Below are 72,089 nucleotides of genomic sequence, written 5' to 3'. Positions count from 1 at the left end.
CGCGCGTGTGTAATAATAAAGGTGGTATATAAACAATACACTTAAATCAAGTTCAGACAATCTCCAGTTACGAAATACAATAAGAGTGAAGCGCGATGTTGTCTCGGTTACAGAAATCCATTTCACCTTTCACTCACACAAACATTACCGTTTTCTTCGCTGCCAAATAGAAAACGTGGGTGAACTTGGCAAATAGACCTATGTAGGTGACGAATCACAAAAAACAAAACAAAATAAAATAAAATTAAGAAATACATACATACATACATATACCAAGGCTTTTTCCCCCTTCCAAGGGAGGTAGCCACAAAAGGAAAGGCATAAAAACACTCCCACCCATTTCATCCCTAAATACACTCCACACCCCTCCCACCCTTCCTCTCATCTGAGCACCTCCTGGATGACGGGTCATCCCTGAACCCTGCCCACCGCCCTGGGTCAGAAGCAGTGTCGCAAGACACAGTACATCCACAGCAAGGCCGCTTCATTTAATCGGCGACCCCCCCTCTCCGTCCCCCTTTGCATATAAGGAGAGGACGGGGAGAAATCCCTTCGGGCTGCGTCAAAATTTACTCACACATACTACCCCACCCCCCACCCCCCCGCCTATTCCTCCTCATGTCGTCACAACATCATCCATATACAACCATTCTCCACTCACCTCTGTCTTCCGTCCTCTCCCTTCCTTCCTCAACAGACATTCCCCTCTTCCCCAAAGCCCCCTTCACCCCATCCATCCACCTCATCCTAGGACGTCCCCTCATGTTCACTCCCTCCACATCTGCCTTCCATACCTCTTTTACTAGTCTTTCGTCACTCATTCTTTCCATGTGTCCAAACCATCCTAATATTCTTTCATCAACCCTCTCTCCCAAATCCTTTTTCACCCCTGTTCTCCTCCTCACCTCCTCATTTCTCACTCTATCTAGCCTAGTAACCCCCACCATACTTCTCAGACACCTCATCTCAAACACATTCAAACTCCTTCTCTCTTCTTCTCTTATGTTCCACGTTTCTGCCCCATACAGTGCTGTTGGCACAATCACTCCTTCATACAGTCTCCTCTTCGCATCCATTCCCAAATGTCTATTTCTCATTACACTCTTTAAACCACCAAGGCATTTACTCGCTTCTCTCAATCTACATTCTACCTCCACCTTCACTCCACCTTTTCCTGCTACACTTGCACCCAAGTATCTAAAACTATCCACTTCCTCCAGTCGCTCTCCCTTAATGTTCACTTCCAGTCTACTGCCACTTTCACCCCTTGTACATCTCATCACCTTACTTTTACCCACATTTATCTTTAGCTTTCTTCTATCACATACTCTCCCAAACTCTGCCACCAGCTTCCTCAATCCCTCCTCTGACCCTGCCACAAGCGCAGTGTCGTCCGCAAACAACAGCTGGCTCACCTCCCACTTTTCTCCATTTTCTTTAACCATCTCCAATCCCTGACTCACTACCCTAGCATTCACCTCTCGCACCACCCCTTCCATGTATAAGTTGAACAGCCAGGGCGACATAACGCATCCTTGACGAAGTCCCACCTTTACTTCAAACCACTCACTCTCTCCATTTCCATAAAGAAAATAAACGAATGATCGAAGAACAAGAACTTAGGGGGGCCCATGGCATCCTGTTACAAATTAAACATTACTATATTAAGTGAGGAATCTGAATATAAAACCGTCCTGGTAGAAGGGATAAAAGAGGATTACGACTTTTGATAAAGCAAAGGAGATAGAATATAGACTGAGAGAAGCAAGTAAATACCTTTGGGGAATAAAAAGTGTAATGAGAATTAGACATTTGGGAATGGATGCTAAGAGGAGATTGTATGAAGTAGTGATTGCGCCGACAGCGCTGCATGGGGCAGAAATATAGAGCATTAGCGACGAAGAATTTAAATGTGTTTGAGATGCAATGCCAGAGAAGTACGGTAGGGGATTACTAGACTGGATAGAGTGAGAGACGAGGAGGGGAGAAGAGCGGGGTTGGAAATGGAGTTGGGAGACAGAGTTGAAGATGATTTGGACACATGGAAAGAATGAATGAAGACAGATTAGCAAAAGAGGTGTGGAAGTAGTGAACACGAGGGGGCAGCCAAGGATGAGATGGATGGATGGGGTGTAAAGGGGCACTGGAAAAGGGGGGAAGGTCTGTTGAGGAAGGAAGGGAGAGGACGGAAGATAGGGATGAATGGGGAATGGTTGTGTATGGATGCTGCTGCGATGCATGGAATGCATGGAAAGGAGTGGATGGGAAATGGGGGCGGGTGGGTGAGGGAGAATGTATGAATGATATTCTGACGCAACTCCGTCTTCTCTTTTTCTGCATGAGGGGACGGAAGGGGGGGGGAGGCGCTGATTAAATGAAATGTCCTTGCTGCGGATGTACTGTGTCTTACAACATTGCTTCTGACCCAAGGTAGTGGGCGGGATGCAGGGAGGACCCGTCATCCAGGAGGAGCCAAGAAAAGAGGGAGGGAGGGACGTGAATGGGAATGGAGTATGTGGGGATGAAACGGATGGGAGTGGATTTATGCTTTTGACGTTGGTTACCTCCCTTGTAAGGGGGGGGGGAACCGTTGGAATATATATATATATATATATATATATATATATATATATATATATATATAGTCCCTTTATACAGAGATTTCCGACAACTCCGCAGAATGGCCACAAAATGGCGGCGAGTCCAAAATCGCATCCGAATGCACAACAACCCGGCATATTCAGTGAACAAACGGAAGTTCGAAATAGCATTAGTTAAAACAAACAGTAAATGCGAGCAAAAACTATTTGGCCCCAAAAGACTCCCTGGGTCACGTGACTGATATTTATCGCATCGTCATGTCGCAGTGTATGACGGGACTCTTATTCCCAAACAACAAACCAACGTGACGTCATCACTTGGATCTAAAACGGACCCAACCCAGTCCCGTTTTCTGTCGGACTTTCGCTACATCGACGCGCTTTAAAGATTTAACTCTGGCTAACGGCAGATAGTATGAACAAGTGCGGGGACTCCCGTGAGGGCGTACTTCATAGATTTCATTCAGGACACCGCCAGATGATTTTATTCAATGAGGCATTCCAAGGAACTCATCACACACACACACATATATAATGTCTCTATACGTGACCAGAACTAGATAACATTGACTCATAACGAATAAAACACACACACACACACACACACACACACACACACACACTCTACTTGAAACCAAATCCACTGCGCAGTCAAGGACTATTGATACGGCCAGCAAAATGATACCGACCTTCCGTCACCCTCCTCAGAATTTTCTAAAACATCACAATTGAGACTCAAACATATAATCAAAAATGATTCAGTGCATTGATAAGGCCACAGTCGACCTTACACATACATCATAACACAGACGATGTTGCCTGTGTTTGAATGCAAGCGAGTTTCTTCTTATTATTTTCTTCCACTTCTCCTTCTGGTCTTCTTTCCTCCTCTCCGGGTGCCAGCAATCCTTCAGCGTCGCTTGGCGCCAGTGTCTGGTAACAAGGGCAACGCGAAGGCGCGCGCGCACACACACACACATATGAATGCATTAACACGATCTCATAGCTTTAAGTGAAGGATTCTTAGTCTTTGCGAACAACCTTGATGACGAATGGGCGCGCGCGTGTGTACGTGTGTGTGAGTGTGTGTGTGTGTGCGCGCATGTGCAGGCATCTGCGCGAGGGGGAGAGGATACTAGGGCCACGGCAGTTGGACAGACATAGTGATAAGAAGGAGGGAGGGGAGGGGGAGGGGGAGGGGGAGGGGGAGGGGAAGGGAAGAAGGAGAGAGAGGAGGAAGGGATGGAGGAGCGAAGGGAAAAAAGGCAAAAGTAGGGAAGGAGAGGAAAGGAAAGTTGCGCAGAGGGGAGGAAAGGAAGGCTAGAGGGAGACCGGGAGACAGTGACGAGAAATAAAGGAAATGATGCGAAGAAGAAGGAAGCAGGAGGAGGAGGCTACTGAGGAAAACTGGAGGAGAATAAAGAGGGAGGGGGGGGGGCAAAGAAATGGGAAGAGGGAGAAAGAGGAGGGGAAAGGGAGAGTGAAAGGAAGACTGGGAGGAAGGTAATAGGAAGGAGAAAGAGGAAGACTGTGAGGAGGGGAGGGGAGGGGAGGGAGGAGAAGAGGTGGTAGGACTGGGAGGAGGGTGAGGAAGGGTGTGAGAGGAGGCCTGGCGCCACAACATTAGCCACATCGGAGAAGTGGGCGTGGACACACACACACACACACACACACACACACACACACACACACACACACACACACACACACACACACACACACACACACACACTCTGACGCCGAACTGAAGCCACCTCCTCGGGTGGGGGAGGGCTCCCTGGGAGGAGCCGTGGACCCCGTCCTCTTCCCTACTACGTCTGACGGCAGAGAGGGAAAGTGTCACCCTGTACGGAAGGGGTGAACACTATTCTACACAAACTGTGAGGACTGTGAGGTAAGTCCAAGAAATAAGTTTCGTGAAAATAACAAGACTAATAACAACAATGTAATAACAATAATAAAAATAACACGAATAACACCAGCAATAATAAAGAATAAAATTAATAACACTAGTAACACAAAAATAAAATACTACAAAAATGAAAATAACACGAAATAACACAAATAATGATCATAAAATTATAACAAAGCTAATATAAATGACAAAAATAATAATAAAAGAGCGACATCGACCAGTCCTCGCTAACGAGGGCCCAAGCGACCCCCTCGACCTTTTGACATTATATATAATAACATAATGGAGTCCAGCATGAAGAGTAGTCAACACTTCAACGCTCGTGGGGCCCTGTCCCTACTTACCCTCTCAGACTATCATACTTTGTGTGTGTGTGTGTGTGTGTGTGTGTGTGTGTGTGTGTGTGTGTGTGTGTGAAAGAGAGAGAGAGAGAGAGAGAGAGAGAGAGAGAGTATTCAGAAGTTGGTGCGATGACCAGACTTCCAGGAAGAGGAAGAGGAAGAGGAGGAGGTTCCTTGCTATGCATACAAATCAGGGCCAGGAATCCCTTTCATAGGCAAACGATAGTCGTTACGGCCGCTTCGATCAAGAAAAAAAAAATCCCATTATGCTTTGCAAAGACATGGCTTGCCAAAAAGTAACCTATTTTTTATTGTCACGAAATAAAAGCGACAGCAAAAACGTGAACACACACACACACACACATAAATGTGCATATAAATAATGTGCACACACGCGCGCACGAACACACTCAACGCGTCTCTGTTTGTGTCAACTAACAACCGGACAAGGTCAAGGAGAGAGACAAGATCACCAGGGTCACCACGAGCATAAGCTCCTCGACGACCGCCTGGCCTCCTTCCCAGCCGCCGAGTCCCCAACCCCCTTGAATGTGGTCAACCACACTGTACGGAAGTAGACGGAGACGCGCTGGACCGCCGAAGCTTCCGTGTTTACATACGGGAACGTCGAACTCACTCAAACACCCCCCGATCTCCCCCCAAGAACCACCACCATTACCAACACCTCTTCCGCGGCAAGGAGGTGGTAGAGAGGAAGAGGAACTGGTATGTGAGGAGGGTGAGGCGGGAGATGGGGAGAGAAAGGAAGAAAGCGGGAGAGGGAGAGAAGAGCTAATAGGTAAGGAAGAGGAGGGGGAGCTGAGGAATGGAGGAAAGGGAAGGGGAGGTGAGGAGGAGGGAGATGGGGAGGAAGTGAAGGGGCAACTAGTCTCCTGTATCTGTTGGTGGAAGACACTGAATGGCACAGACGTCGGAGAGGCGCGGGCAACCCAAAGATACCAGAAAAACAAACCTTACCTACCCTGGATGCTCCCCAGAGGTTGTACCCTTTGCTTCACCTCAAGAGGTAGGCACCTGAGGTGTCCCTGGGTGACAGGTGCCCCTAGGGACAGAGGTTCGGCCTCACCCATTACCGGACAAGAATGCACAAAATATGCTCTCCACGTTGTCGTTCCATGCCGCCCGACACTCACACGTGATGGACAGCATTGCAAACAGGCAGAGCTCGGATGCTAATTAATAGTTCTTCACTCGAGCGAGACCCCCATGGAATTATTTAGCCGAATGCAACCAAACGGCTCCAGATAAATGAACAAAGAAACACATAAACAAATGAAATAACGCTACATGAAAGAGCACTTTTAATTTCTCAAACCTGAGCAAGCCGAAAGCCTTACATTGTAGTGGTCCTCGATGCCTGTTTATTATTTATTCATTTATCTATTATCATCATTATTATAATTATTTCAGAAAACTGGTGTGGAGCCATGTCCTGGAGCTTAGGAAATATCAATTCATAAGCGAACGACCTAAGCAGAAATTACGATGGTAAACCATGAGGAACTACAGAAGACCGTTCGGGCCATAGCGAGGACGGACGGGAAAAAATCGAAGTGAATTATAAAACTTCGAAATAGGTTTCAATTATTCGCCTCTGGAAGAAGCATATTCCATTCACGGACGACTCAAGAGGAAGGGAGGAGGAAGACAAGCATGAAGAGGACGAAACAGAGGGAAGCAGGATGAGGAGCAGGGAATAGAGGGGAGGAGGAAGGCGAGTAGGTAAAAGAAGGGGAAAAAGAGGGGAGGATGAAGAGGAGGAAGTAAAAGAAAGGAGGAAAAAAAGGGGAAAAAGAGGGGGAAGGAGGAAAAGAGAAGGAAGGGGAGGAGGAAGAATGGGGAAAAAGATGGGACGAGGATTAGGAAAAAAGAGGGAAAAAACGAGGGGTGAAGGACGAAGAGGGGAAAGGACAAAGAGCAAGTCACGCGGGTATACAACAGCTGACGATTAAATGCTCGAGATCCATCGTAGGTTTCCGAACATTAGCGTGATTGTACACACAGCAAGACCACACGCACGCACACACACACACACACACACACACAATTTCTCTCTCTCTCCTGACATCCTCTCTTATGAATCGATTTTTTTCTATCGTGGTATCAGCGTCATAAATGCCGCACGCACGCACGCACGCACACACACACAAAAGGGAAACTAAAATAAAAAAGCCTGGAACTTTGCGGCCCGCCATCCGAACCACCACCCTTTCTAGACAACGGGTCACGGTACACTACCCTTGATCACACCTCACCCTCCCTACTTACGGCGTTGTCACACTACCATACTCGCCGTCTAGAAAGGGCGTTGCAACAACCAGCGCGTTACACACGCAGTCTTAAGAACTTCATGGAGTTAGTTTACCATAGGAAATAAGCAGGGACTAGTTTACTAACTTAGTAACCATGTAGTAAGCGCTAAAACAATCGGTTGTTATAAGGCTAGCTAACTTAATGGAAAGGGTTGACAGGCTGTATGGGACATGGAACTGCCTAGTGTAGACCTTATGGCCTCTTGCATTCTCCTCTATTCTTATGAATAAAATTGCCTGGCGGCAGGACTCGAACGACCAACGCGACGCGCTCTCACGTCAGCTGGGACTTACTGCACTGGGGTGGGAGAGAGCAACGGCCAAACACGTGATTTACAATTTTTCGTCTGTTCTGTGAATTCTTGAAAAGAGAAAAGAGAGCGAAAGAGAGAAAGAGGAGAGGAAAGAGGTAGTGTCTCATCTGCTTTATGCTACCTTGGAAAGAGGGGAAAAGGAGAGAGAGAGAGAGAGAGAGAGAGAGAGAGAGAGAGAGAGAGAGAGAGAGAGAGAGAGAGAGAGAGAGAGAGAGAGAGAGAGAGAGAGAGAGAGAGACATTAACAAGTCTTTCCGTCTACTTTCATTTGCGGCGCACCACAGTTTGCACTTCCAGAGGGCGAGCCAAGCGCTCTACCCCGTGGGCCATCCCCCTTCCCCTCATTATCGATTCCGAGGCTGAGACGTCATCGATTATCCTCTCCGTGGTACCCTGGAGCACGGGCTCACTGCTCCAATCGAGACCAGAGTGAAAGCTCACGTAGGGGGGGAGAGTGATAGGATAGGAATTTTATATATTCAAATCTCAATACAGATACCAACTATGGAGCAAATACATGGAGCCAAAATGTATTACGTCCTGTGGCGGGAACAAGAAGGACGCGGGTGGGCACCCATTACCTCTCCTACTACAAGCTGATGACATACAAATACAACAGACAACAACACAACGTTTCTTGGGGAGTGTTTCAAGATCGTCGTCAGACGCTGTGGGGGGTTACGGGTTTGATACTAAAGAAAATCGAGGTAATTATCTACGAGCACCGACGGAAATCTGGCACCACGTCCTGCACCAACCGGACTCCTAGAACAGACGAACAAACTGACAGACACATACAGTCACGAACAAATGTCTCCCACGCTACTTGTCTCACGTCAATATGACTATTTCTGTCGACTATGTAACATACTTCCCTATGTCGTATGTAACTTAGGTAATTTTCTTGAACTTTATTGAATTTTGTATAATAAAAACGTTGGGTGGTTTTAAATTTTTCCTTGTGACTGTACGCACGCGCCTCGCCCCCTCAACCCCAACTCCCATTTGAACATTTATATCTCGAAGCGGAACGCGAAAGCAAGCTTTCAATTTGTTCCCGCAATGTCAAAGCTGAAATATGGACAGCAAATGCAACACTGACAGAGATTTAATGACCTGTGATCGGTACAAGCGAGTAAGCGACTACATAAACACACACATACATACACACTGTACGACTTCCAGCATCGCTGCACTGCAAGCAGAGTCGTGTGTGTGTGTGTGTGTGTGTGTGTGTGTGTGTGTGTGTGTGTGTGTGTGTGTGTGTGTGTGTGTGTGTGTGTGTGTGTGTGTGTGTGTGTGTGTGTGTGTGTGTGTGTGTGTGTGTGTGTGTGTGTGTGTGTGTGTGTGTGTAAGGCCACAGCATTACCCATATACCGGGTAATGTATGAGCTCTGAGCTCTCATCTGGAAGGGTAATAGCTGTCGACCACGAGCCCAACACGTAATCCACGACCGTGATGAGTGTCTCACTCACACACACATATACAGTAAGTAAACCCTTTGTCTAACCCCTGTCACTTCATAACAACGGCAAACATTCCGGCCCAAATACTGGCGAAGTGAGGACTATGGAGCACTGGGGGTATCGATCACCTAAAAACCTCTTCATCCGGGGTCCGCACCCCTCAGGTTGAATATAATAACATATTATTAGCCTTAAGAAAGAATATAAGCAGCGTCACCCAATTACTTCTACTACTACTTAAAAAAAAAAAAAAAATCCTTAGGACAAAGGTAAGGATGACCTCGCACGTGAGCGGCTGGTGTCGGTTATGGCGGTTACCACCATTCTCCACAATTCCCTCAAGCCAGTGACGAAGATGGTGCTGGTGACATAATCATGGGCACCATCAAGATGGGATGGGACGAAAGCAACATACATACATACATACATATACCAAGGCTTTTTCCCCCCTTACCAGGGGGGTAGCCAAAAAGGACAAGGCACAAAAACATTCCCACCCATTTCATCCCCGACACAGCACATCCACAGCAAGGCCGCTTCATTAAATCGGCGACCCCCCCTCTCCGTCCCCCCATATAAAGGAGAGGACGGGGAGAAATCCCTTCGGGCTGCGTCAAAATTTCTGCAACATACATGTATATAAATGCACATGACAGAAGGTGGTGGGAAGTCCACACCACGAGGCGCTGAGTAGCTGAAGCTGAAGCTGAAACAGTCATCTTTGTCCTAATACGCGTTTGGACTGTTAGGAAGGGTAACAGCCACTGTTCGCAAACGCAGAGGAGACTCGAACCCACAACTAAGCGAGTGCGAGGCCCGTATGTTCCTGATATATACAAAAAGGCCCTCTCCCGGGACCCGTCTTGGCTCGTTGGTAACGCGCGCGTCTGGTAACTACGTGGGGATTCTGGCGTCTGCTCGAACCCTGGCCGCGGGGCAGAGGTTAGGAGAGGCTCCCAACTGAGTGACATCATACCATGGATGCAAGGTCTCCTGCGTTCAATGTATGAACAATTCCAGACCACCTTCAAGGTTGAGGTCCTAACGGATACCATCCCCGCAAACTACGGGAAAAAATTCCCCTATTCACAGGGGCGGCATACTTCATCTCGTCGCTATTTAATCCTATTACCTGAGCGGACTAATGGTTCTCTAGATTTTTTCCTTGTAAATCTACTGCTGTTATATTTATTCTGTCTCCAGTCTTCTTATCTCTCTTTAGGTTTCCCTGGTGCTGTACTGTTTTCCATTCGCTCATTCAACGATCAAGGCAACTTTGTAAATATAAAACTACTGATAACATTTGACATTGGGCTTGTTTGCCAAACATAATTTGATATCGGGCATGTTTTCCAAATAACATTTGACATTGGGTATGTTTGCCAAACAAAATTTGGCATAATATATATTCGCCAAATAACATTCGACAACGGAAAAACAAACCCGTTTGGCGTTCGCCCTCATAAATATAGTATCACAAATGCCCCAAACGTTCCAGCCATATCCGGCAGAGCACGGTCACAAAATACGCCCGTTTGCATGCATCAAACACCGTTTGGCAAACAAAACAAACACGGGAAAAGACGCGTGCCCAAGGTGTCTTGGCCACAACAAGCACATGTTTGATGTCTCAGCACGCAGATAACGTAAACACCGTGACTGCTGACCACAATATTGACGGGACGCAATTGAAACGGCCTCACCATAAGGGATGAAGGGAGTCACACCAAACCTACGACCCGTCTCCGACCAGTTGCAGGTAGTCTTCGTAAATCGCTGGTACTCGGTAATAAGATAGATAAAAAGATAGATCGATAGATAGATATATCACAATACACATTGAATGTTCCTCAGTACATATATTTTCATCTTATCAACCACATTAACTGTTTCCATTTTGAATTCCTTGCATAGGTTTTGTGTCGCCGACCGATCGCTTGATTTTCGGTCGAAGGTGGTCGGAAACGAGTCGTGAGCTTGTTACTTGAATAAGTAGAGCGATAATTTTGGTTCCACATCCAATAACAAGGCAAAAATTATTGATACTTGAAATAATATTGGGAGATAGGAGTTCTCTCCGATTTACTGCTCTTGTTATACAGAAACTTCCTCCATCAACTATCTACTTACCTGCTGAAAAGGACCACGGATTGAGTCGTGATATAAAGAACAATACCTGGTTACATTTCTCCTTTAGTAGGCTTCTAATTTACTCTTCCAAATGTGTTACAACATATACTATGTTCATTTGTATGCATACATCGTTGATATATAACCACAACGTACAAAACAAACGGTAAGTGAAAAAAAAAACCACTGCCGGTTAAAAAGGCAAATGAATCCAATTCATACAATTTTCAAGACCTAAGAGTTATCCCACGTAAGAATAACAATCGCAGAATCAATTGACATACTACAGAGACGAAGAAAAAAAATCCCAGGAGTGCCTGTTTGTTACCTGACAACAGTTCCTTCAGCGCATGACCGGGCAACGGTGACATCTTCAGCCGCAGTCACTCAGCGCCTCCTGGCGTAGGCTCTTCACCTCTTCGGAGATTTGTCATATTCTGACACAAAATATATCTTCCCACACACAACCAACACATTTATAAGAGAATTTGGGGACTGTTGCCGGGTACCCCCGAGCCCGCGGACACACACCCATACACTATGCGGTACAGCTTTGGTCTCCGTCCTATAGAAAGGATATCAATTAATTAGAACCACTACAGAGGAGAATGACCAAAATGATACATGGGCTCAGAGGACAGGCTTAAGCATCTTAACCCATTCAACTCCGATGACAAGATGTCTTGTCATTTGGTCAAATTTAACAAAAAATCAAAAACCCCCAAAATGTTTGAACAAACACACTAAAAAAATCACATCAATCCTCGCTTCGCTCGCACCGAAGCGAGGATTGACGTCATATTTTTCTGGTGTTTGATCAAACATTTTGGTGTTTTATGATTTTTTGTTTTATTTGACCAAATGACAAGACATCTTGTCATCGGAGTTGAATGGGTTAACTTACACTCTCTAGAAAGACGCAGAGTGCGGGGTGACCTAATAGAGGCGTTCAAGTAGATGAAAGGCTTTAATAAGGGCGACGCAAACAAGATCATCATATTAAGACAACAGGGCAGGACTCGCAGTAGTGAGCGCTAAAATTACCGGTCTCTTTAAGAAAAGGTTAGGTAATTTAAGGATGGGGATGGCAGGTTGTAATGGACATGGAACTACCTAGGGTAGGCCTTACGGTCTCTTGCAGTCTTCTTCATTCTTACGTTCTTACATTCGTGTGTGACGCTAAAAATACCTTGACCCCTGACCCCCTCCCATGACCTCTCCCTCACCCTCCTGTGCAAGAACGTGATATATACTCCCTCGATGTAAGAGGCCAGAACAGGAACAAACGAAGACGTTTCCAAGCTGGATGACCAAACATCGCATTGAACATATCAATGTTTTAACGCCAAAGAATCGAGACGTCACTGCACAAAAGCAATAACAAACAAATAAATAAAATAATAATAGAAAATCTAAATACAAAAAATAAATTAGAAAATAAGTAAAGTAAATAAAATCCAATGCTTCTCTCTCTCCAAAAACAAGTAAACGAAATATGCGAAGCTAACACACTAAAAAAAAAGAAGAAATGTCACGCTTCAGAAACCACATTACTGTCAGACACAAAAACAGCAACTCAATTACATTTTGAAAAAAAGACCAAAAACGACACCATCACTTGCAACGTAATCACGACCAACAGAAGCAAGTTAGCAACACTGCTAAACCTGACCTAGATTGCTAAAACGGGTGAATATCAAATAGAGGTCTTCGTGGACCTGTGCATGCAATGCCCTTGCATCATGCAACGTTGCATTGAAGCTGAAAGTCCCAAACGCTATAGTGTAATATATATATATATATATATATATATATATATACATATATATATACATATATATATATATACATATATATATATATTATATATATATATATATATATATATATATATATTATATATATATATATATATCCGATAATTTTTATGACAGTCGCATGCAGGATTCAAACCTACGGCTATCGGCCTCCCGTAAGATTACCTTCGCAGAGCCTTAGACCACTAAACCATCAGACACTATAAAAACCTTGAAACCTGGAATCGAACTGATTCCCGAGGGTAGGAAAGATCACTAATCTGCGATCTCAATTCCTGTTTTACACAAGGCCCAAGTGCACCAGATGATAAGGGTTCAGGGTCGGAACAAATCCCTTTCACGCTTTTCGCCAATGTAACTATGAGAGAAATTCGCTAGTAACAGCGACATATATATATATATATATATATATATATATATATATATATATATATATATATATATATATATATATACCGTCCACCCTATATGCATGTAGTGTATCAAGTGCAAACATAACAACCCACACACACAATGGATATAGAATATGTATCACGCATGCAAGGAACTTTCAAGCGTACACAAAAATAACATAGAATAGGTCACTAGGAGGATTAGGGAGGAGGAAATGGGAAAGAGGAGGCTGAGGAGAGGAGAAGGAAGCGAAGGGGGAAGAAGAAAACTGAACAAAAATATATTTAAATCCCCATACACTACCCTTGCTTCCCTCAGGACTACCTTAGCTCCTAATGGTGGAAGGGTCATCCTTTCTCCTGCCACACTGCCCGGATCAGAAGCAATGCAGCAAGACACAACATAAAATACAAAAGGAAGGAAAGAGAGAGAGAGAGAAAGAGAGAGAGAGAGAGAGAGAGAGAGAGAGAGAGAGAGAGTGTATGTGTGAGAGAGAGAGTGTATGTGTGTGTGAGAGAGAGTGTATGTGTGTGAGAGAGAGAGAGTGTATGTGTGTGTGAGAGAGAGTGTATGTGTGTGTGTGTGTGTGTGTGTGTGTGAGAGAGAGAGAGAGAGAGAGAGAGAGAGAGAGAGAGAGAGAGAGAGAGAGAGAGAGAGAGAGAGAGAGAGAGAGAGAGAGAGAGAGAGAGAGAGAGAGAGAGAACCTAAGGGCTAAAGGTGAACAGAAAATCAAATTGAGAGGGACTGGGGGGGTGCAGCTGGAAACGCCCCCCACCCTCACCCATCCCCGATGCAAGCAAACTTCATCAGTATGGAGAACACCACGCACAGGATTTTCGCAAAACTTAGTCCTGACATGTTATGAGTATAGTTTCAAAATTCTAAACCAAGCTTAAACGACACTTAGCCACACAGCATGATTCAGCATAGAATATATATATATATACATATATATATATATATATATATATATATATATATATATATTATATATATATATATATATATATATATCAAAAGGTTCCTCTCACAAGGAAGGTAACCAGCCATGGCATGTGCTAAGAAAAAAAAGAAAGAAAAAAAAGAAAAAGAAAAATGTATATATGTATATATGTATATATATATATATATATATATATATATACATAAAGGTTCCTCTCACAAGGAAGGTAGCCAGCCAAGGCAAGTGCTACCAAATATATATATACATATATATATATATATATATATATATATATATATACATATACATATATACATATATATATATATACATATATATATATATATATATATATAAACAAATCCTGTATCGCGTACCTCAGTGACACACTAAAATTTATTTACGTAAACGTCCAAAACATTTCCATCACACCCCCACAATCTTTGTAGCTAAACAGGTCATGTACTTCTAGCCCCCCTCCCCCCCCCTCCACCTCCCTAGTTCCGCCCAACTTTCGTTTGCAAACCTAACAACTCTGGCTAATCAACCCATCAATCTTGGGCAATAAAAACTAGTCCACCTGCCCTGGTAATCAATCTCAACTCCGCAAAGTTGCGCCCCGTGGGCAACTAAAGCAACCCAACCCGATATAGGCAATCCAAATAGAGCGCTTATCTGAACTTGTGGATTCCCTGTGAGATCTCCCACGGTAAAGCACGCACACACGCACACACACACACACAGAGATTGGGTCATAGATACGAGCTCTGCCCTCTCATCCGGGAGGGTAATACCCATCGATCACCAGTCCAACACGTGATCCAAGACCGTGGTGAACCATATTCATTTTAAACTGGAAGGTAAAAGAAAGGACCCCTTGAGCGGATCCAGGATAAAAATTTGGGGGTGTAACCTGAATTTTGTAAATGCAAACGACACTGGGGGGGGGGCTAACCTGAATTTTGTAAATATAGATGAAGTTTTTAAAGAATACGAGGATTGTGAATATAAACTGACGGACATCTTTTTTTACTTTAGTTTCTTTAAAAATGTTGAGCGGAAGTAATACTTAATCTTACATTTTTAAAGACTTACCATCAATATGTTGAATATACTTCAAATTATTATTCTCACTGAAGTGCTTTATTAAGTGCTGGGAAATTCATCTGGCAGGTTCCTCGACATGAAACGAGGTAATGAAAAAACAAATTTGGGCGGGGGAGAGGGGGGGGGCTTCAGCCACTCACCCCCCTCTCGGACCTGCCACTGCCTGAAATCCACCACCGTGGCATCAATACGGAAATGCAGCCCTGAATCACATGGGTACCGTGGAGAGGGAAGAAGAGGAAGAAGAGGAGGAGGGAGAAGAAGAAGAAGAAGAAGAAGAAGAAGAAGAAGAAGAAGAAGAAGAAGATGATGATGAAAGGAAAAAAAAAGAAAAAAGAAAAGAAAAAGGGAAGAGAAAAAAAGGAAATGAAAGAGGAAGAGGAAGAAGAAGAGCTCAATGTCATGGAGTACGGGGGTATCGACCACTCAAAAAACATTTTCAGCCGGTGGTTCCATCCTCCAGCCCAGATAGAATAAACAACACATTATTAGCCTGAAAAAAGGCCACACGCTGCATCACCCAATTACTACTCAAAGAATTGGGGTTTCGTACGGTCAAAGTGAAGGACGACATCGCCTGTGACTTTACTTGACCTTGAACTTCTTGAAAGAGAGAGAGAGAGAGAGAGAGAGAGAGAGAGAGAGAGAGAGAGAGAGAGAGAGAGAGAGAGAGAGAGAGAGAGAGAGAGAGAGAGAGAGAGAGAGAGAGAGAGAGAGAGAGAGAGAGAGAGAGAGAGAAGAAAAGGGAAAAGAAGAAAAAGAGGAGGAAGGAAAGCTCTGGGTACCGGCACGAAGCGGTCCCGCGGGACGGACGTCAAGGAGAATCAACTCCCGACCACTCGTCTCCAAACTCAATCAACACTCAGGATTGGTACGTAGATTGCAAACCGGGCCCAAGACACTCTCCCTTTCTCTCTCTGTCTCCATTAAACCTCTCCTATTCCTTCAAATCATAGGATGACAACTAACTATACCAACCCTCTTGTCCCCTCCCCTTCTTTCAGAAAGAGTTTCACATGGGGACCGTTGCCAGTGGCCACAGGGCAGCGGGTTTACAATGAAACCATAAAAAAGTAACACATTCCCAACTGGGCCAAAACAGTGCCAGAAAAATTTTATAGGAAAAATTGTCTGGCGGAAACCTGAATATAATAATAATCACAACCAGTACAGATGTGACCATCGCAGGTCCACCGAACTGACCCCTGAAGGACGGTGCAGCCCGAGTACCTGACCACCGTGGCTTAACAAGACTCAAGAACATAAGAACGGAGGAGATTGCAAGAGACCATAAGGCCTACACTAGGCAGTCCATGTCCCTTACCACATGGCATCCCTATCCAGAAAGTAATCTCATCTTCTCTAAAAAACAACCAATCGTTTCAACGCTCACTACACGGCGAAGTTCACTGAAGGGTTGGAAGTGAACGTGAAGTCACGGAGGTTAACTACCAGGGAATTGTCAGGGCATTCCCACCTCCCCTCCTCTCTCACGCCCGATAAAACACCGGAAGACGCCACTAGACACGAACACTAAGAACGAGCGACCTCACGAGCACAAAGCAAACAGCTCCATGTGAAGACACAGACACACAAGATCAGAAGGAGGGAGGAGGGGAGTGGAAAATATAGGAAATGGAATGGGTGGGAGTGGTTTCTATGCCTTTTTCTTTTTGGCTACCCTCCATGTAGGGGAAAAAGCCTTTGGTGTGTGTGTGTGTGTATATATATATATTTATATATTTATTTTTATATATATATTTATATATATATATATATATATATATGTATATATATATATATATGCAACGGTGGCCATCAAAGGCGCCATGTACAGTACCAGTGTCGCACGTCGGTGCTTGAAGCACTCGACCAGCGCAATCGAAGTGGTAAAGCCGGTTTCAGACTCTGATCATAACCACAATCATTCGAACCCGCAACACTTGGCACCATTCACAACCACCTTTGTTACCAAGTTGTATAAGCCACCATGGTGAGGTGCAGAGGCTGCACCGCCCCACAGGGTATAGCCCAGTGGTCCTGCACTGGACCTGAAAGGCGAAACATATACGTACATACACTTACACATTGGTTAAGAGAGTGCGTTCTATTTTTCCTAATTGTACATGCATTACAGCATTACACATTATATATATATATATATATATATATATATATATACATACACATACATACATACATACATACATACACACACACACACACACACAGGCACAGATACACATATGCATACATCATGATACTTATCCTGACACTTCGCAGGCTCTTGTGCAGGCAAAGGTATGCACATTCCCCATTGCATCATCGCCAGGGCAGTCACCGATAAGGGTATACTTGTGTCAATCACAATAAAGAAACGACTTTCTAAATTAATCTACCTGAAACAAGTATATCCTTGTCGGTGACTGCCTTATATAGAGCGCATACCTTTGCTGATTGAGTGAACTCGGGAATCACACACACACACACACACATATATATATATATATATATATATGTGTGTGTGTGTGTGTGTGTGTGTGTGTGTGTGTGTGTGTGTACAACACTGAATGGGCCCCAGCGATTAGAGATACTGTCATGAGGATACCGGGTTCGAGTCCTGGTCAGTACCACATTTCAATTTCAGCATGCTGGCCTTTGATGGCTTAGAATTAAAGTGCACTGTTGTTGTTAATATATATATATATATATATATATATATATATATATATATATATATATATATATATCTAAATTTTAACAACAACAATGATCTTTAATTCTAAGCCATCAAAGGCCAGCATGCTGAAATTGAAATGTGGTACTGACCAGGACTCGAACCCGGTATCCTCATGACAGTATCTTTAATCACTGGGGCCCATTCAGTGTTGTACACACAGACACACACACACACATATATATATATATATATATATATATATATATATATATATACATATACACACACACACAAACGCACCAATCACAAACCTACCATTAATTGTATCATCAGTCATAAACTGGATTTCATTTACATTATTAAGACAGATCAGGAAGAACGGGAAGGAAATACTACAGACTGCTTTTCAGCAACTCCTCTACCCCAAAAGCGACAAAACACTCCTAAAAATATAAATGAATCGAAATGAATAAATAAACGAACAAATAAAAACAAAAATTCAGCGAATTAGTCTGGCCTGCACCAAGGGATTTTGTTGAGATAAATGTCAACAATCCTCCCTTAAGACACAATACTGACATTGCCAATAATCTATGATATTGACAAAATATTCTGTTTCCAAAACATCGACCAAAGATTATGAAATCCCTCTTGGGTCTTGATCATTAATCAATTCAATATCACTATTGAAACCACTTGAAATGTTGTCGGTAATACTCAACTGAAACACTTGAAATACCGTTAGTACCGACGGGTACTACTTGAAATATTTAATAAATGATCACCATACACACATACATATACGAACGGCTTATTCTCCCTTACAAGGGAGGTAGCCAAAGTCAAAGGCATAAGTCCACTTCCACCCATTTCATCCACACGTACTCCACTTCCATTCACCACCACTCACTCTTTTCTTGGCTCCTCCTGGATGACGGGTCAGAAGCAACGATGACACAGTACATCCACATCAAGGCCGCTTCATTTAAACATTACACCTTTAACCCCCAATACATTTACTTGCTTCTCTCAATCTACATTCCACCTCCAACCCTCCCATTCCCACCACATGAGCACCAAAGTATCTAAAGCTGTCCACTTCCTCCAGTCTTTCATTTGCTGCCATCCTCTCCCCTTGTACATCTTGTCACCTTACTTTTATCGACATTTATAACTTCTTTCGCACACATTTTCAAACTCTGTCACTAACTTCCTTGATCCCTGCCACAAGCGCAGTGTCGTCAGCAAACAACAACTGGCTTACCTCCCACTTTTCTCCGTTTTCTTTAACCATCTCATCCCCGTCCCATTACCCCTGCGCTCACTCTTGCACCAACCCATCCATGTAAAAATTGAACAGCCAAGGAGACATAACACATCTCTGGCCAAGCCCCACCTTTACCTCCAACCACCCATTCGCTACCACTCTCGTAAAAACTCCCACAGTGCCTTCCTGTCTACCCTGTCATGAGCCTTTTTCAGATCCATAAAGGGGAAAAAAATACAGTTTCCTAAAGTTTACTCACATATTTGCCTCACCACAAAAATCTCATCACGCACCCCCTACCTGACCTGAACCAACACGGTTCCTCACCAATTACTCCCTATATACATCTCCTAATCCTTTCAATCAACCGCCTCCCCCCAAGCCTTCCCAACTACACTCAACAAACTGATACCTCTGAAACTACTACACCCACATTTGTTACTCTCTCCCTTGTAAAGTGGAACTCCTCCGGCACTCTACCCTCTTTTAGACAAACACTAAACCTCATCAACCAGTCCACCATCACTGTACCCCCATTTTCTCTAGACACTCCGCATGACACCCACCGACACAGTTGCCCTACCTGCTCTCTTAACTTTAATAACTGTTTTCAACTCGTCTTTCCTTATGACTTTCCTCATTCAGCACTGCCATTTTCTTAGCGCTTCTCACTGCAAATACCTTTCCCTCACTATCCTTCTTTACATTTAGGAACTCTCTAAAATACTCTGCCTATCTTCTTCTTACTGCTGCCTCTTCCATTATCATCTCTCCATCTGCACCTTTTATTCTCTACTTGATTCGCCTCCTCTCCCTCTCTTAATTTCCTCCCAAAATATATTTAATTAACCCCAAAGTTTTATGCCATACTATTACCCCACTTCACATCTCTCCTCTCGGCCTCCTTGATCTACTTTACTTCTCTTTTCTTTGTACATCTCGTATAATTCTCTCGTTTCTTCTCTTCTACAATCTTATTTGCTTCATCACCTCACCACTCAATACCCTTCCTTCTATCTATTTCCGTCCTCCCTATTCCACACACCACCTTTCCACACCTTGTGACTCTATCCTCGAAACATCCCAATTCCCCTTCCACTCCTAGTTCTATTCTTCACTCCCTCCCACTCCTCTCAGCTTCTTGTACTCCTCCTTTTCTTTCTCACTTAAGCAGTTTACTCTAAGCACCTCCCTACCTTCTGTCCTTTCCCTCTTTCTCCACCTATCTTCCACTCTCAACTTACCTTCCACCAAAAAAATTATGTGATATTCCCCAACCCTCTCCCGTTAGAACATGTACATCCAAAACTATTCCTACTCCTCTCCTGGTTACCACTATCTAGTCCATCACAGCCCTATTCACCACCCTTCCATCCACCACCCTCTTCCATGTATACCTATGCTTGACTTTCTTCATAAACACTGTACTTGCTGCCATCAACTCTCTTGACACATCACCAACATCTCTCCACAACGTTTTTTCCAGAAACTCCATACTTCCCAACCATTCCGTCAATTGGTTTGTGTCCTACCCTAGCAATGAGAGGCTCCAATACCACTACATTGACATTTCTCCCTAAACCCTCTATGCACTCATTTAATTCTATCCAAAAAGCCACCCTTTCCTCTACACTCTTCTCACTATTAGGCCAATATACACTTACAAAGACCCACATCTTCATTCCGAATAAAAGACTGAAAAACGACAAAAACTGATTCGAAAAACTAACAAACATTCCAACACACCGAGACGTGCATGAGTACCTTTAGTAAGTCACAGTGGCAAAGGCCACAAATCATGTTCTGGGCGGCCTTGGGTCAAAGGTCTCCTGACCTAACCTTATTGGTGACCCCACTAAACTCACCTGCACGCTCCCGACCTTCGAGCAGTGCACGCGAGCATGCGCACGCAACACAAAGCAACACTCGCGCACCGCATACCTTCAGTGTCAGCTCGTTTTCCAACAGGCATGAGACCTCCACTAAGCTCGCCTCGCCTCACTAACTTATTTCACTAAGAGTGACTCAACACTAAAGATAACGTAAAGCCCAGGTAGAAAAAAAAATCCTTGTAGTACTTCCGCAGTCCGCTGAGGAAGTAGCAGAAACAAGAGCGAGTACACGCGACGGACACCAAATATAGAAAACAGAAAAGAAACCATAACGAGTCTACGCCTATTTAGCGGCAGCACGGAAGCAAGACACGCAAACAACACCTGCCCAAACTGATGAACAAAAGAACAAAGGGATAACATTCACAAGAACAAGACAGAACACCTTAACCCCACCAGTGTTACTGACTTGAAAACGCGTTCCGGCTGCAGCCAGGCGATTCTATTCTGCCAAATGGAACCCCATTGGGAATCGCGACATACACTTGCGTACAGTTTAATTGTGGGTATAGTAGTTTACTTCGGGTTTGCCAATGTGGTAGGTTTGTTATGTCCACATGTGTAATCATATATATATATAGTGTATGTGTGTGTGTGTGCGTATAAAGGAGTTCATTACTTCACTTCCCATCAAATAATCAACCTTGAACAATTCCCAAAGATCCAACTCTATTAATTTTACATCAACAATTGAAATTAAATACACACAAAACCGCCCATCCAACAACCAAAGAAAAGTCCGCATGATTAAATTCACAGATCACATCAAGTCTGACCCCGAGAATGGAGAGACGTCTGGCTTCTCTCTCTCTCCCTCAGTCCGGACCCACAGGTAACAACCCACTCCAAATCACAACACCTTTCATATCACAGCTTATTCTGCCCAATACCCTTAAGTTTCCGCACACACCTTATAACACGTCCGAGATGGAAGGATACCATTCTTTTTCTCTATCGGTCACACTTCCTCCGTCCATCCTACACACTTCCCCTCCACAAAACTCCAGCTACCGGCACGAGCCTACAACACGTGTCAACCGGATAACTATCAGCACTTTAGGCTAACTAGTATCTACATGTACAGACAGATCCCAAAGTTTATAAACACTCTTTGTAGTATACTAGGATGTTTGTAAGATCTAGGAGCACTGCGCTTATATTTTGAATAAGTGAAACCATTATTAACGGGACCAGCAAATGGGAGTAACGAGTAACAAGTCTGTCGGCGTACTTTGGAACTGTCGGTTAGTACTGTGCCACGCGGCGGGAGTCAGGGATACCCCTTTACTCACGAGGTGTGGAAATGAGTTGAGCTTTGAACGAGTTTACTTGTGTATTGGAATCAGTTGTCTGAGTGGGTGATCACAGTTAACCAGTTTGAGGTCAGATTTGATCAATTCTGGTTTAATCAAGAATTGAGGTACGATGAGCAAGGATAGTCCACCACACGCTGCCACAAGTTGAAAAAGTTGACCTGGAGTCACAGGCATGAAAGCCTCTTCCAGGAAGTCATCAAGTCCATGTAAGGAAAGAAGTGCCACTGACTGACAAACCTCATAATCAAAACTCTAATAACCTTAATTAAAACTGACTCAAGCCTTTGAACTCTCGTAAGCTTTGCATTTGCAAGACCCAACGTGTCCATGTAACGTGCTGACGTGTATGGTCTCAAAAACGTCACATCACGTGTAGGGCACGTCATGACCTATCAACCACACGTAACGGGGTATGATATCCGTCGCGAGGGAAACATCACGTAACAATGACACAGTCTTCCTACTGAAGACCAAAGTCACAGGAAATGCCTAGGAAGTGACTGAGTTAATTACCAGGAGAGAGAATAAGGCGTATATCAATATCTAGAAAGACAGAAACGTCACCTTAATTTCTTCTCTATTTTCAATTACTTTATTATGTCCAATTCACCTTAAAATTTCTTCGTATCGTTTATCTTGTTCGCAAATCATTTTGCGTCATCATTCTTATTTTCCTGAGATTTTATTTCGTCAACCTACTTTCACCTTGACATTTCGCATCATAGGCAAATATAAACAATGAAAAAATAATCGTTGTACCATGAAATAATATTTACAAACATGATTACGCATCAGTAGCTATTCCTTTCACTGTTAAATTATCAACTCTTTCGATGACATTGTTTATAGAGGAGATGATGTCTTCAAAGACTTAATTGTGTTATTTCCGTTGAAAACATCGGTTTCAATTCAGTATTAAAATGACCAAAATTTCCATGACCTCATTTTCCAGTATGACCTATTTCTCCTTTCCTCTGGTCATTGTCGCATAAACGACGAAAAACAACCAACAATCTGATACCGGATGTCGTCACACAATCATACTATAGAATCCTAATGCCTACAAATGTAGGCTAGATACGTACAAGACAGTGAAGAATTTTTTTTTCAAACACATCTTGCATCTGGTTATTATTTACACACATTTCGGCGGTCCAAGTAACACCTTACTGGCTACTAACACTAATCAACCTTACCTCTTATTTAAATCGATCCTTGTTATGGAGAAATATATCCAAAATTTGGCACAAAAAAGATTTCTCAGCTATAAGTCCACACAAGAGAGTCTCGACACCTCCACTTGCACAGACAGCTAGTAAACAACTGACGCAATAACTTCCAGCAACCTGTAGGGTCTGATGGCGTGGATAAAACAAAAGCTAATCGCCAAGCAGTGAATGCGTTCCTGCGTCTCAAATAGTTTTTAATCTAAAACATTGTATTAAATTCTCTGAACTAAGATTTATGGTCAGATTTATATAACATATTTCTTCGTATGTTTTGATTAAAACAAACATTACAGGTTACCATTACATTTTCACTGCATACTAGGCCATGTACACTGAAGAGTGGTGTCATTTATACCACATAGAATATTTGCTTAGCATGTGCCAAGATGATACAGTTATTATTTTCAAGTGTATACAATATGTGTTTGTATTATCATATTATGTGTTGTGTATTTCGTTTTTATGGATTTTTCGTCAACTTGTCAGAACTGTAATTCGCGGTACCGAACGAAGATAAAAAACACTCTCCGTCTTGTATATCCATGCGTCGCTGACCTGTGCTCCCACACAATTAATTAACCTTTTACAAATGAATAAGAAAGACGAACGAATATATCAGGTTCGACAAAATAAAATGCACCATCGTAAAATGACACTTGGTTTGATCGTTCATTGTTCCCCTTGATATAGGGATGAATAATTTGATCTGTACAAGTGGCTTGGAGAAAAATGATAGAACATGTCACTGTAATAACTAAGTTTTTATATGGACTTATGGAAGGGACATCAAAGTTATTCTATCGAGTCAGGATTTGAAGTTTCCCGCATCACCTGACCCCTAGCGGACAAATAGAACAACTCCAAACATAATATTGGTAACCTTGGAAACCAGTGTAAACAAACAAACCTGAGGGAGGCAGATGTATTGAGTTTGCATTCAGTACTTATAAATACTAGTGTGTACAGAACTCTTGTAACAAGATTAATTATTATTGTTTTTGCTTATTATAGTTTTTGTGCACTTACAAAGAGGTTGTTATCCTCTCAAAGTGTTAGATTTGTAATCAACAGATGGTCTCCTGTCTCTTTCAAGATTTGCAGTTTTATATTTTCATTGTAGAACTCTGTATATGACTCAAGCACTAAAATATTATATGAAATGGAAGAATGAAAATAAATGCCTCAAACATTTCCATTTGAGAAGTGTTATATACATGAAGTTGTAAAGGAATTGTTTGTTTAGCTTTCTAAGTTCCCAATATTTCTGATCATTTTATCACAATTTTTGTTTGATATTCACAGTAATATTTTTATTTATAGTGCTTCATGTTATTGCCAGCAATATTGGCTCTTGAAATAATAGCATTGGTGTTGAGGACATGGAAAGAAGTAGTGCAGCAGTATGTAGGTGTGTTGGAAGATAGGAAGATTTAGCGTTGGAACGATGAAGTAGGAGGTTCATTACAAGTCCAACCTTAAGCATGGGAGCAAATGAAATATATGAGGAAGAAGAAATTATGCACCATGGACAAAAATAAAATTCATCCACTAGATTTGATCTATTTGTTTTTTTCTAAAATTGATTAACTTTGCGGGCTGAGCCCTCTCAGACATGCATCATAACCCCACAGTGTATGGTATGGTAGGGTACAAAATGTTTGATATGAAGTGCAAAATACAGGCATCCAGAAGGTATCAGAATAAAGGGAACAGAAATCATGATTGTCAGAATTTCAGAAAGAACTTATCTAAAATATGGAGGAGTTGTAGCCAGCACTTCTTAAAGTTTCCCCTAAGTGTAGCTGAATGTTTTTCAAGTGTACCTAGATTGCCACTGTTTCTCTGTTTTAGTCATCCCTTAACACAAACTTTATATCTATTTAATTCTTGTATATTTGTATATGCTTTCATTCCAACATTTTCTTTTTCTATTGTAAATAAGTTTTTCAAAAGGGGAGTTCATGCAGTGGCAAACTAAAATGGTATATTCTGATGGGAATACTACCAGCCATCTGGACTGAACATGGAAGTGTTCACTCCAAGTGTGCTTAAGGGAAGACCATACTGCGGCAAACTGAATGCTGTATTCTGACTCCCCTTTTGAAAAATTTCCCATGTCTTTCCCTACCATTCATTCCAGGCTAGCAATATGTTACCATACAACAACAAGTAGCAGAGTCTAGTGCCTCTAAACATGTTGTTTCATCAACTCATGGCTTTGTAGTGGTGTTGCCACTTTGGTACAGCAAGTGGTAAAAAATAGCTTACCATAGAGAAAGCTAGCAAGGCCATGAACCATCATAAACAAAACTGAAAGAGTGCACTTCAAACAGATAATGTAATCTACAAAATAGAGGGGAACTATAACATTACAAGTGATTATCACAAACCTAGCATCATACAGAGCCTTTCAAATATTAATAAAAGTACATACATACATACATATACCAAGGCTTTTTCCCCCTTTCAAGGGAGGTAGCCAAAAAGGGAAAGGCATAAAAACACTCCCACCCATTTCATCCCTAAATACCCTCCACACCCCTCCCACCCTTCCTCTCATCTGAGCACCTCCTGGATGACGGGTCATCCCTGCACCCTGCCCACCGCCCTGGGTCAGAAGCAGTGTCGCAAGACACAGTACATCCACAGCAAGGCCGCTTCATTTAATCGGCGACCCCCCCTCTCCGTCCCCCTTTGCATATAAGGCGAGGATGGGGAGAAATCCCTTCGGGCTGCGTCAAAATTTACTCACACATACTACCACACCCCCCACCCCCCCGCCCATTCCTCCTCATGCAGTCACAACATCATCCATATACAACCATTCTCCACTCACCTCTGTCTTCCGTCCTCTCCCTTCCTTCCTCAACAGACATTCCCCTCTTCCCCAAAGCCCCCTTCACCCCATCCATCCACCTCATCCTAGGACGTCCCCTCATGTTCACTCCCTCCACATCTGCCTTCCATACCTCTTTTACTAGTCTTTCTTCACTCATTCTTTCCATGTGTCCAAACCATCCTAATATTCTTTCATCAACCCTATCTCCAAAATACTTTATTAGCCCTGTTCTCCTCCTCACCTCCTCCTTTCTCACTCTATCCAGCCTAGTAACCCCCACCATACTTCTCAGACACCTCATCTCAAACACATTCAAACTCCTTCTCTCTTCTTCTCTTATGTTCCACGTTTCTGCCCCATACAGTGCTGTTGGCACAATCACTCCTTCATACAGTCTCCTCTTCGCATCCATTCCCAAATGTCTATTCCTCATTACACTCTTTAAACCACCAAGGCATTTACTCGCTTCTCTCAATCTACATTCTATCTCCACCTTCACTCCACCTTTTCCTGCTACACTTGCACCCAAGTATCTAAAACTATCCACTTCCTCCAGTCGCTCTCCCTTAATGTTCACTTCCAGTCTACTGCCACTTTCACCCCTTGTACATCTCATCACCTTACTTTTACCCACATTTATCTTTAGCTTTCTTCTATCACATACTCTCCCAAACTCTGCCACCAGCTTCCTCAATCCCTCCTCTGACCCTGCCACAAGCGCAGTGTCGTCCGCAAACAACAGCTGGCTCACCTCCCACTTTTCTCCATTTTCTTTAACCATCTCCAATCCCTGACTCACTACCCTAGCATTCACCTCTCGCACCACTCCATCCATGTATAAGTTGAACAGCCAGGGCGACATATAGACATATAGAAAGAGGAAAAGTTGTGAAAAGAGGCAGCATTCATAACATTCCAAGAATATAATAGTTGCTGGACATTGGTAATTGTTGCCTCAAGTTTCACATACTGGCAAACTACACCAGCAGCATGCTACTCAGACATCTACCACTACCTGCCACTTTAAACTACACAGATAATTAGTAATTGACACACAGATTATAAAACAAGCCCTTAGTTAAAAAAACAACAACAAAAACTCAATACTCCTACAACAACCTCCCCTGCAGATATAAGTCCCACAGAGAAAATCCTCACATACTGGATAAGAACCACACTTATGCACTTGTGCTTAGGTCATCATCTACTCGTATCACTGAGATGGTACCAACACAGAATAGGCATGGCCACCAATTCAAAGTACCCCACTCTCTTGATAAATTGGAATCAAAGATATAGCCTGAGTTGGAACTGTACATGAATTTGAAGCTAGGTAGGAGATGGGACCCAATGAGTGTTACTCCTTTCCTTTATACTACAATTAGGTAAGTATAAGTGGGCACTATAGTGCCTCACACAACACAATATCTCTTCTTTAAGTGACTTATGGCCTGCCTGAAGGCTGTTGCCAGTTTCCTGGAGATTGCAGTTCTTCTGAAGAGACCAGGGGCAATATATTGATTGACACATCACTCCTGTGATAACCATTATTTTATCATATCACAGGTAACCACTAATTGAGCTTTGCTGCATAGATGGAAATGGTAGCTCAGGATGCATAGGAAACTGAGTGAAAGCCACATACAGTCAAAGTGAGTATACAATCATAGTACATTTAGAAGAGGTGCTAATTATATAGAGCACCATGCACAGTTAACAAAAAATGTAGAAATGTATCAGCAAATGGGGTAACTTGGGAATAGGATAAGATTATGTATGTTAATACAGGCTATACATATACACTGAAGGTTGTTTTATGTATATTTCTAATGATTTTAAAGTTACACATTTACTCCAGAATTAGTTTTATATTGAATTTCTGATCATTTTATATACATACATGTATGTACATAATGGTAGTATACAAAACAATAACCATGTACAAGTTGCATAATTGTGAAATTTTTACACATAAAGTGGGGATGAGGCGTCATAGCTTTATCTCTTATATGTGAATTTGTTTGTAATGAGAGCCTGATGCATTTTTAAAAAGTTGTATCATATCTTTTATATATGTTCCAGCTAGAACTGCTTCCACAGATTTCATAACCAAAACACACCAGATACTGACAGTGATAACAAATATATTAATTTTTATTAATTTATCATATTTCATTTTACAAGATATGGATGCATACACTGTTGTGGGCCGTATTGGAGAGGGAGCTCATGGGATTGTTGTGAGAGCTCGGCATAACCTGACAGGCCAGATGGTGGCCCTGAAAAAGGTACCTCTACGTAGACTTGAACAGGGTATGCCCATTACTGCTCTACGTGAGATCAAAGCCCTGCAAGAAGTCAATTCTAGTCATGTATGTTAATCATTTGTTGTATTTTGATTTTTTTTAAGTTTATATTGCAATGGAGTTAAAAAAAAAGTTATTGGAATGGTTGATGGATCAGTGTTTACAGTATTCAATTAGAATTCCAGTGGCTTCAGGTTCAATCCTTTGCTATAGACACAATTTGTTCAATATGATAAGTTTGTATATTTTTTCTCCAAGAACTGTGCATTGATTTAAACAAAATGCCATGAGATTGAAAAAAAAAAAAAAAAAAATATATATATATATATATATATATATATGTACAGAAATTCTGTGATAATTATTAGAAAGGGCATGCATTTGTGTTTTTGTTTTTGTTTTTTTTATACTTGATCCTGTTTCAATAGACTTAAATAAATTTTCTTTCAGGTTGTGAGACTTTTAGATGTATTTGGCGAAGGAGCTGGCTTTGTGCTTGTGTTTGAATTGATGCTTGGAGACCTGGGAGAGATGATTCGTGATGCATCTAGACCACTAACACAGCCTCAGATAAAGTCATACATGACAATGCTTCTCTCGGGTGTGGCATACCTGCATCAACATCACATCATGCATCGGGTAAGGCCATGGCATTGATTGACAACTGATCTGTCCAATACCCATTGTTATTGTACCAAGTATATTAGATATATTCCTTTATTACATTACCTAAGATTTTCAGTAGTATTGTTGGAGTCTAGATCTTTTCATCTATAATTCCATTGTATTGTATAGGGTGTCTATCATAGAGTATATGTACATTAACTTTAGGTGAAATTCATGCTGTTTTAAATTTAAGTGATTAGGATGAATTTTATATTTTGAACTAGTAAAATGTGATGAATTATCAAAAGCTGCTTTTTCTGCCCATAGGACTTAAAACCTGCAAATCTTCTTATTAGTGAAACTGGACAACTCAAGATTGCAGATTTAGGCTTATGCCGGGTATTTTGTCAAACAGAAAAACATAAAAGACTGTATTCTCATCAGGTATGTATAATATGAAATAATGAAATGAGTGTTGCTAATAATAACTGTCGCTAGAATTTCACCATCTGGAGACCTACAGCCTTACAATGGTTGGCAACATTCCTTGACCCATCCCTTAGATATCTCTAGGAAGAAACATTGAATTGTTATCTGTATTGTATTTGTGTGGATGTGTTTCTGTTTCTTTGGATGTGTTCTGTCTTGCTGCACTACTTCTGACCTAGGCAGTGGACAGGGGTGATCCTTGATCCATGAGAAGCTAAGATGACAGGGAAATGGGTATTGGATGGGAGTGGAATGGGTTGGGGTGAGTGTATGCCTTAACTGGCTATTTCCCTTAAAAAGGGGGAAGAAACCTGTTGATATAGAGATACAGTGAGTCCTCCTTATACGGTAATTCTTTATCAGGTAAATTCATTTGGTAATTACTACCCTCGATTCTATTTACGGAACGAAAAATTCACAGATACGGTATTCACTCGCATTTTGTTTACACCGTACCGTAGCGCCACTACCCCATGCAGCCACCACAACAATCAGTCTCTTCCCGCATTCGGTATACGGTAATTTCAATTTGCGCTAAGGTTTTCAGGAATGCAAATGTACCGTATAACGAGGACCTACTGTAGATGTTTCTGTGTCACTGATAAGTAAGAGAAGGAGGGGGAGGAGAACAGTCACTGGTTGTTGACTCTCTTTATATGAGAAAGTTGAGGAGAGAAAGAGATTTTGGGTTCTGTTCAGAGACTGAATCCTTGGTGCTGTTCCTCTAGATCAGTAGTTCTTAACCTTTTTCAGTGCCCGTACCCCTTGATATCTCAGAAAAAAAATTCTTACCCCCATCCCAAATACAATGCAAACATATGAAAAAGATAGTGATACAAACCTTACTTTGGTTTCTCATTGTAAATATACAGTCCCATGCGCTGGCTATCATGTCTCGTACCCCCCCGGGGGTTCAAGGTTTCGTACTCCTTAGGGGTACAGGCACCCCAGGCTAAGAACCACTGACCTAGATGGAGGTGAAGGTTGTAATGGACTTTAAAGACAAGCAGTGAGTAGATGATTCTCTTCCATGTTTCTCCTGTAGGACCACTGCAAGAACGGATCCACTCTTGGTCCCATTTGGTAATCTCTCAGAAATGACAATCTACCATTTTATCATATAAAGATATATGATAATAATGATTATTATCATCAATAATAATCTATCTATCTATATACTAAGGGCTTTTCCCCCTTACCAGGGAGGTAGCTGAATTCAAAAGGCATATACCCACTCTCACCCATTTCATTCCCATCCACCACACTTTCCTCCCTCTCATCTTAGCTCCTTACAGATGATGGATCATACATGTATCCCACCCACTGCCTTAGGTCGGAAGCAATGCAGCAAGGCACAGCACATCCACTGCAAGGCCACTTCACTTAACCAGTGACCCCCCCCCCCCCCCCGTCCCCTCAGGCAGAAAAATAGAAGATGGGAATAAATCCCTTCAGGCTGTGTCAAAATATCATTCACACATAACCATTCTCGTCTCCCCCACCCCCTCCCTTCCTTACATAACAGTATCATCTATACACAGCCATTCCACTCACCCATCTCCTGCCCTCTCCCTTCCTTACCCCAGACATTCCCCTCTTGCTCAATGCCCCTCTCACCCCACCCATCTCATCCTCAGTCACCCCCTCATGTTCTTTCCATCCACCTCTGCCTTCCACACCTTTCTTCACCCATTCTTTCCATGTGTCCAAACCATCCCAATACTCTTTCATCAATCCTATATGCTATCTCCTTTTCCACCCATATACATATACATACATACCAAGGCTTTTTCCCCCTTACAAGGGGGGTAGCCAAAAAGAAATTATAATAATGATGATGATAATAATAATAGCAGTAGCAGCAGCTGTAATCTTGAGATCATTGTCTAGCAACCCACAGCCCCACAGTGGCCAACAGTGATCCTTGGACCCTTCCATTAATCTTTGGGAGGAAACTTTGGACTGTTATCTGTGTTGTATTAGTGTGGGACTGTTTCTGTGTCATCAACTGAAAGTAGTGAGAGGGGGGGAAGCAGTTGCTGTTTGTCAGTTCTCCATATGTGAAAAGATGGAAAAAAATATAATTGAAGTTGGGAGAGATCCTGGTCCCAATATAGAGACCAAATGTCAACTTCAGATGGAGGTAAAGGTATTCATGAGTTTTGAAAATGTGCATCAGGGATATTCCCTCTGCTCTCCATCTGGCAGGATCACCATGAGCAAGTATTCATCATTAGTCCTGAAAGATATATATCAGTGACAAATGCAATAATATAATCATTTAATTTTAAAATGTTAACCCATACTAAGTTTGCTTAATCTATCCTGGTTTTTATTAACAGTGCAATTAATTCACTGTGGAACCCATGATAAAATATCTGGTTGTGGTGATCCTGCAAGGAAGATTGAGGCAATCAGAACCCTGACACCTTCTAATCCCATTAGCACTCTTCTACATCTGGAGTTACAACTCTAATGGGTTGGCATTTAGTCTCCAAATCTTCAACTATTTTTCAACCTCTTTTTTGCATAAAGATAACTTACAATGTGTAACTACTCCCCTCCTTCTACCAGCTATTTATCCATCCATACACCATATGTCTCTTTTCATTTTTGTTGTAACATTTATTACTATATTTAATACTTCAGGTGCCATTGTTTTTTCTCTACATAATGAGTTATGTCAAAGATTATTATTTGTAAGACCTTATCATGACTAACATATTCTGATCTTAACTACATACATTAGTTTTTTCTTTCTCTGAATAATGAGTTATATCAATGATTATTATTTTAAGTACTTATTGCAGTGGATAGGATGCAGGGATGACTCGTCACCCAGGAGGTGCCAAGATAAGAGGGAGGGAGGAGGGTGGAGGGGAGTGGAATATATAAGAAATGGAATGGGTGGTAGTGGTTTCTATGCCTTTTCTTTTAGGCTACCCCCCGTGTAGGGGGAAAAAGCCTTTGGTATATGTATGTATGTATTATGATTTTACATGTTTTGTTCCTAGTTATATTACTTCTTGTTTAAATGTATCTGGATTCTCTATTTTTTAAGAGGACCACAATGGAAATAAGTTTCAAATGCTTTTTGTGTCATCCTCACAATTTTATATTGTCTTTTTATATCTGTGTATTTGATTGCAAAATAAAAACTAAACTAAACTTCCCTCTTATAAGGGAGGTAGCTAGCCAATGCACACACCCACTACCAATGTTTTCTCTCTCATTTTATCTCCTTGTGGATGCTCCTACTAGATGGTGACAGAAAATGGTTAAAACTAATACAATGCAAAAAACAGTCCTACATTACTTTCCAGAGAATTTTGTGGGATGGCTCAAAGACCATTGCTGGCAGGTGTTGGACTGCAGGTTTCCTGTTAATATACATGAGGCAATAAGCATAATCATTGTCTTCAATTAGCCTTTACCTCTTTGGTGTGACAACAAACCTCAAGCTAAATAAGATCATTTGGCATCAGTTTGAACAAAATAATTGATAAGTCTAAAGTTAATGGACATAATGACATCTTGTAAACAAACTCCTCTGATATCACAGGTTGCTACTCGATGGTACCGAGCACCAGAACTTCTATATGGAGCTCGACGCTACGATGAGGGAGTAGACCTCTGGGCTGTTGGATGCATTTTTGGTGACTTGCTCAACAATTCACCCGTGTTTCCGGTAATAGCAGCAAACACTTTTCAAATATTAACCAAATGACCATTTAAACTTCTATGTCATTATATTCTACACCACCACAAAGCTTCAGATGCCTTGGGCACAGTAAAATCTAAACACACCATGATTTATTTATAGAATATATTCTGTCACTACTTCTTCAGGGGGAAAGTGACATTGATCAGCTTTGTGTGGTTCTGCAAACCCTTGGAACTCCCAGCGAGAGGAACTGGCCTGGACTGACACAACTACCTGACTACAAAAAGATTACCTTTCCTAAATCCAAAGCTGTTCCACTGGAACTAGTAAGTGAATTATTCATTTGGGATCACAGTAGTATGTGTAAATACAACCCGACACTAAACAACAACAAAAAAATTGTTCTTTGAGTGACCTTTGAGCCTGTTTGGTGGACATTGCTGTTTACTGGGAGCCATGGTCTCCTGCAGACCAAAGACATCATATTGATTGATATGTGAGGGAACAATTATAATTATCATTATACCTACATACCTAGGACATCTGCATTAGTCATCATTTGGAGCCTTAGAATGAAAAAAAATTATACATGTATGTGAACATCAGTCTAACCTGAGGAAGTCCTTAAGGATAATGCCATTTTTATTCCCCCTTGCAAGGAAGAGAAGGGCATTAATCAATCAATAAATTTGTTGCCCCTGGTTCCTCTTGCAGAAGACCTGTGACCTCCAGGAAATTGGCAACAGCCTCTGGCCATAGATATGAAAAGACCCTAATGCCTAACTATGATTTCAGGTCCTGCCAGATGCTTCACCAGATGCCCTGGACTTGATTAAGAAATTCCTAATATACTCTTCAGAGAAACGTATTCGAGCTGACAAGGTAAAGGCACCTGACTGGTTCAAAAATATTGCAGTATTTTTTTGCTAGGTGCTGACACTGTTTAACCTTTTCAGTGCTACAGTCTATTTATCTTATTGTGTAGGGAAACCTGCAAGGAAAGGTTAGTACACATTTCTAAACCCCCATGTATAGGGTAGTGACTACACAAATTTTAAACTTTCCACTTCTTCCAACCTTTCACTCTTTAAGTTCACCTCTAATCCATTGCCACCATCATGTACAATGATAGTCTGAGACTCTTCCCAAGGAGAGAAGCATTAGTAAACAGTCCACAGCAACACGCACTATCATTATCCCTTGATAATAATAATAATAATAGCATTTCTGAAACACCATTCAAATATGCCTCTGTATATTTCAGGCTCTTCTACATACCTACTTCTTCACTCCACCCCTTGCAGCTTCCTTGGAGGAGATGCCTCGACCCAATGCAGAAAAGCGTCCACCTGCATGCAGTCAAGAATATATCACAGATTTTCCTCTGGAGAATATTGTTCAAAATGCAGAGGATCATATAAAATCAATGGAATCAATGAGCTGAATACTGAGATGTAGTTTGTAGTCTTTCATTTCATTGGAGCCCCTTTCCTGCTGCACTTGCATTATGTATTTCACAAGGGTGCCTGACAGCAACTTTATTCTGCTGAATGAAGCCCTCAGCTACTCCCCTTATAAGGGGAAAAGGGCTTTTGGTATAGTAATCCCTCCCACACCCGAACTAATTGAGTCATAGGGTGTTCAGATTTGGGGAGTATGTGGATATGGGGGGTAAAATACCCTCCCATCTCCAAATTGCTAAATTTTCAATTCTGAATAAAAATGGTATCTAATGCACATAAATCATTTAATGATAAATTATGGTTCAGGTAATTGTAGTTTGGGTATTCTATCTACCTATATAGCAAAAGCAGCCACTCAAAGCATGTACCAATCCCAACCCAACCCATCCCACTCCCAAATGTTTCTCTTCTATTTTAGTTCCATGGAAGGGATTATTGTATATATATTTTATGTTATTTGGGGGCAACAATGAGCACCTGAAAGTGGTCCTACAAGGATTATACATACCAAAGGTGCCTTCTCTCCCTTTTAAGTAGGGTGGCCAAGTCAAAGTATACACCCAGCACAGGTGGTGGTGAAGTGTGTATGCCAGGAAGTGCATAACTGCAGTTGAAGCCATCACTTTTACCTTATGTGATTGTGGTGCAAGAAGCAAATGCAAGGGTAATGGGCTGGGGATTGGAGATGGTTAAAGAAAATTGAAAAAAATGGGAGATAAGCCAGTTGTTGTTTGCTGATGACACTGCACTTATGGCAAGATCAGAGGAGGGATTAACCCCTTCCATACGGGGCCGCACACGTAGGCGTCATGGGGAGCGAGTGTATTCGTGAGGCTGCCATATCGGCGTCTTGATTATATTTATTGTAGTCGCCCCTCCATAATGACATTCTTTCTAATTCTTTTGTAATCGCATTTTCTATGGTTATCAAAATTCACGGGTGAAGAGAGAACGATCGATATAAGCGGTGACTATATTTTATGATGCGAGTATTATTACGACACGTCGTACGGCTGGCATTGGCTGCTGCCACCGAGATCTAAGTCCATGACGCCTACGTGTGCGGCACCGTATGGAAGGGGTTAAGGAAGTTAGTAATGGAGTTGGGAAGGTGTGGGAATGAAGGAAGTTAAAGATCAATGTGGGTAAAAGGTGATGAGATGTACAGTTGGGATGGTTTGGACACAGAAAGAATGAGTGAAGAAAGATTATTAAAAGAAGTGTGGAAAGCAGAGGTGGATAGAGTGAACATGAAGAGGAGACCAAGGATGAGATGGATAGATGGGTTGAAAGGGGCATTGGGAAAGAGGGGGATTTCTGTTGAGGAAGGGAGAAAACAGAAGATAGGGATGAGTGAAGAATGGTTGTGTATGGATGATGCTGTGATGTATGGGAGTTGGTGGGGCATGGGGGTGAGTGAATATGTGTGAATGATATTTTGATGCAGCCCAAAGGGATTTCTTGTCTTCTCTTTTTCTGCAGGAGGGGGGATTCATCAATTAAATTAAATGGTGTTGCTGTGGATGTGCTGTGTCTTGCTGCATTGCTTCTGACCCAGAGCAGTGGGCAAGATGCAGGGATGACCCATCATCCAGGAGGAGCCAAGAAAAAAGGGAGGGAGGGGTGGTGAGAGGGAGTGGAGTATGTGGGGATGAAATAGGTGGGAGTGGATTTATGCCTTTTGACTTTGGTTACTTTCCTTCGTATATGTATGTATGTATATTGGACTGTTGGGATATGTAACAGACACTGCTGGGAATAGGGGAGAAGTACAGGATTTGAACCCACAACTAAGTGAATGTAAGGGCAACATGCCTCTGATAATGCCACTGGTAGCCAAAAAGGAAAAGGCATAAAATCATTCCATCCCTGAATACACTCCACACCCCTCCACCCTCCCTCTTATCTTAGCACCTCCTGGATGACGGGTCATCCCTGCACCTTGTCCACTGCCATGGGTCAGAAGCAGTATGTAGATATGCGGTGCATAGATAATAATGATAATTGCTGCCTTGGGAGGCTACCTCCCTTGTAAGGGGGAAAAAGCCTTGGTATATGTATGTATATATATGCTGCCTTGGGTATGATTGGATATCTACAGCTCCACAGTTAGGCTTCACCTGAGCAGGCTTTAGACCAACAATCTTCTGGTCAGCAGCCTACATAGCTAGTGCAATATGCAATCAATGATTCTAGATAGGATACTTCATGGAAAGTCCCCTTGATGGAGTGGTAAATCAAGATACTTTTACCACAATCACATTGATGAGCACCTTAATAAGTAACAGAAACTTGAGTACAAATCTTTATTAAAATTGATCAAATATATAAACATTTTTTTCTACTAAATAATAACAATCCTCTATTTACATAATAATATGACTACATCTGAGTCAAGATGTGGCCTTAATGGTGGTACATATAAAAATGTAGTTGAACTAACTCCTGTGTTTATATAGTTATCCAAATATTTCTTCAGCACAGCGACTGGCATGGCTCTCCAGCTCCTCCGTGGGAATGTAATTGTCACAAATAGGACACTGTGATGTCTGAAAGAAAATCAGTTTAATAATAAGCATTAAAATATAGATGGAGATTACAAAAATAATCCCTCCCCTAACACTAAACAAATATCATCCATGACCAAAAAATGGGATCTGTAAATATAAAAATTAGCAATTTTATTGCTATGATTTCTGGCAGGATTTTTTTCCCTATTTATTAATCTATTTTTATTTTTATTTTAATATCCTTTGGCATGAAAATATTGACTATTTATGATTTATATATTTTACGCTACATTTTGACTTTTCTATAGCACAAAAATAATGGAAAACTGACACTTCCTGATACATAGAGGTGACTGAATCAAAGCATACATGCACCCACACCCATCAAACCCCATCCATCTCCCCTTTCTACCTTGACACCTCATGGATCATCCCTCTCTCCTGCCACACTAGTTGGATCAAAGGTAATTACTGAAAAATTAATTACACAGGCAACTTGTTTTTCTACATATTTCAAAGAGCAACAAAAAGTCCACAAAGTATAGAGAGACAATACCCAAAGGGCCAATCTGGAAAGAAAATGAAGATCACACCAATTTGAAGTTGATTGTTAGTGTCGGGGATGTATCTTGATATTCCTTTTTGGAAAGATGTGTCATAGACATATAGAAAAACATATGGGGAAGCAAATTTCAGAACCTCCCAGTGGAAGGAAAGAGAAACTAGAGGCATAATTGTTAACTCTTGTAAGCGGTAATTGCATAAGAAAAGGTTGAGATGCTTCAGATGGCAGGGTAGCTATCTATCTATATACCAAAGGATTCTTCCCTCTTATAAGGGAGGTACCCAGCCAAGGCAGACACCCATTCTCACCCACCATCCATCACGGTAGCTAGATACATACATACATATACCAAATGCTTTTTCCCTCCTTACATGGGAGGTAGTCAGAAAGAAAAAGGCATAGAAATCACTCCCACCCATTTCATTTCCCATATATTCCACTCCCCTCCACCCTCCTTCCTAGATGACGGGTCATCCCTGCATCCTGTCCACTGCCCTGGGTCAGAAGCAGTGTCGCAAGGCACAGCACATCCACAGCTAGATATGAGAAAGAAAAGTCCTCATCCCTTTCCTCCCATCCCGCATATCCTTTTATTCTTTCCTGCTATAATCACATAGAAATTTCATTACATTTCTTCTCCAGCATTACTATAAATTCATTCATGTTATAGATACACTCCTTTCATGGAACTGGTCATTGCCTTAATCTATGTAATCTTCCCCAACTCACTCTTTCACCTACACAAATTTTTGCTAGTGTGAGATTTTGATGACAACCCTGATGTTTCATACATTTCATCTGTTCAGTTTTTCTTGGTCTAATGGTTGCTCTCATTCTTGACCCCAGTGATTTATAAATCCTTCAATAACTGGAGATATTCTGTTTATTCTGACAATGACTATTGCCACCTTACACAATTTTGTGAATGATATCCCCTTTCTTAGTCCAGAAGAAGTAGTTTATTTTTTCTGTATTTCATCACATGTATGATGCTTCAAAATCCTCTATTGCTATTTATTCATATCCAGTCAGTCAGTCCATTGCCCCTGGTCTTCCTTGCAGAAGACCTGCATCCTCCATGCAGGACCATAAGTCACTCAGAGAAGATATGTTGTGTTGTTGTCTAGGGATTGTTAACATGGGGCACTGTACTATGAGATGTTCAGTGTCTTCTGTGTGGTGGTTGCATCTGGGATAGTTCATTGCCATTTCACTCAATACGTCACTAAGATATCTAAGTTGATTTCCAAGAACTAATCAATCCCCACCAATTTAGAGCAATGTGGTTACAATTCCCAGTGACCATTGTCATTGCAAAACTCACCTGATCTGAGTTGTCCTCCATATCTGTTGCGTCTGAATCGCTGACATTCATCAACCCACAAAGAGCAGCATGACTGCCAATGTCTGCTAGGCTAAACATTCCTGCAATACAAATATAAACTCATAATTATGTATTCCGTTTTGGTGAAGTACTGACATGTAATTATTCCCCTTAAACATTTTTTTATTTTACAGATTGTTCTCCACATGAAGAAAATGCTTCATGACCATATGCATTCCCTAACAAATTAAAAAGTAAGACAATAGATATGACCCATTGTACAAAAAGTATGACAATGTACGTACACCAGCTGAAAGAAAATGTACATATAGTTATACCTACATACATATCAAAAGGCCTTTTTTCCCTTTATAAGGTGAGTGGCCAAGTCAAAGCATACACCCACCCTACACTTATCCAAATCCTTTCATCATCCTTCCCTTTTTAGCACCTCACGGATAAAGGGTCATCCCTATCCCCTGCCACATTACTTGGGTCTAAGCTAATGTAGTAAGTTAGTTGGCTTACTCCAACCATTTTGTTATACAGTAACCACCCCACCCTGGCCTCATTCATTCAAACTGTACTATTTCTATCCAGAAATCTATAATGACACTTGAAATTAACTTGTCACTGACCTTGACAAACTGGACATTCTTGGCACATTTGCGGCACATCCTCATCCCTAGAACTGGTGGAGTTTCCATCTCTTAAGCTTCTCTCATGGGGTTGTAATCCAAACTTGTTTGCAGGAGACTTGCCTAAAGTGTGGCCACCACTCGTGGTGTGTTCTTGATCTTGACAGGATTCTTCTATAGGATTCTGATCAAGGATGTCAATAATATCTAGGTCTTTTTTCAAAGACTTTCTATCTTCCCTGGCTGCAGGCTTCGTATTACCATCAATAGTTATAAGCTCGGGATCTAAGTCAATGGAGGTAGGTTCAGCAGCTATGTTACTGGTTGAAGACTTGGCAATAAACTTATCAAGGCATCTTTGTTTAAATTTTCTACGTTTGCTTGGGGTGTGGTCTGGAGAGGAACTGACGTCCAAATCCATTACATTTCGTTTTGGAAGATGTGGTGTGCTGGGTTCCCGTACCTTTGGTCTGGTGGCCGCAGGACTTTGTGGATCTGAAGTGCCAAGGTTTTTGGTGAATTTTGGAAAACAATTTTTTGGAGGACTTTTGTTTTTCTCAGTTGGCATAATCTTCTTTAGTCCATTTAGTCTTTTAAATCTAAATGTCCCCCGTGCAGTTTCTATTTTGGTTTCCTCTTTAATGTTTACATCATTCTCAACATTTTCTTTTTCCATTCTTTTTTGAAAGGTAGTTTTGCTTTGGTCTGGATCTGTTTCTGTGCTGTCTTTAGAATTATATTGATTTGATGACTTGATTTCTTTGAGTCGTTTGGCTGCATAGTCAAGTGCAATTTCTTTGAAGACCCACCTCTGTTCTCGTGTAAGATCCTTTTTTCTGTGTTTCTCAAACCGCATTCTAAGGTCTGGGAGGAAAAAAAAAAATTTTTTAATAAATAATTAATAATAATACATACATACATAGTGTCCCCCCACTCTTAATACTGTTTTGTGCCACTTCCCTGAATATATATTTCCATTTTTGTCTACTCCCACGGTAGGGGGAGGTAAGAATACTGCAACTGAGTTTTCCCATTTGAGTCACAAAAGGCAACTAAAATGGGATGGATGATGGGACTAAGTATCCTGCTATCTGTAGCCCAAAGGGTAAATTCCTGCAAGAAGTCAAGGCATAAGAGGGTCTGGGTGGAGTTTTCCAAACTAGAACCCTAAGGTTTGGGTCTTTTAATGTGTGTGGGTGTGGTACAGATTAGAATAAAAGGAAAGATATAGGCAGTATCCTTGAGAGAAGGAAGATGGATGTGTTGGCATTGAGTGAAACTAAGTTGAAAGGGAGTGGTGAGTTTGAGTTTGGGAGTGTGGTGGGGAGGGTGTCAGGAGTGAGGAAGAGATGAGAGAGGGAAGGGATGTCTATACTAGTAAGATGAAGTGATAGGTAAGCATGTGGTGGAGTGGAAAGAGGTTTCTTCAAGGTTTGGGCATGAAAGTGCAACTGGGGAGATGTGGGTCTTTTTAGGTGTATATGGCCGTGGTGATGAGAAGTGTGTTGAGGAAAAGGAGGCTTTTTGGATTGATTTAAATAAAAGCATAGAGAGTTTTGGGAGAAATGTCAATGTTGTGGTATTGAGACATCTTCATGCTAGAGTAGGGGATGAACCGTAGATGGTGTGGTTGGGAAGTGTGTAATGCCAAGTAAAAATTGTAGTGGAGAGTTGATGATGGAGATGTGTTTAGAGAGAGAGAGATGATGGTAGCTAACACAGTGTTTAGGGAAAAAGTTAAGCATAAGTACACATGGGAGAGGGTGGTGGATGGAAGGGTGGTTGATAAAGACTATGTAGTGGTATCATGAAGAGTAGGAAGGATGTTGGATGTCCATGTTCTTAGAGGAGAGAGTGGGGGAGTATCGAATCACTTTTTGGTGGAAGGTAAGATGAGAGTGGAGGATAGATGGAGAAATAAGAAAATGACAGAAGGTAAGGAAGTGCTTAGATTAGAAAAGGAAAAGGAGCAGGTGTACAAGGAGAAGCTGAGAGAAGCATGGGAGGTGGTGAAAGATAGTACAACTAAGAGTGGAGGACAAATGAGTGCATTTCAAGGAAGGAGTCACAAAGTATACAAAGATAGTGTGTGTGGAACAAAAAGGATAGGAGGGAATGGAAGGAAGGGTAGTGGGTGGTGGGATAAAGAAGTCAAGAAGGTCGTTGAAGAGAAGAAACAAGCTTTCATGGACTGGTTGCAAAGTAGGATGAGAGAAACATATAAGAGGTACAAAGAAAAAAAGAGAAGCAAAACATAAGATAAAAGAGGCAAAAAGAAGAGCAGATGTAAAATGGGAAAGGAATACGAAAATTTGGAAAGAAATAAAAAGATGTTTTGGAAGGAAGGTAAGAGGAAGGGGAGGTGAATCAAGTGAGGAAAAAAAAATAAAAGGTGCAGATGGAGAGATAATAACGGAAGAGGGGGCAGTAAGGAGAAGATGGGTAGATTATTTTAGGGAGTTGCTTAATGTGGAGAAGGATAGGGAGTGGTGGTAGCAGTGGAAGGCATACATACATACATACATATACCAAGGCTTTTTCCCCCTTCCAAGGGAGGTAGCCCAAAAGGGAAAGGCATAAAAACACTCCCACCCATTTCATCCCTAAATACACTCCACACCCCTCCCACCCTTCCTCTCATCTGAGCACCTCCTGGATGACGGGTCATCCCTGCACCCTGCCCACCGCCCTGGGTCAGAAGCAGTGTCGCAAGACACAGTACATCCACAGCGAGGCCGCTTCATTTAATCGGCGACCCCCCCTCTCCGTCCCCCTTTGCATATAAGGCGAGGACGGGGAGAAATCCCTTCGGGCTGCGTCAAAATTTACTCACACATACTACCCCACCCCCCACTTCCCCGCCCATTCCTCCTCATGCAGTCACAACATCATCCATATACAACCATTCTCCACTCACCTCTGTCTTCCGTCCTCTCCCTTCCTTCCTCAACAGACATTCCCCTCTTCCCCAAAGCCCCCTTCACCCCATCCATCCATCTCATCCTAGGACGTCCCCTCATGTTCACTCCCTCCACATCTGCCTTCCATACCTCTTTTACTAGTCTTTCTTCACTCATTCTTTCCATGTGTCCAAACCATCCTAATATTCTTTCATCAACCCTATCTCCCAAATCCTTTTTCACACCTGTTCTCCTCCTCACCTCCTCATTTCTCACTCTATCTAGCCTAGTAACCCCCACCATACTTCTCAGACACCTCATCTCAAACACATTCAAACTCCTTCTCTCTTCTTCTCTTATGTTCCACGTTTCTGCCCCATACAGTGCTGTTGGCACAATCACTCCTTCATACAGTCTCCTCTTCGCATCCATTCCCAAATGTCTATTCCTCATTACACTCTTTAAACCACCAAGGCATTTACTCGCTTCTCTCAATCTACATTCTACCTCCACCTTCACTCCACCTTTTCCTGCTACACTTGCACCCAAGTATCTAAAACTATCCACTTCCTCCAGTCGCTCTCCCTTAATGTTCACTTCCAGTCTACTGCCACTTTCACCCCTTGTACATCTCATCACCTTACTTTTACCCACAATTATCTTTAGCTTTCTTCTATCACATACTCTCCCAAACTCTGCCACCAGCTTCCTCAATCCCTCCTCTGACCCTGCCACAAGCGCAGTGTCGTCCGCAAACAACAGCTGGCTCACCTCCCACTTTTCTCCATTTTCTTTAACCATCTCCAATCCCTGACTCACTACCCTAGCATTCACCTCTCGCACCACCCCATCCATGTATAAGTTGAACAGCCAGGGCGACATAACGCATCCTTGACGAAGTCCCACCTTTACTTCAAACCACTCACTCTCTCCATTTCTAATCCTAACACATGCTCTACTACTCTCATAAAAACTCTTGACAGCTCCCAAAAGCTTTCCTCCTATCCCATAAATCTGCATAACCTCCCACAGTGCCTTTCTGTCTACCCTATCATAAGCCTTTTCCAGATCCATGAAAGCCCAAAAAACATCCTTCCCCTTTCCTATAGCTTTCTCACATATCTGTCTTACCACAAAGATCTGATCTACACAACCTCTACCTGTCCTAAATCCACACTGTTCCTCACCAATTACTCCCTCTGTTCCTCTCCTAATCCTCTCAATTAAGATCCTCCCATAAGCCTTCCCTACTACACTCAACAGGCTAATCCCTCTGAAATTACTACATTCACACTTGTCCCCTTTTCCCTTGTAAAGAGGAACTATACAGGCACTACTCCAGTCCTCCGGTACTCTACCCTCTCTCCAGCAAACATTAAATAACCTAAGAAAATTATAGTGATGGGTGAGGAAAATAGAGGAGAAATAAGATAAGATGAGGTGTAAGTATTTATTAAAATAATGAAAGCAGGTAAGGCACCTGGGTGATGGGTGTCATGTGGATTGTCTGAAGAAGGGCGGCACAGTAATAGTGGACTGGCTAATGAGGTTGTTTAATGTGAGTAGGGGAGGGTAAAGTGCTGGAGGACTGGGGGAGGGCCTGTACAGTTCCACTTTACAAGGGAAAAGGAGACAAATGTGAGTGTAGTAGTTTCAGAAGGATTAGTTTGTTAAGTGTAATTGGGAATGCTTATAGGAGGATTTTAACTGAGAGGATTAGGAGAAGAACAGAGGGAGTAATTGGTGAGGAACAGAGTGGGTTTAGGAAAGGCAGGGGTTGTGTGGATCAGATTTTTGTGGTAAGACAGATATGTGAGAAACCTTTGGGAAAAGGTAAGGATATTTTTTGGGCCTTTATGAATTTGGAAAATGCTTATGACAGGGTAGACTGGAAGGCACTGTGGGAGGTTCTGGAGATATATGGGATTGGGAGAAAGCTGTTAAGGGTAGTCAAGAGTTTTTACACGAGTAGTAAAGCCTGTGTAAGAATTTGAAATGGAGAGAGCAAGTGGTCTGAGGTAAGGGTGGGACTGCGTCAGGGATGTGTCATGTTGCCGTGGCTGTTCAGTGTGTACATGGATGGGGTGGTGTGGGAGGTAAAGGTGAGGGTAATGGGCAGGGGACTAGAGATGGTTTAAGAAAATGGAGAAAAGTGGGAGGTGAGCCAGTTGTAGTTTGCTGATGACACTGCACTTGTGGCAGGGTCAAAAGGGGGATTACATGAGTTAGTGACAGAGTTTGGGAAGGTATGCAATAGGAGAAAGTTGAAGGTAAATATAGGTAAAAGCAAAGTGATGAGATGTACAAGGGGAGAGGATGGCAGTGAGTTGGAAGTAAGTCTTAAAGGAGAAAGGCTGGAGGAAGTGGAAAGCTTTAAGTATTTGGGGTCACATGTGGCAGGAAAGGGAGAGGTGGAGGTAGAGGTAAATTGTAGATTAAAACAAGTAAATGCCTTGGGGGACTAAAAAGTGTCATGAGAAATAGGCATCTGGGAATGGATGCAAAGAGGAGATTGTATGAAGGTGTGATTGTGCTGACAGCTTTGCATGGGGCATAGATTTGGAATTTAAGAGATGCAGAGAGAGGAAAAGTTTGAATGTGTTTGAAATGAAATGTCTGTGAAGTATGGTATGGGTTATTATGTTGGAGTGAGAAATGAGGTGAGGAGGGGAGTGGGAGTGGAATTGGAGACGACAGAGAGTGCTGATGAAAGAGTATTGGGATAGTCTGGACACATGGAAAGAATGAGTGAAGAAAGATTAGTAAAAGAGGTGTGGAAGGCAGAGGTACAAGGAGTGAGTTTAAGGGGACGACTGATGATGAGATGGATGGATGGGGTGATGGGGGCATTAACAGATTAGAAAAAGTACAACGGCAAACCACAAAACTGATTCCAAATATCAGAAATAAATCATAGAAAGATTGACTAAAATATAAATCTATTTTCCCTAAAAAAGCATAGACTTGGGTGATTTCATACAGGTCTTTAAGATTCTACAGGGAATTGACATCAAAAGTAATGAAATTTTCACACAATGTGAATCACACAAGAAATAATGGTCTCAAATTGTCAGGAAGTATATTCAATTTGAAAGTGGGTACAACTTCGGCATCCGTATAGTAAATGAATGGATTAAACTTCCCGCAGAGGCAGTGCAATGTATTGCAGTTCAAACTTTTAAGAATAATTCTGATAAATACCTAAGCAATATGATGTAATGCCTGCCATTTATTATATTTTATTTCATTTATCAATTTACTATTATTATTTATCTACCTGTTCATTTATCTTATTTTTCTATTCTTTTATTATTATCATTACTATTATCATTATTATTCTTTATGAATTATCATAATTTTTCTGTTTGTTCATTATTTATCATTATTTATCTAATTTGTTTATTTGACCTTTGGTCTGTGTTGTTGCTGGTACAACTTCCATCTTTGGAAACAAATTTTTCACCATGACTAACAACGTAGTTCCTACTATTGGTTGCCCAATACTCTCCTTCAAAGGCACTGCTGTTGTCAATGGACAGTTCAAGGAAATCTCCCTCTCTGATTACAAGGGCAAATATGTGGTGCTGTTCTTTTATCCCATGGACTTCACTTTTGTCTACCCCACTGAGATCATTGCCTTATCCGATCATGCAAAAGAATTCTGGAAGATTGGCTCTGAACTTATAACCTGAGGTGAAAGCAGTTATCAAAATGATGAGAGCAGGTAAGGCACCTGGGTTGGATGAGTGTCATGCAGTGTCTAAAAAAGGGAGGTACAGTGATGGTGGACTGGCTGGTGAAGTTGTTTAATGTTTGTCTAAAAGTGAGTAGAGTGCCGGAGGACTGGAGGAGTGCCTGTATAGTTCCACTTTACAAGGGAAAAGGGGACAAGTGTGAGTATAGTAGTTTAAGAAAGATCAGTTTGTTGAGTGTAGTTGGGAAGGCTTATGATAGGGTTTTGATTGAGAGGATTAGGAGAGGAACATCTTCCCAATTAATATACTACCAAGTATGGAACAAACATGGTATGGTATTTTGTGTACACAGCCATCAACATGATTTTATCCATACAATACTCACCAAAGGGCATTCGTCTATTAATCTCCTATCTGAACACCACACTGAATCCAATGCTATGCAGCAAGATGCAGCACCTCTACAGGAGGGCTCAACACCCACAGGTGGTTTAACCTTACCACTTCATTATACAGTGACCTTCCTCTTCATCTATACCAAAAATCTACTGAGCAGACAAGATGAACACCAGTATGCATCATTCCTTCATCCACTCATTCCTATTTTTTGCAATCTCTCTTCCTTGCTCAGCAGGCATTCACCATGCATCCAATGCCCCTTTCACTCCACTCATCAACTTCATTCTTGGTCTTCCTCTCAAGTTCACTCCACCCACTTCTGCTTTCCACATTCTTTTTGCTAGTCTTTCCTCATTTGTTCTTTCCACACAACCACCCCAGCACTCTGATCTACCCTATTCAAAAGCTCTCTTTCCATTCTATGTCTAACCTTTACATTTCTTATTCTATCCATCCTTACAACACCTAATATACTTCTCAAACACATTAATCCTAAAAGATATATTACAGGGATTTTACAGGACTCTGTCAACTTCCTTTACCTCATGTCTCTTTTTCAATCATAGTTCCTGTTCTCAAGATCACTTCTCTATTGATTGTATGGTCAATCCCCTTGTGTATAATGATAACCGAGCACACTGGATACACTTAACTTCCTGGTGGGTCTACTCAGACTACTCTATTTCTGAGTAGGTTTTTGGATCGCTACTGACAGAAAAGAAGTAGGGGTTGGTTGACCCTTGTTGCCATGTATAAGTGTATGGAGTTCAGAGTGTTTGGTAACTTACCTGACACCTTTATGGAGTTGATCTCATTGATGGAGAGCTCAAGGGAAATCATGAACTGCAGTGCCTCAAACTCCAACTCTATCTTTGGGTTCTTCACTGTAGTTAAGAAAGAAAAATATAGATATATATATATATATTCTTACATATTACAGAAACCATGAAACAATGGATGTAAGCTACAAGACAGTAGGTTATATCACCAAGCAGATACAATTGTACTGTATGAAAGTGGCAGTTGCTGACAAGTCTATTGAAATAAACAGTCCTCACATGGTGTTTATTTCGATACACAATTGTATTCACTGAATGAGGTGGACTTGATGATGATTGGTGATCTGATTGTAGTTGTGCTTCTCTCGGGAGGGACTGTTCTGTTGGGCTAATGTCCCAGGGATTTGATGGAATAGGGAGTTTGGTGGTTGGTCTTATAATGCCTGTTCTATGATCTAAATGTGAGTGTGTTTTTGTATGGATTTGTTGTGTGGTGCAGGTTTAGGCTGTTGTAGGTGTTTGAGTAGATTGCTGTCTTTTTTCTTTCTTCTTTAGTTGGTTGTGCTTATGATGTAATGTGATACGTGGGTGGAGTTGAGGGCTTCTACATGTAAAAACTCACTGAAATGAATGCAAGGTAAGGTAGTGAAACCAAATATGAAACTACTATGTTATACTAAAAAATAATTCTGAATCAAACGGGCAAAATAGAAAAAACAGTTACCAAGAAGTAAGAAAATTACATTCAAACATGTAAAGATGATAATAAGGGTCGAGACAAATACCAAACAAAACATAAATAGGATATGATTACTATCCATTTGGACATGTTTTGATTATGATGGTACAGGCAATGCATATTTTTTACACTCTCCTTCCTGCTTAACAGTCATTTCAACATGCAACCACAGTCCTGTTTTATCCTATGCATCCTTCTCATTTTTGCTCTTCCTCCCAAGCTCACTCCATCTATTTCTGTTTTCCAGCCCTCTGTGAGGGGCACCGTCCTAGCCTTCCGATAGGGGGGAGTTTGTGACATTAAACCATATCATCATCATCATCATAAATTCTTTGCTAGTATCTTTTTGTTAATTCTTTCCATATACCCAAACCATATCAGCACCATGTTCTACCCTAACAAACAACCCCCATTCTATGTTTTACCTCCACATTTTTCAATCTATCCATTCTTGTAACACTGATCATATTTCTTGAACACTTTATCTCAAAAAATATTTGGTGGAATCAATGAGAGATACCTGCCAGTGATGGTTCTACAAGATGGGCATAAAAAAGAATCAGCTTCCTGCTGCCTAGTTTCAAAACGTGTCATCACCCTCACCTCCATCTAACATACCTTTTGATGATGCCTTGGCTGGAGAGGGTTCAATGATTGAGATTTCACTTTCATTCCATGGCTGCCTGTTCCTCTGTGGGTTATTTTGACTCTTTTGCTCTCTCCTTTTATCCTTGTGAGGGGTGGGATCTCGTCTTTCATAAATTGCTACAACAAAGAATTGGCAAACATTAAACATTTTGGTAACATCTTATTATATCATATGAAGTTAAAAATATGTGTATGTATGTAGTGTGTGTGTGTGCTTTGGTTCAGCCACTCCTTATCAGGAGGAAAATGCCTTTGTTATGAATGTATTTATATACTATACCATACAATAAATAATTTCATTTACAGCAGAAGAGTGAAACCAGAACAAATGATAAAGTTTGTGACTGATCACATTTAGCATATCAACATCAGCAATCCTCATTTTGAGTACATACCTGGACCATGTTTTGTGGCTAGGACAAGTTGCGCAGATCGGGAAAGTGGTACAGATGATGATTTGGTTGTTGGAGTGGGTGCATCCTCTTTGTAATATCGACTTGTCTCTAGATTTTGAAGGCTGAGGACAAAATAAAACTCATGTAAATGTATGTCATAGACAAACACACACACAAACTTACCTATCTCCTTTACTCTTTAATTTGCACCCACCTCCACTCCTCCATTCACTGCCACATGCAACCCCAAATACTCTTCAAATTCACATTGAATCTGCCACCGTCACCACTCCTTGTACATATCATCTTTTGCCCATACCTTTTCAAATGTTTCAGTTTATCTTCTCTCCATCAAAGTAATTTTCCTGGCATCTCCCTACTACAGTCAAAACCTCTCTATCCTCCTCTATATTTAACAAGTCTCTGAAATACTCTACCCATCTCCCCCTTGTTGCCTTCACTTCTATTAGTACCTGTCCATCTGAACATTTTACATTTTCAATACTTAGTAAAGGAAAAAAAATCATATGACCATCTGTAACCGTGATCACTCAAGCAGAAGAAAAAAGATGAGAGAGAGAGGGTATGTGTAATTCACCACAGTCTTGGATCACGTGTTGGACTCATGATTGGCAGCTATTTCACTTCCCCCCCCAAAAAAAAAGAGCTCAGAGCTCATACATGACCAAGCTATGGGTAATGCTATGACCTTATCCCCCCTGCCTCCCCTAAATCCCTACGCGGGATTCAAACTCAGACCACTGCAGTGGCAGCCAGGAGCGCTACCACTGCATCATCGAGTGGTGTGTGCACGTGTGTGTGAGAGAAAGAGAGAGTGTGAGAGAGGTATGCATTCATGTAACCTCTATTTTGCAATCTTCTAATTTTTTTTTTCTGGAGAAAAAAAAAAAAAAAAAAAAAAAAAAAAAACAGCTTCCCACACAGAGTGATTGATACTTGGAACAAATTAGACAAATAAGCAGTGTGTGCAAACTCTATTCAAGATTTTAAGAAAAAACTTGATGCTGAGAGATACAAAGATGGGTCATCACGAGCATAGCTCCCTTCCTGTATAATACAACTAGGTAATGCAAACCAATTACCTGTTGGATAAAACTTGTTTCTTTTTGTGAGGACCCTTAAGGACACTCAGAAGTTCAGCTTTCCCAGTGTTGACATTTTCCACCTTTGCCTGGCTCACCAAATTTTTGCTCGCTGTTGATACTTCACTATTGGAATGAAGACGGAGGAAGGCTAGGCCAAACTGCTGGTCCTTGCGGAAAGGTTGGCTGCATATAACACGGACACGATCCCACTTCTCGTTGCAAGTGTCCACACTGAAGTCATCTAGTGTGGATTTGAAATGTGGGAGTCATAATTATTGTGACATTATGCTAAACCTGTCATTATTTTTATATTCACAATCTTCTAATTTTTCATTTCTTTTGTATAACTCTAAATTTATGAATATCTAAATTTACTCATTTTTAATTCTGTTATACTGACTGTTTTCACCTACAAATGAAGTACTGTGACAATTGTTTAAATATAATATTGATTATAATAGATTTCAAACCACAAGTTATTAGTTCTCTTTCCTATACTGAAAATCTATTTACTTGGATCCAAGTTATTAAAAAACTTAAATAATGGATTAAAAATAACAATATGATAATGCTTAAAGAAAACCTTGCTAAGTTGTTTGCAACGCAATTTTATAAATTCATTTCTCCAATGTTGGCAAATCTACCTTTCAAGTTTAAACAAATTGTTTGGCTAATCTTTGGGGAGTTGTTGAAACAATGTGTTGATATAGGCTCCAATTGGTCAGCGGAGAGTAATCAGTTCATTCACCACACTTGTAAGTGCAGTTCATTCCAATCACCTGAGGGAACAAGACTACCTCCATTGATCTACTCATTTATGATTTTCCACTTCTCAAAACTGAGAATTGTATAAATAGAAATTAACCTTCTATTAGCTCCTACACCTGTTCACATTTTATCAAAACACTCATTCTCTCTTGCTTTTCTGTGCTTTTGCTCTTGTTCCTCTTTGATCTATGTCTCTATATCAAGTGATACACTCTACAAATAGCAAAGGTAAATTAACTTTCATTGAGTCATTAAAACTTATAGTTACTAAGATAATTGTCACCAATCAAGAATTTTGTCAAATCTCACATTTAAATTTCCATAACTGTTTATTTTTAAAATGTTATTATTAAATTTCCAAAACTTCCTACCTATATATGTATATATAATCATATTATCTAAATTATCCCTACTTTCTACTTATATGAATATCTCATAAAATTTCATTAATGTACATTATCACATCTTTTTACTTATATTTTGTCCAAATTTAAATTATCATAGTATCTTGATTATTTTCAGAGCTGTAAGGCAAAGGTCTAAATTGGAGGAGAGGGAAAAGAAAAAACAAAAGCTATCTTCTACCAGTGTTCTTCCATTGTGTAAAGATCATGGATTGAATGCAATTTCTGAAATATAACTAGTCATAATTTGCAAAATTGAGCTCTCACATCCCATATCTCTTATTTTTTCTAGTTCAATTGTTCAATTTAGATATCTACTTTTCAGTTTTCATGCCATTCCTAACAACCCAAAACAGATGGAGGGAGGACGAGTAAAATAGTTCCAACATACTCTGCTTAAACATGCGAACTGTCTTGGTGTTGTTCCCTGAACGACATTCTATGGGTGTACGAAGGGCAACAGTGGGCAGGAGGGACTTCATAGGTTGGTTCGATGGCCAAGAGGACCTGCCCACTTCCAAACTCACCATGGCACTCCCAGCATTTCCTGTAACAGCAGCAAGAAAAATAAGTCATATGCATATAAGTGGAAAATAATTTGTATACCAGAGTCCTCTTCTCCCTTACACGGGAGGTAGCCAGCCAAGGTATGCACCCACTCCCACTCATTCTATTCCCATCCACCATCTGTTTGTTTCCCTCTCCTTTTAGCTCCTCATGGATAAAAGGATCATCCCTGTCTCCTTCACCCATGAGGATGAATAATAATTGCTACTCACAGTTTCAATGTCTAGAATCCTGAGCTCTACAATGGCTTGCAGTGGTCCAGGTCCTCCCACAGATTGCTCTGGGAAGAAACTTTAGACTGTTGTCTGTGTTATATTAGTGTGGGACTGGATGAAAGTAGGAGGAGGGGAGCAGTCACCAGCAGTCAGTTCTCCATGTGTGAGAGGTTGTAAGAAATACAGCTGAGGTTGAAAGAGAGAAATCTTATGCTCAGTCTGCAGATGAAGTGTCAACCCTGCACCTCCTTGTGGGGGTGAGGGGATTGATAGGTTTTTAAAATGTGCTACTCTAGTGTCCATCTTGTAGGGCCACCACAAGGAGGTACCCATCATTGGTCCTACCTTTATGTCAACAACTACATTGCTGAGCCCTCTGCAAATGATATCATTCAAGTCAACCTGCTGAATTTTTTCTCTCCAACCCCTTTCCCAACACAATTTCTGCCATTGTGAGTGTAAAATCTGAAAAATCTTTCCCTTACTGTGTGTTTCTCTTCTACTTTACCAACTAAAGTGATATGACAGAAAGCTGTCATTAACATTTTTGTTCATTTCTTAGAATGCCCTTATTGAACTCAGCTTCATAAGTTCCTCTTCCATATGATGACACTTACAAAGGCGTCACGAGGCACGGGTGGGTATAGGAGGATGCTGGTATCGGTGTCTTGATTATATTTATTTTGTAGCTGTAGCTAAGTGACCCTTGAATTCTGTGAACTGATTTGATCATGTTTTCTGTGTTTATTATTACTCAGAGTGAAAAAGAACAAGTAATATAGCAGTGACTTTATATTTCATAACACAAGTAGTGTGATGCACTGTACAATAGGCTTCCGATGTTGCACATGAGAATTTGACTTGTATTGAAGAGGTTAAGAGCATTTCCATGATATTCAAAAGAGTTTAAGGATTAATTTAGCAATTAGGGGCATATGCCAGGGAGCGTGTTGCTTCACTCACACACTAGCACTAGCACCAGTCCTACAAAGGCTACTTCAACTTTGTTAGTTCAACAGAATAATTTGGCACAGCTTTGCTACAAATCAATCTTTTGCCTAGGCTCTCTATTGCAGCCATGACCTTTGTATTTGTGTATGTATGTACAAGTATACAAGATCAGTGTTGGTAAGTGCGTTGCTTCACTCACACACTGGTGCCAGTCCTACAAAAGCTGCTTGAATTTTAAATTCAATAGAATAACTTGCCAAAGCTTTACTACAAATTAATTTTTTGCCCAGACCCTCTATTGCAGGAGACCAGCCAACCTTTATCTGTGTGTATGTATGAATGTATGAGTATACAAGATCAGTGTTGGCAATTTACACCTTGGTCTCTTAATCCCACACTTGCCAACCAACACTTGTATGGACGTTTGGGACCAGGACATAAACCCACTTTGGAAATTGATAGTGTTTTATGTCCTGGGCCAATTCTTGAGGTGGGTTTATGTCCTGGGCCCAAACATTCACACATATGGCACTTGGCAAGTGTGGGATTATGAGACTGAGGTAAACTTTGTTATGTTTAGCATAGATTAGGTGTTGGTTGATGGACATCCTGTCTAAAGACAAATATCTTCGTCTGGCTAATGCTATATCATTATAATCAGAAAAAGAAATTAACTTTTTTTCTTACCAATATCAATAAAGTCAACTACAGATGCCTTTTCCAGTTGAAGGTCCATTTGCAATTTGCCAGAACGATCTGAAGGGTCATTAAGCCATGTTCCAGACTCCTTCAGTATATTGTCAGCAGGAAACTTAGGATCCTGTAAAAAAGGAAATGAATCAAATATTGCCTGTGAGGTTCTGTTCCAGTTACATGCAAATGCATTTTTCATTTTTCTAAAAAAAAAAAAAAAAAAAAAAAAAAAAAACAATAACAAATGAATAAATGAATAATAAAAAATAAAAAATGTATTTGAAATATCTTTTTTCTATGGAATAGTTAGGTTAGGTGGTGAAATTCTAAAACCACACAAACACATATATTTAACATATAATTTACATTGTCCAATACCTCCCAACATTATACATCCTAACCTAACCTAATGTAACCATTCCCAGAGAGGAAGAGGTTTATCAGAAGAAGCTCCTATATAATACCCAGGGACAGAAAGATGCTGATGAGAAAGAGAACTCTGCTGAATAAACAACTGAGGAGGACATGTATGGAGGAAAGGAAGAGGACATTGGGTAGCAAGATAATAGGTACAAAAGAGATACTAAAGCAGTCCCACATAGAGCATAGGATAAGGAAAGAAGCAAGGGCAGTAGGAACCATAAGAAAGAACCCTAAATACTTCTTTGGGAACTACAAAAAGATTTTCAGAAACTAAGTCTCAGATTGGGCCACTGAAAATCATGGATGGCAGCATGGCAAGGGACCCTAAGATAATGTGCCAGTTACTAATGCACCAATACAATCAAGTGTTTAGTGAGCCGAGGCAAGAAAAAATTGTGAAGAAGCCCAAAGACTTCTTCACTAAGTCCAGGCTGCAGGGATAACCATGGATAACAGACCTCATCTGATGAGGAGGACATGGAAAAAGCCATTAGGGAGATTAAACCGCTGCAGCGGGACCAGATGGAGTGCCAGTGATTCTCCTCAAAAAGTGCAGCAAGGCCTTGACCCGCCCACTCTGCTTATTATGGAGATGCTCGGTGGATAAGGAGATGGTTCCGAAGGAACTTAAGAAAGCAACAGTGTGCCTCATCTACAAACATGGAGATAGGAGGCTACCGAAAAACTATAGGCCTATCACCCTCACCTCCTATTTAATCAAATTATTTGAAAAATGTGTTAGAGACAGGATCACAAAGTACATGGAAGATCATCACTTTCACAGAAACAATCAACATGGCTTCAGGAAGGGAAGATCCTGCCTGTCTAAACTCCTACTATACCAGGACATCTTGCATAGTCTGGCAGAGGGCAAGAATGTAGATGTTGTGTTTCTAGATTTTGCCAAGGCATTTGACAAGGTAGATTACAGCATATTACTACGTAAGATAAAAGCCCTTAGTATATCAGAAAAACTGGGCATCTGGATCCAAGACTTTCTTATAGGTCGACACCAAACAGTAGGGCTGGATGGATGCAAGTCACAAGGGGCAGAGGTGGTTAGTGGAATCCTGCAGGGATCTGTTCTGGGCCCACTGTTGTTCCTGTTGCACATGACGGACAGGGAGTAAATTATTCCTTCCTCACAACATTTGCCGACAACACTACCATGAGTCACCACACCACCAGCATAGAAGTGATCCTGCCTCCAACAAGACCTGGATGCGGTGTATGCTTGGGCAGCTACAAACAATATGCACTTCAATGAGGAAAAATTTAAAATGTTGGGGCATGGACACAACCATGAAATAAATGAGATGACAATGCTTTATGCAGAAGGGGGGCACAAAATTGCAGCCACAATCCACATCGCCTGGGGGTGTACCTCAGTGAGGACTACTCATTCTAGTACCACATAGGAGAGAGAGTCAAGAAAACCAGGATGATAGCTGGGTGGGTGCTGAGAATCTTCACCAAAAGGGACCCAGAGACACTGGCAACTCTATGGAAGGCCCTGGTACAGCCGTTACTAGATTATTGGAGCCAGTTATGGTCATCCCACAGAAGAGAAGATATACAGCAGCTAAAGGCAGTACAGAGGTCTTTCACCAGGAAAATTCAGGGCATGAAGGACCTCAGTTACTGGGATAGACTGCTAAAACTGGGCCTGTACTCCGAGCAGCACAGGAGACAGGTATTGAGCTATTTACATCTGGAAAATCCTAGTGAGACAAGTGCTGGACTCAAAAGCCCAAGACCTACAACCCTACATGACAGAGAGAAAGGGGCACCAATGCAAGAAATGCAGCTTGCCTTCTACAACCCCAAAGAAGATCAGAACCATACTGGCAACCAGCCTCCCTTATGAAGGTCCAATAATCTTGAACTCACTCCCAAAGGAGATTAAAGGTATGTCTGGGTGCACAGTAGAGAGGTTCAAAGTTGCACTAGACAGGTTCCTAAGAACAGTTCCAGATGAACACCCTGTACTAGGGTATACAGCCCAATGTAGAACCTCCAACACAATACCAGACCAAGTTGCTCTGCAGGAGAAATCAGGTTGAGCAGCAGCGGTGGATCACTGTGGCTGTAAAGCGGCACTTCTAGATGGAAACAAGTAAACAAGTCACCGATAAAAACAAAATAACCTTTGAAATGGTAAACCGACAAAAGTGAAAAATGTGTCTGGGTGATACTGGTAACTGGAATGATACCAGTCAGGATAGGTTAGGACCTATTGGATAATATAAGTTTCATTTTATATATCTATGCTTATGTGTTTCTAGAATGTTATCATCATGATATTGTAATCATGTAGTATTGCATATAAAATCTATATGCAATACTACATGATTACAATAATAAATGAGCAAAGTGTTAAGACACCAAAATCAATAGACACTTAAATAATGAGTTTGTTTTGCCTTTGGAACGGGGGAACATATAATTACAGTACAGTACTATCAAACGAAGGGAGAATCATAACTATCATACTGATACTAAACTTAAAATTATGTCTATGTAGATTGTATAGGTACGCCCGAATCCACGCACGGCGCCACTGTTGACCATGTACTGTTTACATCGCCATTTGTTGCGGCCCACTAGCTTTTGTTTAGTTTAATTTGAATGCTTCCCGTGTTCAGCGCATGCGCAAGATATTCAAATTATCTTGTTGTTTTGCAAGTGTATGCCCAATTCTTGAAATAGAATTTTTTTTTCAGCAATTTAAACGGAAATTTGGTTATCAAACTCGGCAACATAGTTTTCCGAGTAAAAATATTAAGGTAAGGCATCAATAAAAATAATTCTAAGTTACATAAACAAGTTTATCAACCTATTTTCTCCCGGAAATGAGAAGCTTAAGATCGTTGATCACTTGATGTTTGAGCTTAGCGGCATTATATGTAGGCATATCACCCATGAATCTGATGCGTCCAGTTCGTGTTTGATTTTGTTTACACATCACCATCATGCCATGTCCATGAGAAGTGTCAAGACTAGTAGTCAGGAAGGTCCTGCAGTGTTATTGACATGCTCAGGTAATTTGTTGACCCATAAAACCTTCACATGCCCAGTTGCAAGTCAATTGGGCCAGCGGTTTGTAAAATCTTGATTACTACTAAATTGGCAACAGTTGCCATGGCAACGTGATAGGTGTTAGGAAAAACGGCACAAGAGGAAGGCCCTGCAGTGTTATTGACATGCTCAGGTGATTTGTTGACCCATAAAACCTTCACATGCCCAGCTACATGTCAATTGGGCCAGCGGTTTGTAAAATCTTGATTACTTCTAAATTGGCAACAGTTGCCATGGCAACGTGATAGGTGTTAGTAAAAACGGTCTAAGAGGAAGGTCCTGCAGTGTTATTGATATGCTCAGGTAATTTGTTGACCCATAAAACCTTCACATGCCCAGTTGCAAGTCAATTGGGCCAGCGGTTTGTAAAATCTTGATTACTTCTAAATTGGCAACAGTTGCCATGGCAACGTGATAGGTGTTAGTAAAAACGGTCCAAGAGGAAGGTCCTGCAGTGTTATTGATATGCTCAGGTAATTTGTTGACCTATAAAACCTTTACATGCCAAGTTGCATGTCAATTGGGCCAGCGATTTGGATTTTATTGACGATAATCTGAAAATTGACAGCTTCATGGTTGCCATGAAAAGGCAAATATGGTATGATGGAGATGTCTCACATTGTTTTTGACATGCTCATGTGATTTGTTGATCCATAAAACCCAAGTATTCCGAATTTTAATAAAATTGGACCAGTGGTTTAGAGTTAATGTGTATTTCTTTACCGAAATCTTTACAAATTACCACCCTTAATTCTAACACTTTGTTATGGTAAAGTCTAGCCAAAAATGCGGGCTAAAAAAATAATTCAAAAAATCGTATCTCCCTTATTTTTCAAGCTATTTCAAAAATTTAAAAAGCATTTTGTTTCTAATAAAGTTATCTTTCATATGCAACAATATTTTTTTTTTTTTGTGGGCGTACCTAGATTGTAGTAGTGTGTACAACCCAGTTTCAAGTTTGTGCCTCCAGATAAGTCTGATACTAACGCCACTAAGTTGTTTGTACCAGACAACTGAGTTAACTGCATATTATTTATTTCTCGTACTCAAATATAAGGCGTATTACATAAATATGAAATTACCTTAAAACCAGTCTAAGACTAATTCACTTCACAAGCCAAATTTCATTTTCGTCTAGGCTAGGGCCTAGGTCTGAACCTCAAAAACATAACTGCATATTCATCAAAAAATTATTACAAAAGTTGGAGCACCTTAGGCTCCACTGATGAAATGGTAGTGGAAACATAGTGAATGCCACACATACCTGAGACGAAAAGGAAATAATATATTTGATCTTAATTTTCGGCATTTCACTTGCCGCCAAATCGAACTACAATGTAAACAGAAAGTATGACAATTTGTTTGGGTTACAATGAGAACTGTCGTATCATTACATGATACTATCGTATTTCTCCATATTGCAATACACTACAGTGCTCGGTAAAGTTGAATGTTTTATGTTCTTAATGACATACATATTACACGAATAAAAATATAACAATAATTTAATTCTACAAGAATTTCAGTAACATAACTTATGAGACCTGTTCTAATTATGTATATTTTATACACACTTGAACGGATGATGAATATGACAGCGATGAAAATCCACCAACGAAAACGTGTTTTTCTCATCCAATATCCACTAATTCTGGACATATGAAATGGTAACATAAAAAAAACGTTCGTTAAAAATGTCTATAGACGATACAGAATCAAAGAATAAGCACAGTTCTTGGGTCACCATGTAGGTTATAACTACAAACTAAGAACAATTTGTCTCCATATATTTTTTGTTCAGGTTTGGATAGGTATAGATGTGTTTGGAAGGCTTATGGTGCTTAGTTGAGTTGAAATATGGCATTCAATGTTTACGATTAGCTTTATAATGTTGCGTCATTCATTCGTATTGTCATGCATATTTTTTGTCTAGTTTGTATTTTGTGTTTCTTTTGTTAAATATTTTGTATATTATGTATGTTATACATCTTGTATGTTATGTATTTGTATTTTTATGTAATAATATTTGCACTATGATAGTTTGTCATTGATTTGTAAGTGGTCCATCAAACCCGATTCGAACCATGTCAACAACAAGGAACAATCAGCTGGATGACCGCATTGCAGATAACTCCAGTATACAACACTTCACCCCATACTATACAATACATTATGGAAGACTGCATTGTTTATAATCGCGCACGCCAACAACACAATATACACTCTGTAAAGGATTTGTGGGAAAACCCCGTTTCACTCGTGGCGTTCCTTAGGAAGACTAAGCTGCTCTGCCAGTCAAGGGAACGACAACAACAATAACAAGCTTAGAGCCTGGAGGTTTCTTTTGGTTCCTATCACTTCACACTGTCAACAACTAGCCCATTAACTACAGTGAGGCCCTTTGATATGCATTGTAATTGGACATTGTGTACTATCTTAGTTCATGGTCAATACACGTTGTGTTAGTTGATTACATTTGTCTAAGGTCATATCTATTCTTTACATGTTTCTACGTTGACATTTTTTCTACTTGTATCACTATTACTTATAATATATCATACCCAAATTAACCGTGTATTCTTCCCATATTTCTACTTTGTCGCCCATACAGAAGTATCACTGTAGAATCACAGATAAGTGTTAGAACACTCCGTTATTTTGACAAGATTTGGGTAAAAAGTAGTGCTTGATAATGATTACAACTACAAGTGACAGTATCTTTCTCTTCTGTCGGGAAAGATAAGAAACACCGTGGAAACAGAAGAAATGGAAGTATTTCTGAACCTTTTCAACCTGAATATAGACACATGTGCAGAGATAAGTGAGAGAAACTCGAATAACTGATTAGTTCAACAAGTTGTAGGACAGCGAAATAAGAAAGATGTGAGGCATGGGGAAGATAAAGAAGAACCAACTGAACGAAGGGGTCGTGTAAGAGAGAGAGAGAGCAAGAGAGGGAGAGATTTTGGTATGGAAGAAAAGATGGAAATAGATGCTGGAGAGGATTCACCCTCCTCCTGATGATCCAACTGGATTGCCTCAGCAAAAGAAGAATTAGACGAGTCATCCCTTTCCTGGATCACGTGTTGGACTCAACATCGGCAACTATCACCCTCCCGGACAAGAGCTTATATACGGATGCAACCATTCACAAGTGTTCTCTTAATGTCTGCAATACCATAGAGCAGCGTTTCTCAACCTTTTTACCCTTGCGTAACCTTTAAAATAAATTGCACATTCCGTGCTTGGCTCTCGTCGAGAACGGACCTACACCTGAAGGTGCGAAACTATCGCCGTCAACTACTTGAATCCAGTGCTCGTCGTTAACGACTCGTACCGGCTGTCTCAAGTTGTGTTACAGTGCTACAAACTACTGCGCGCTAGTAAATCAGCCTACCTTCTTATCAAGGCCCTCCCTTCCTCGATGGAATACTCGGGGTCGGAAGCGGCGTCCAGCTTAGAGCAGGACTTAATGATTTCCGACACTGATGACGACATTAGTGTTAACCACTGGCCCGACCTGCCTCGTCCTACCTCCACTCCCCATCACCCTCCAACAACCACCCAGCATGATACCCACCAGTCTACATCGCTCCCCAGTACCAAACGGCGGGTCGACGACACCTCTACCTTCCCCGCAGGAGAATGTCAACCGCCTGCTGCCAAGACGATCAAGGGAACCTCAAGTGAGTGTAATAAGGCTCCTATTCGCCCTACCCTGCCTAATCACAGTGCTACTCCCGTTGCCCCCACCCCACCCACACCCGCCCGTCCAGCATTTGCTCCCCGAGACAAGTACTGTATATAAGTTGGCCTTTAGCGGGAACCCATCCACAGAAGTTAAACTCCGCTGGCTGTCAACTATCACCAAGACTTTCCACCTGCAACGGGATACGGCCGAGGTTAAGATGGCTGCACTCACCTCTCGATTCATCTACATATCAAGACAACGCACAGACATCCTGGACCGAGTTACTACAAATGAATTTATGTCACTGCCTCTTCTCCCTCAAGACTCCCCCGAAAGACCTCGTAAGTACCCCCAATACCTGCTCACTCGCTATCCCGTTGACGTGGATCACAAGCTTGCCCTACAGCTCCCAGGAGTACACTCAGCCAGGCGCTTCATGCAGAACGGTACCCCCATCAACCGCATTGTTATTGTGTGGAGCCTCCCCGAAACACCCCCCGACACCATTACCTTTGACTTCCTCCCTCTCCTCCCCCCGTGTCACGGCCAAAGACTCCGTGACGACCGACCCTGGTGCTACAGGTGTTGGGGTATCGGTCACATATCCAGGTACTGCTCCGCCTCCCCTAAGTGTGCCTGGTGTGCCGCCGCCCATGAATCCAGAGAATGTCCCGTCCGAAGTGCGCCCCCGCCCCCATCTGCGACTACTTCCACCTCTGAACCTCCACCACAGCCGAACCCATCACAATGGAAGTGCCCCCGATGTCTACAGCCAGGTGTCAACGTCTGGCACGGCTGTACTCGGCGCCAGACCCAGACCAATGGCCCCACCTCAGCCCCACCACCTCCTCCCGTCCGGACTGTTCTCTCTGCTCCCACCCCCCCCTCAGCAAGACGCTGCCCTCCGTAAGGCCGTTGCAGCCCTTCAGGCGCGATGTGCAGCACTCGAGGACCGCTTCGCCTCCATTGACACCAGGATTGACAGCCTTGTCTCAGCCCAAACTACTACTGCCACCAGACTCTCCACACTGGCGGAATCCCAACAAACCCTCGTCTCCTCCATCTCCATGCTTGCCGAGAGAATGGAATCCATTGCAACTCGTCTCGACAAACTCTGTAAGTTACAACCCAGTACTAGCCAGTCTTCCTCGAATCGTCCATCCACCTCCACACTCCGGTCTCCTACTAGCAAACGCAACGTTCGTAACTAACATTCACCTAGACCTCCTTTCATGGAACATCAATGGTATCACCAACCACAAAAAGTACACACAATTGAAGGCATATGTACAGACACATCACCCTTGTGTCATTTTTCTACAGGAGGCGTTTCCAAACCGGCCCAACACTGCACCACAGGCACCCTCCCTTCCCGGATATATCCCCTATATTCATACGATACGAAACGGTCTTCTAACATACATACACAATACACTGATACACCGTCTTCTGCGCTCCTCTACAGACCCTGACGTAACATTCCAACTCTTCGAGATAGAAATTGGGGGCGGAATCCTACAGCTCTGCAATATCTACTCTGCTCCCGCACGTCTTCGTCCAACCACTCTTCCACCACCTACGATCAAAGGTATAATATACGCAGGGGATTTCAATGCTCGACATCCTGCATTGGGAGATCGTCCTGGCACCACTAACCGCCCTGGTGTTCACCTACTATCCTTCATCCGACAACATCATCTGACCCGCTGGGACACAGGTGGCGCCACACACTCCCGGGGAGGCACCCTGGACCACGTCCTCACCTCTGGCTTGGTATCATCCCGCATCCAGTGCTCCTCAGTACCTGCATTATTCTCAGACCATATTGCTCTTCTCTTCCACTATTCTCTTCCTACGATACCTACACCCCCTATCACACGCCTACGCCTCACCATACCCCCCAAATACTGCCCGACGTACATTTCATACATGACCTGTATACTACCTACCTTAGACTGTTCCTCCCCCGACCAGTTATACAATAGCCTTGTCTCCGCCACCCACGACTTTTACAGGCTTTACGTATCACGACCCCACCTCCAACGTCGCCCTCCTCCTCACTCGTGGTACCTAGACACCCGACTTCAGGACGCACAGAAAGAAGCGGAGCGCGTTGGACTCATGTTCCAAACTAACCCATCTCCTGAACTACTTCATCGTTACCAGCAATCCAGAGACGATTTGACAACCCTCCTAGAATGTGTAAGTACTGACTCCTGGAAGAGATTCACGGACAGAATTAATCACCAAACTAGTGTAGCCTCCATGTGGCACCTTATTCGCAGGGTAATTAAGAAGACTCCTGCTACTGCCCGTCATCATTCCCCCACCGTATTTGCCGAACAGCTCATCGTCACGTGGTCAAACCAGTCCAACCCTGCCAACCTACCTACCCCCGTCCAGGATGCCCTCTCCTCCGGTGCTTTTGCTCGTGGACTCCGCTTAGTACATGCTCTGCTGCAAGAGGATGATGAAGAAAATATACCAATCACTGAAGATGAACTACGACGTGCTCTCTTGAGAGGTAAAGCCACGTCCCCTGGGGATGATGGCATTACCTACAATGTGCTACGATTACTGCACCGTGTACCCGGTAACCCCCTCCTTCGCCTCTACAATATGTGTCTACGAGATGGATATATCCCACATGCCTGGACCATGAGTACAATAATCCCCATACCCAAGCCCGGTACAGCAAATTTCAGGCCCATCTCCCTTACATCCTGCTTCTGCAAAGTAATGGAAAGAATCTTGCTCACCCGACTGATGTACCAACTACAAGATCGCCTTTCTCCACGTCTCTTCGGCTTTCTACCCCAACGCAGCACCCATCACTGCCTCGTCGACTTATATTCTCTCCTCTCCCGTGACAGTGTTGTGGCATTTATAGATCTAAAAAGTGCATTTGATATAGCAAACCGAGACGTTATTTTAGATCAATTAATTGACTTTGGAATTAAGGGTAAATTACTACGATGGATTAAGGGCTACCTCAGTAACCGGACCTCCCGTGTCTTCTTTAGCGTTGCCTACAGCTCCTCACGGGATTTTCATCTCGGCACTCCTCAAGGAGGGGTACTAAGTCCATTTCTCTTTAATATACTTATGCATCGTCTCCTCACGTCTTTGCCCACTATTCCTGAGGTCACAATTACATGCTATGCAGATGATCTATGTATTCACTCTACCTCCCCAACACACCTACAACTCTTTCTTACTTCTCTCTCCCAAGCTTCTGCTAACTGTGGCCTTGTTGCTTCCCCACAAAAGAGCAGAATTTTCTCCTACCGCCCTCCTGCCACGCTCCCAGAGTTCATGATTGGAGACTGCATCATCCCACTAAGCTCCCAGTACTGCTACCTTGGTGCACCAGTACGAATCTCGGAAACTCTTTCTGCCCGGCGTCAATCCCATACCGTAATTCGTGAATTGCTAGATCGTCTCCAACGTCGGCTCCGGCCTCTCCAGTGGCTCACCAACAACTCTTCCGGTATCTCCATCCCCGTGGCCAGAACTGTCTATATTACTTTTATACGCTCTGTTGTTGATTACCTCTCCCCTGCCTTAATTCAACTTCCTCGATATGCTTTAGAGCCACTGGAGATTTTTCAGAATAAAGCCATGAGAATCATTCTCGGTTGCCCAATGACTACCAGAATTGTCAACATGCAACGGGAATTACGGCTTCCATCCCTAGTTGAGAGGATTTATTCTAATGTCACCTGCCTCACAGTTAAGTGTATACACTTTCCCCACATCTCACCGCACTTCACAGCACTGGTCAGAGATTCTCTCGGCCCCGCTCCGCCCGTCCCCCGCCTCATGCCCCCCGGTCGCCGTCTTATAAAGTCTATCTCCTCCTTCATTCGCAGCCTAGATTTACAAGTACCAGTAGCTGACATACCCCCAGGCCCTCCCCCGTGGACGCTACCATCGCCTGTGGTTAGCTTCACTCCTACAGCAAAATGTGACCCACCTCCTCTACAACTACAGCTAGCCTTGGAACATGTTACCCAGGTAACATCCTCCATCACTGCTCCGCATCGCCTCTACACTGACGGGTCACTACAATCGGATGGTGCAGCTGGAGGAGCAGTCTACTCACCTGACCTACCGCCGCCTCCTGAGGGCTGGGTCGGCCGTCGACTCAGAGATCACTCCAGCTCCACGTTGTGTGAACTATACGCCATCTTAGATGCTATCAGTCTCGTTTGCCAAAGAGGAGTGAATGCTGTCATTATATGTGACTCTAAGCCTGCACTGCAATCTCTCACTGCTATTCATCCCACTCACCATTCTGTTGTACAACAAATCCTTTCCTTTCTATCCCTACTAACTATCCGTAATCTCTGCATTGAATTTATTTGGATTCCATCTCATGTAGGTTTGCACCACAACACCAAAGTAGACCGCCTAGCAAAAGAAGCCTGCCGACTCCCCCGTCGTGGTGATGGACGACCTCTCTCCCTGATATGTTACCTCAACAGGGTCCGCTCCGCTGCACTTCTGCCTGAGCAACGTCGACGGGACACCGAGAGACCCTTCAGTGTCACCATCACCCACTACGAATCCGTATGCCGCCACAAATACAAGTACCGCCGCAAGGGACTTATGGTTCGTCGCCACAATGTTGTCTCAGCCCGACTGCGACTAGGCTACCGTCCACCGTGGCAGGTCGCCGGGGTGGAGGGCGAGCCTGTATTCACAGAATGTCGCCTATGCCACGCTCCACTAGCCAACACCATCGAGCACTACTGCCTAGCGTGCCCCACTGTAAAACATCTAATACCCCAGGGACTACCATTAGATGCAATCTGTCGTCATCTCCTATCACAAAATAGATTAGATGAAATACTTGTCTGTTACCCCCGCTTTGGTGGGTTCTCATAATACCTGATGCCCTGCGTGACATCTCAGTCTTATTCCCCTTTGAATGAATGTACAATACCCAGTGTCGTATATGTTACCTGCAACCCATGTATTTGTATGTGTATATAAGTGTATGTGTACGTGTGTAAGCATGTGCATACCAGTTGCCTTCCTACATTCATTATGAAAACCTCCCCCACTGTATGACGCTAATGCGTAATAAGTTAAAAAAAAAAAAAAAAAAAAAAAAAAAATTGCATGTCTCAAGGAACCCCTTCGAAAAAAAAAAACCATACCAAATCTTTCTCACTTTATTTTCATCGAATAGGTTAAATAGGATGATGTCTATATTACATTATTACAGTGACCAAGAATATGTCGTGCGTGTTTAATTATATTACGTATATGAAATTAAGTAAAAAATCAAAAGTGCAAATTAGCTTATCGCACTTGTTCTCGCGGAACCCTTAGGGACCTTTTGCGGAACCTTAGGGTTCCGGGGAACCATGGTTGAGAAACGCTGCCCTAGAGGGTTGAAGCTGTGCTCATGGGGTCCCGTCTCTTTGCCTTCACTCATCAAAGTCTGTCTTACATTCGCTTATGTCATTCGTCTGGATCATATATTCATACAACTTGTTCCCTAAGCCTACAAATCTATGCGGAAAGCTATACTTCCTGACATTTTTCAAGCAATTTTACTGTTTAATATTTTTCACAATAATTTCTTCTTAGTCATTCATACAATTCTGATCACCTTACGGACAGACGAAAGACTGGTTTAATAGGTGTGAGACAGAAAAAAAAGCGTGAACCTTTGCATGAACTAGGTTTCTATCGTTGGAAGGCATATAACGTTGTCAACCCACTGTAGAATGTATATCATTCCAAAGAGTGCTGTGTTACACACACACACACACACACACACACACACACACGGTTGGTAGAGCGCTGAACTGGGAAGCAGAAGTGCTCCCAGTAGCCAGTTCGAATCTTGCCCAGGGCCGAAATTATTTCGGTATCGCTGTGCCTCGGGTCGTTACTCTGACTCTCGTGGGCGGGGAGTTGGGTGTGTGTGTGTGTGCAAGGTCATAGCATTACCCATAGATCGGACCTACGAGCTCTGAGCTCTCTTCCAGGAGGGAAATAGCTGTCGATCACGAGTCCAACACGTGATCCAAAGACCAAGTGAATACACACACACACACACACACACACACACCTCGTGGCGCTGTGGTTAGAGTTCCCGGCTGCCACTACCACGGTCTGGGTTCGAATCCCGCCCAAGGTTGAAATAATTTCATTATCGCTGTGCTGCGAGTTGTTACTCCAAGTCTCGTGGGCAGGGAGTTGGGGGTATGTGTGCGTGTAAGGTCACAGCATTACCCATAGGCCGGTCATATATGAACACTGAGCTCTCTTCCGGGAGGGAAATAGCTGTTGATCACGAGTCTAACACGTGATCCAAGACCACGGTGAAACACACACACACACACACACACACACACACACACACACACACACACACACACACACACACACACACACACACACACACACACACACACACACACACACATATATATATATATATATATATATATATATATATATATATATATTTATATATACATACATACATAGAAGCACCGACTTCGCCGCCCCGGATACACCGTGGTGGATGCTTGGTTTACGTCAGCCCAGTCCTACGGCCTTTGTTATGAACAGATTTAGGAGGACAATAAAGGAGAATGTCAAAATTGCGCCTTTTAGTGAATAGCAAACGCCTAACATGATAGTTTGGCATTCTTAGTGCTGACTTCGACATCATCGTCGTCAGTGTCGTCGTTATCTTCCTTATCACGTGAACTTTTCTTCCCAAACCACCAAAAACCCTCATTACACAGTACGACACAGACGTGTCCCTAAAAGTGTCCCATTTTTGGTAGACACTCTAGACTCATCGAAAACTTTGGGATTTCTCATAGAATTGGAAAAATATATATTTGATTGGTATTAGAGGTGTGGAAGGCAGAGGTAAAAGGAGTGAACATGAGGGGGCGACCTAGGATGAGATGGATGGATTGGGTAAAAGGGGCATTGGTAAAGAGGGGAATGTATGTTGAGGAAGGACGAGAGAGGACAGAAGATAGGGGCGAATGAAGAATGGTTGTGTGTGGATGATGCTGTGATGCATGAGAGGGATTGGAGTGGTGGGTGGGGGTGAGGGAGTACGTATGAGAAATAAATTGACGCAGCACGAAGGGATTTCTCCCCGTCTTCTTTTCTGCATGAGGAGACGGAGAGGGGGGGTCACCGATTTAATGAAGCGGCCTTGCTGTGGATGTGCTGTGCCTTGCGACACTACTTCTGACCCTGGGCAGTGGACAAGATGCGGGGATGAACCGTCATCCATAAGGTACCAAGATAAGAGGAAGGGGTAGAGGGGTGTGGAGTATGTAAGGGATGGAATGGGTGGAAATGGTCTCTATGCCTTTGTTTTTTGGCTACCTCCCTTGTAAGCGGGAAAAAAACCCTTTGGTATATGTATGTATGTATGTATTAGATATACAGAAGCATAGGCTTCGCTGATCCGGCTGTATATATGTGTGTTTGTGTGTGTGTGCATGTTTGTGTGTGTGTGCATGTTTGTGTGTGTGTGTGTGTGTGTGTGTGTGTGTGTACGCGTGTGTATGTGCACACTAAATAAAATATGACGTTTCTATTGATCCAGAGACGAACTGTAACAATTAAATGAATCCCACACGAACAGAAAGATGACCAGCAAGATTGAAGGACATGCATAACTTATACGAATAATAAATAATCCGCAGTTTTTGTTAAGAATCTATAGCGCTTATGTAACAAGATTGATTGAATTTCCGAAGAAGCCACACTTGAATTGGAGCAAGACGTTAGGAAACATTTGGTTGAAGGTCTAAGAAAGTATGACCTTGAATCTAACCTCTCAGAGTCAGTTATAGTTTAAGGTCTTTGGTCCAATACGCTGGTAATTGTAAACGTTTATGTACATCCTTTTTCAGTTAAGGACATCTCAATCTCTGTGACCTTAACTATCTCTACCTGCAACTTTTTTTTCTTCTTCAAATTGAAGATATCTAAATCTCTATGACCGTAAGTATCTCTATCTGTAGCTTTTTCAAATCAAGGTTCTCTAAGTCCTTTTGACCTTAAAACATTTTCTATGTATTTTTTTTTAAATTAAGGTCCTCTAAATATGTAGCCTTAACTTTGACCTCTCAAAGACATTCAAGGTCAAATTATGGATATTTCATTATTGTGGTGTACATGATTATATCTGAGAAGTATGATGAATATAATTTTGGTTTTGATTTGAAGCAAAAAGGATAATTGTTGGTGAAGTTACAGAAAAAGTCAGTGATCTTCATCTTGACCTTGACAAAAAAAAAAAAAAAAAAAAAAAAAAAAAATAAAATGTGCGCTGGTGGTGCGATTGGAAGCGTGCTGGTCTAGCATTCACTTTGCTGCGGGTTCGAATCCCGCACTCCTCTCCGATTCCTTGCAGTAACTGTTACCTGCCCCAACAGTCCAAGCGCATAGGATAATAGTGACGTCTTCGGCCGCAGGTCTTCAGTGCCTCCTGGTGTAGGCTCCTCACCTTATATAGGATCCACTACCAACCTTTCTTAAAAGTTCTATGCCAATCTACGTAGCTCGCTTGCTGCGACGTCACTAACAATTAAACAAACAAACTCGACTAAAAACAATACCTTGTCCCTTTCGTTCAGAGATGACTCCGACCTTAAGAATATTTCGACGGATCATGACTTCGCATAGGGCCTGGTCCATCGCTAACTTTCAGAGACGTTGTCCTCGGATAGAGCCATTGCTTCCCGCATACTCTTCCCCTCTTCTTTGACTATAAGGCTGCAGACAACCTCTTCGTCTTCAGTATGGATGCAGACTTAACCCATTAAACTCCGATGAAAATATTCTTGTCATTTGGTCAAATAAAACAAAAAATCATAAAACACCAAAATGTTTGATCAAACACCAGAAAAATATGACGTCAATCCTCGCTTCGCTCGCAGCGAAGCGAGGACTGACGTCATATTTTTCTGGTGTTTGATCAAACATTTTGGTGTTTTATGATTTTTTGTTTTATTTGACCAAATGACAAGACATCTTGTCATCGGAGTTTAATGGGTTAAACAGCAGCTTTGAGATGTGGGCGGATGAGTTCTGTTGTGACATCACCTCTGAAGGTGATGGTGGTCACATGGTGTGGCCTGGAAGTGTTTATAAAAGCCGAGTGGGGGTGTGACAGATGTCCAGGCTGTTCTCAAATCTCTTGTCATGTGCTGCCTGAGCCAGGAATTGAAATTCAATAGTGTCCCCACCGCGCTCACATGTAATAGCATATTTTTTTTAACGGCTATAATTTTATTTTCCGACAGACTTTTCTTCATCTTCCACCCCACCTCCCCATAATATATATGTGTATATATATATATATATATATATATATATATATATATATATATATATATATGCAAAGAAATCACAAAACACACGTGATAAAATATTTTTGCAGAAACCACAGGGAAATTGAAAAAACAGATACCGAACGTTTTCGTCTATTTAGACATTTTCAAAGGTACAAAAAAGCAATACAGAAAGAAACAATAAATACATAAGAAGACAAGGATACTCGGAGAGGTCCCATGTTACATTTTATCACACACAATTTTGTCAATAATAAAATTGTCCAATTCAAATAAACCCAAACTCAAGTTCATGTTATTTCCAAAATTTCTTTTTATAAAACAAGATTCAATAATATTTCTTTCTATAATATTATTACAAGAAGTAATTATTTTAGAATTTCCCCAGTCAATATTATGACCATAATCCCTTTGGTGGACAAATAATCCACTGGACACTTGCCCCGTTCTAATACTATATTTATGTTGGCCTATTCTTTTTTCTAAGCCTTTGCCTGTTTGGCCTATATAAATAAAATCACAATTTTTACATGGTATATTATAAATACATCCTTCTTTACTTCTTGGGGAATTTTTAATTAACAAACTCTTAATGTTGTTATTATTTTTGAATACTATCTGGATACCAAATTTTTCAAAAATGCTAGGAAGATGGATTAAATTTTCGTGGTACGGAATTGTTAGCATATTTTTATAATTAAATGGTTTGACCTGCGACGTATTAAGAAAACATTTCCTGGCTTTGATTTTTGTTTTATCAATAAGATGTTTTGGCCTATATAAATAAAATCACAATTTTTACATGGTATATTATAAATACATCCTTCTTTACTTCTTGGGGAATTTTTAATTAACACACTCTTAATGTTGTTATTATTTTTGAATACTATCTGGATACCAATTTTTTCAAAAATGGTAGGAAGATGGATTAAATTTTCGTGGTACGGAATTGTTAGCATATTTTTATAATTAAATGGTTTGACCTGCGACGTATTAAGAAAACATTTCCTGGCTTTGATTTTTGTTTTATCAATAAGATGTTTTGGATATTTTAAATTTTCTCCAATGTCATAGATGAATTGTATTTCTTGATCCAAGAACTCAGGGGAACAAATTCTATAAGCTCTCAGGAACATTG

The 72,089-nt window shown here is 41.7% G+C and overlaps 2 protein-coding genes across 2 annotated transcripts; one reads left to right on the top strand and one right to left on the bottom strand.

The window, feature by feature from the left end:
* The first annotated feature begins 24,638 nt into the window (after positions 1 to 24,638).
* LOC143018110 (cyclin-dependent kinase 20-like) lies at positions 24,639 to 36,940 on the top strand. Its single transcript, XM_076173232.1, has 9 exons — positions 24,639 to 24,699; positions 28,149 to 28,234; positions 28,767 to 28,954; positions 29,339 to 29,527; positions 29,822 to 29,938; positions 33,546 to 33,671; positions 33,833 to 33,973; positions 34,443 to 34,529; positions 34,912 to 36,940. The coding sequence occupies exons 3-9, from the start codon at positions 28,769 to 28,771 to the stop codon at positions 35,089 to 35,091; spliced, it is 1,026 nt and encodes a 341-aa protein (XP_076029347.1). The 5' UTR covers positions 24,639 to 24,699; positions 28,149 to 28,234; positions 28,767 to 28,768; the 3' UTR covers positions 35,092 to 36,940.
* A 147-nt stretch (positions 36,941 to 37,087) lies between these two features.
* Positions 37,088 to 59,270, bottom strand: LOC143018109 (uncharacterized). Its single transcript, XM_076173231.1, has 10 exons — positions 59,172 to 59,270; positions 54,401 to 54,533; positions 52,372 to 52,527; positions 50,806 to 51,049; positions 49,703 to 49,824; positions 49,278 to 49,424; positions 47,930 to 48,025; positions 40,148 to 41,011; positions 39,510 to 39,610; positions 37,088 to 37,659 (listed from the first exon to the last, which is right to left on the bottom strand). Exons 1-10 carry the CDS (start codon positions 59,214 to 59,216, stop codon positions 37,570 to 37,572), a joined length of 1,998 nt encoding a protein of 665 aa, XP_076029346.1. The 5' UTR covers positions 59,217 to 59,270; the 3' UTR covers positions 37,088 to 37,569.
* Between the last annotated feature and the right edge of the window lie 12,819 nt (positions 59,271 to 72,089).

The sequence above is a fragment of the Oratosquilla oratoria genome, chromosome 34, assembly GCF_046742065.1.
Source record: "Oratosquilla oratoria isolate Oo_2021 chromosome 34, ASM4674206v1, whole genome shotgun sequence".
In the NCBI taxonomy this organism is placed as follows: Eukaryota; Metazoa; Arthropoda; class Malacostraca; order Stomatopoda; family Squillidae; genus Oratosquilla; species Oratosquilla oratoria.
The sequence above is the reverse complement of the archived record's forward strand: the minus strand, read 5'-3'. Positions and strand labels throughout refer to the sequence as shown.

Coding starts and splice junctions, on each gene's coding strand:
- LOC143018109 (XM_076173231.1), bottom strand. CDS start 59,216: ATGCCGAAAATTAAGATCAAATATATTATTTCCTTTTCGTCTCAG. Junction 54,534..59,171: donor TTATTTCCTTTTCGTCTCAG/GTATGTGTGGCA, acceptor CCTTTTTTACAG/GATCCTAAGTTTCCTGCTGA. Junction 48,026..49,277: donor AGCCAAGGCATCATCAAAAG/GTATGTTAGATG, acceptor TCTTAACTACAG/TGAAGAACCCAAAGATAGAG.
- LOC143018110 (XM_076173232.1), top strand. CDS start 28,769: ATGGATGCATACACTGTTGTGGGCCGTATTGGAGAGGGAGCTCATGGG. Junction 29,939..33,545: donor AAAGACTGTATTCTCATCAG/GTATGTATAATA, acceptor CTGATATCACAG/GTTGCTACTCGATGGTACCG. Junction 33,974..34,442: donor AAGCTGTTCCACTGGAACTA/GTAAGTGAATTA, acceptor CTATGATTTCAG/GTCCTGCCAGATGCTTCACC.